General features: G+C 31.6%; 1 protein-coding gene and 1 pseudogene across 1 annotated transcript; one reads left to right on the top strand and one right to left on the bottom strand.

Annotated features, from left to right (window-relative positions):
* Window positions 1-35,720: 35,720 nt before the first annotated feature.
* LOC123227699 lies at window positions 35,721-41,026 on the bottom strand (annotated as a pseudogene).
* Window positions 41,027-42,151: 1,125 nt separating this feature from the next.
* On the top strand, window positions 42,152-42,802 carry LOC123226734. Its single transcript, XM_044651265.1, has one exon. The coding sequence runs from the start codon at window positions 42,152-42,154 to the stop codon at window positions 42,800-42,802; it is 651 nt and encodes a 216-aa protein (XP_044507200.1).
* The last annotated feature ends 29,287 nt before the right edge of the window (window positions 42,803-72,089 follow it).

The following is a 72,089-nucleotide window of genomic DNA, read 5'->3' as shown; positions in this document are numbered from 1 at the left end:
TTACTTTAGCCTATTAGATTTTAGTTATAATAACACATTTGAATTTAAAATTACATTAGATAATTGTCAAGACAACTTTCTTTAATGGAGAACTTGACAAAGAAATCTATATGAAACAATGTATATATCTTGTACTTATAGGTCAGAATAGTAGAGTGTGCAAACTTCAAGAATGTTACATGACCTAAAATTATCTTCCAGACAGTGGTATTTAAAATTTCATATGTCTTATGACTTTAAGATGATTAATCATGACCATTATGTAACAAAGTCTAATGACAAATTTGTAATTGCATCTCTATGTGTGATAATGCATAAATAGCTGGAAATGATTTGAAAAAAGTGATGATCACCAAAGGATAGTTGTCCATGCTTTTCACTTGAAGGATGTAGGTAACAAATTACATATAAGGAATTAAAATCCAGCGGAATTGTTTAAAGAAACTTTTCACTTTGTCACAAAAGTATTATATTCAAAAGATTCTAACTTCAAACTCGTTGATACTTTTGTGTTTAATGGCAAATTATTGCATTGGGAAACATGTCCCAAAACTCAAGATGAAAGTAGAGAAATGTAAATAATTACTTACTCAAATATTATCTAATGTATTATTATGATGTGATACGTACATGTTGTAATGCCCTCAAGTATATTTCAGGGATATTTATGTCTTTTGACCCTATTTTGATACATATCTAGTCTAATATATATGTTCAAATGTGTGTGTATGTATATATATATATAAAGAAGGAGAAAACAAAGAAAAGAAAAAGAAGAGAAAGACTACAAAAAAAGACAAAGGACAAAACAAATATGTGTATATATATATAAAGGGATAAAAGACAAAAGTTAGGCATTTTTCATCTTCTTCTCCCATCCCTTCCAGAAACTCAGCCTTTCTTTATGCTTTTGCTTTGTTTTTGAAGAAAAGTTGATGATTTGAAAGGGTTTTGGAAGACAAGTAAGGAAAGAAAAGAAGAGGAAACAATTTGGAAGCTTTGGTAACCAAACGATCTCTTTCTTTTCCTTTTACCTATGTTGATATATATTGGATGCATATTATATGAATATGTTAGTGTGTTTTGGTGTTGATTTAAGATGGTTTTGGTGATAAAAGAAGGAAGACAAAGATGAGGGAGCCAATTTGACAAAAATTGGCTTGAAACAAGGTAAGTAGAATCATTCTTGGTATGTCTTATGTTTTATGCTTTTGGTTCCTTAGCTCTATGTTATAAATGATGATTTTGAAGTTGAGAAATGTTGTTTTGCCACTTGGGGTATCTATATGTGTGATTTTGTTCATGGCAGAAAGTTGGACAATATTTACAGGTTTGCCACTAATTTCGTCCCATGTTTTGACTACCTTATCTGATGAATCGTGAGTGCCATTATAGCTTCTTAGAAAAATCTTTGAATCCTCTTTTCAATGATATATATTTTGTATGAATTAGTGGTCGTTTGGACTGTTAAAATGCATGAACAAAAAGACTGCATTACCAAATAAACAGTAAATATAGTTTTTTGCCACTGATTTCATCCCACATTTTGACCGTCTTATCTGATGAATCATCAGTGCTATTATAGCTTGTTGGAAAGCTCTTCGAATCATCCTTTCAATGATATATAGCTTGTATGAATTAGAGACCTTTTGGACTATTACATTGCATGAACAAAAAACCTGTCTTACCAAATAAATAGTAAATACAGGTTTTTGCCACTGAATTCATCCCACGTTTTTATTGCCTTATTTGATGAATCATGAGTGCTATTATAGCTTGATGGAATGCTCTTTGAATCCTAGTTTTAATGATATATAGCTTGTATGAATTAGAGACCTTTTGGGCTATTAAAGTGCATGAACAAAAAGATTGTCTTACCAAATAAGCAATAAATATAGTTTTTTGCCACCGATTTCATCCCACGTTTTTACTACCTTATCTAATGAATCATGAGTGCTATTATAGCTTGTTGAAAAGCTCTTTGAATCTTCTTTTCAATGATATATAACTTATATGAATTAGAGACCATTTGACTATTAAATTGCATGAATAAAAAGACTACCCTATCAAATAAATAGTTTAATGAACAGTAAATACAGTTTTTAGAAAAGAAGAAAAGAAAGAAAAAAAAGGAAAGAAATGAGAGAAAAAGAAAAGAAAGAAAAACAAGAAAGGGAATTTAGGGCTTAGGATTCAGAGGTCATCCAAGAGTATGGTTTGATAGGTTGTGGATAGTTTTACATGGAAGTAAGACTAGTAAGAGATAACGCAGGCATGCATGCTACGAACTATAAGAGGGCACTTTATACTACATTGCCTACAGTAGGACATAGACCCATAGTAAGGTCTACTCACAATAGAGCATGCTCACAGTAGTGCACAATTCAGATTCAAAAATAGTGTAGTGAGAGAAAGGAAAAAAATCAAGTTTAGAAAAGTGTCAAATCCCTGTAGTCAGCTTCCAGAAAGTACTAGATGGACACCAAATAGGACAAAGTATGCCCCAAATAGTAAAGGATAAGCTAGATTATCCCCTTAATTCCTTAAGGAGGTTATGATGTAAGATTGAGTCCCAAGAGTGATTTAGAACAGGAAAATAGATAGTTTACTTAATTCTTTTTCCTTACCGAGTGTTCTTATCTCTCATATTATTTTCTTTTATGAATGTAGGTACAGGTGATCGGGATAACTACGAGGTAAGGTTGGGTCAACAAAGATAGATTTGGGCTGGGGCTAGTTATGATATTGTAACATGCATATGATATTGTTGACTTTTGGCCTTATTTAGATAGTTGTATAGTTGTATCTAAGGGCATGTATATGATTACTCCATGATCTCATATGTTTTTAGATGAGTTTTCATATGGGATATATACATCTTTTGTTCACTTCTAGATTTTCAATTTTCTCAGAATAATTTCAAAACGCTTTTAGTGTTAAAATCATTTTAAATTTTTTTTAAAATAGACGCTCTAGATATTAATTTGTAACTTTTTTTTCCAAAGGGCAACACTTCTAAGGAGGGATGTTACACATGCCCAGACATTTGTTTTTCGTTTTTGGATTGGTTAGTCGATATGAGTCAAATATTGAAAAGAGCACTTAAAGACTATTAAAAGGATATTGATATATCTAAAAGGCTTTGTGGAATATTGTTTATATGATTAATGATCGAATTTTTGTTTGATTGACTATTAAGATGATAGTTGGGGAGGTAATGCAAATCAATTTCTGGCTATGTTTTCTTACTCTAAAAAGGCTCATATCTTAGAGCTATAAGAAAGAGACAAGTGAAGCCTTATAAGGCTGAGTATATAACATGTTTAGTGATTAAGCAAGAAACTATTTGGTTAAGAAGATTCTTCGTGAATCTGGGTAAATAGGACGATATTGTTGGAGTAATAGTTGTTCGTTCATATAATCAAGATAGGATGACTTTTATAAAAGATCCCAATTTTCATAGAATAACTAAACATATTGAAATTAGACATAATATTTTAAGAGACATCATTTCTAAGAGGGAAATGAGCATATAAATAATTTTATGCTTTGTATGATTATTGATCCTTTAACCGAACTTGCTTTAAGAGATGTATATTTTGCATATGTTAAATCTCTTGATTGTATAGACTGTAATTGATAAGTTGTTGAGCTTATATATTGTACTAGTGATACAAAGTTGAAAACCATGAATTAAAGTTCATTTTATCTTAAACTTATATCACAAAATTTTTGGGTTTTCATTGTATACACATTGTTTTTAGCTCAATAAGATTACAATGTCACAAATGTTAGAGACTGACTTACTCATACGAGCAAATGCCTTTGGCGTTGAGAGAGCGAGCAAATATGAGACATGATTCTTGAGAAAAGTGGCATTGAGAACGTGTATGAATGAGAGACAAATTTCTTAAGAAAAGATTTGTCGAAGTTAAAATATTGCTTTAATGATCAATCAAGGTGAGGTCATGGATAGATACATTTGAAAATGACTGATTTGGAATCCTTACGTCCAAATAATTTGTGAATGCTAGATGTGAGTTTTTAATATGAATAAATACCTGCAAATGTGAAGGTGATTAAGAACTCAAGTAAGGTGTTAGGTACAATGACTGAACTAAGATCTGTACAATGTTGGTAATGACATTTGAGAAAAATACACACTATAACACATGATTCATACCATGTACGCATAAGTAAGATGACCAGTTGAAGTAGAGAGAGGATGAATCCCTGCTTTCTCACTTTGTGAGACTTTATAAAATTTACCTCATATCGGTACCCTTTGACTCTTTACTGTTATTTGATGTTTACTCTTAATATTGCTATCTTAGCTTGACACCTATAGCCACACATTATTCAGTCTATAGAACATGACTAGAAAAACATCTAAGTTTAATTTGAGAATTTTGAGTAAAAAAGGAAGACATATTTTATCTGTGTCTATTGGCCGGTCGATCATATTTCTCATATGGGAGAATGGACTTGATGATAGATACATAGGAAAATAACATAATGATAAATAAGAGATTAAAGGGAATTAGTGTTATCAAGTAAGTCTGGGGCATTGCGAGTCTAATGCTTTATTATATTTTATTCAAGTTAAAGCGGTTATGCTATTTCTAACAAATGTATAGTATTTAGCTCTTAAGTAAAAGTTGCTCGTGAGGTTGCATGATACATTTACGAGTATGAAACATACTGTTGTATGAGATTTCTGTGGCCAAATATTTGGCTAGAATCTTCCGTCATGTGTGAGTGGAAGATATTAGATCTAGATCCACTCATGATGGATTGACCCACCCTGATTTACTTAATTGCCAAATGGTAGTTAGTCTTGAAGTTAGAGGGCAGTTGGACACTTTTAAATATGTCCAAAATTGCCTCCCCAAATATAACAACACATTTTCTTTACAGAGAAGCCCCTCCTCTCCTCCCAAGAAAAAAACCATAGCATAGAAAATACATAGAAATCGTGTCTCCCAAAGTTTGCAGTATTCGAACAAATAGAGTTGTGAAAATAACTAATGTCAATATCTTGTGCTATATTTGGATTACTTTTGTCCCAAAATCAAAGTTAGGTACGCCAAATTTAATTTTACAGAATTCAAATTAACTGAGTTGGCATGCTTTAAATTTTCCAGCATCAATTTAATTTCTTATACTATATAATGTTTTACACCAAAGAATCATTGATTTTATTTCAATAGGTGGAAGTTAGTTTATATGATTATAATTTTTTTTAAACTATGCTATATACATAACTTTGTGTACAAATAATAACGTATCATTATGTGATTGAATAATTAAAATTAAAAATAAAATAATATCTGATCATAAGATAACACATTGTTATTTATACATAAAATTGTACATAAAAATTATGCACATAATTTTTTTTTCACATGTAGAAGTATGTTAATTAAGAATAAAGTGCACGTCCCGTGCTAAGCTGTGTGATACTTTGGGATTAACAGTTTTAGAAAATGTATAAAAAAGGTCAGTAGAGAGTAGGGAGAGATAAAGGCGGTTACCTTACTATTCAAAAAGTAGGAAAATAAAAATACGGTATATCATGGGTAGTCTCTTGTATATAAATTCAAAGGTTGGGATTTGAGGAATAAGTCAATGGTTGACATTGCCCTGCATCTGGATTGCCACATCAGCTTTTAGAATATATGAATCAAAAAGTGAAATTCAATTTGCCAGGGTTTCTTCTTCAATTCATCAACTGGTTTGTTCAATTTATTTTCAAAATAGTAATAGTCATTACAAAGTAAACAATGTGTAACACTGACACATGACAAATTCAAGAATAGGTATTTTTTTATAATGAGCAACAAACTCATCATATTTGTACCATTGTTACCAAAACAGGTTTATGAGGATCAAGTAAGGAGAAGAAAGATGAGTGAAAAGAGAAAAGAAAGTGAGTAAAAACAAACAAAAAGATAATATGAATAAGGATGAGCGAAGAAAAAGTAAGGCTGAAAAGAGGGGAGAGGAAAATGAGGGTGAGCAATTTGGCCGTGAGAGAAAAAACAAGGGGTAAAAAAAAGAAAATTTTTATGGGAAAATGAGTGATGTGAGGACTGCCCTTGTAACTAAACAATATCCATTATTGTTAGTTTACAAGGAAAACTTTCTATCTTGCACTAACGCTGACAATTCTCTTCCTAATGTGTTTGTTTATCTTTTATAAGAGTTTAAAGACGTATTCCCTAAGGAGATTCCTGATGGACTACCTCCAATTCGTGGGATCAAGCACTAGATCAATTTCATACCTGGAACGGTGATACCCAACTGATCGCCCTATAGAAGTAATCTTGAAAAGACAAAGGAGCTTCGAAGGTAAGTAGAGGAGTTGATGAAGAAGGGATATGTGAGAGAGAGTATGAGTCCATGTGTTGTACCAATGATTCTAGTGCCTAAAAAAGATAGGATGTGGAGAATGTGCATTGACTGTCGAGCTATCAATAAAATCACTATAAAGTATCATTATCCCATACCTAGGTTAGATGATATGTTTGATGAGTTGCATGGATCATGTATCTTTTCAAAAATTGATTTAAAAAGTGGGTATCATCATATTAGGATGAAAAAGGATGATGAATCAAAAATTGCATTTAAAACCAAGCATGGACTATATGAATGGTTGGTAATGCCATTTGGGCTTACTAACGTACCTAGTATATTTATGAGATTAATGAACCATGTCTTGCATGCATTTATAAGCAAGTTTGTAGTCGTTTATTTTGATAATATTCTCATTTATAGTCATAGTTTAGATGAGCATATAGGACATATGCGTGATGTTTTGCTAGTGCTTAAGAAAGAGAGGTTATTTGGTAATCTTAAGAAATGTTCCTTTTACACTGACCAAGTTGTGTTCCTAGGATTTATGGTTTCATCTAAGGGTATTAAGGTAGATGAAGAGAAGGTTAAGGTTATCCGAGATTAGCCAATGCCTATTTCTGTGACTAAGGTTAAGAGTTTCCATGGTTTAGCTAGTTTTTATAGGAGATTTGTATGAGACTTTAGTACACTAGCAGTACCACTAACTGAAGTTATTAAAAAGAATGTAGGGTATAGGTAGGGTAAGGAACAAGAGCGTGCATTTGCATTAATTAAGGATAAGTTAAGTTTTGCACCTTTACTTACTTTACTTGATTTTTCTAAACTATTTGAGTTTGAGTGTGATGTTTTAGATATAAGTATTGGAGTTGTTTTGATGCAGGAAAATAGGCCCATAGCGTATTTCAGTAAAAAGCTCAACAGACCCACTTTAAAGTACCCTACTTATGACAAAGAGTTGTACACTTTAGAAAGAGCATTAGAGACGTGGTAGCATTACCTTTGGCCACGTTAGTTTATCATCAGGATAGATCATGATTTCCTAAAGCATTTAAAGGGACAAGGTAAGTTAAAAAAGAGACATGCAAGGTGGGTCGAATACATCGAAACTTTTCCTTATGTCATTCATTACAAACAAGGTGAGGAAAATGTTATGGCAGATACATTATCTTGCAAGTATACTCTAATCTCGACTTTAGATATTAAGTTACTTGGTTTTGAGTATATAAAGGATTTGTATGTGAATGATTCTAACTTTTCTAGTATTTATGAAGCTTATAAGAAAACTGCATTTGGTAAGTTTTATAGGCATGATGGTTATTTATTTCGAGAAAATAGATTATGTGTGCCTATGAGTTCCTTGCATGAATTGCTTGTGAAGGAAGCCCATGAGGGTGGATTAATGGGTCATTTTGGTATAGCTAAGACTTTAGATAAGAGTGGATTAATGGGTCATTTTGGTATAGCTAAGACTTTAGATGTACTATATGAGCATTTTTTTTCGCCATATATGAAACGAGATGTAGAGTGCATTTGTACTCGTTGCATTAAGTGTAAACAGGCCAAGTTTAGAGTCTTACCCCATGGTTTATATACATCTTTACCTATTCCTACTGCAACTTGGGAGAATATCTCTATGGACTTTGTTTTAGGGTTACCTAGGTCTAGGAAGGGTAGTGATTCGGTTTTTGTCGTGGTTGATAGGTTTTCAAAGATGACATACTTTATTCCATGTCGTAAAACTGATGATGCAACTTACATTACTGATTTGTTTTTCAATGAGATCGTGTGTTTGCATAGAGTTCCAAGGAGTATTGTATTTGATTGTAATGTGAAGTTCTTAAGCTATTTCTGAAAGGTATTATGGGGTAAGTAGGTACTAAACTACTATTTTCTACAACGTGTCACCTACAAATGGATGGACAAACAAAGGTAGTTAATAGAATTTTATCTCAGTTGTTGCGTGCTGTATTAGAAAAGAACTTGAGAACTTAGGAGGATAGTTTGCCACATGTAGAATTTGCATATCATAGGGTTATGCATACATCTACTGGTTATTCACCTTTTGAAGTTGTTTATGATTTTAATCCACTCACATCTTTGGATTTGTTACCTTTACCTGTTGAGGAACGTACCAGTTTAGATGGTAAAAGGAAGATAAAGTTAGTTTAACAACTTCATGAGAACGTTAGGCAAAATATTGAGAGTAGAACTGAACAATATGCTAAACAAGCTAACAAAGGAAGACACAAGGTGGTCTTCCAACCTGGTGATTGGGTTTGGGTGCATATGCAAAAGAAACGATTTCCATCCCAACATAAATCAAAGTTACATCTAAGGGGTGATAGTCTATTTCAAGTACTCAAGCGGATCAACGATAGTGCCTACAGATTGGATCTTTCAGGTAAGTATAATATAAGTACTACTTTTAATGTTTCTGACCTATCTCCTTTTGATGATATAGATTTGAGGACAAATCCTTCTCAAGAGGGAGGGAATAATGGAGGCATCGTAGAAGCATCGAGCTATCAAAGAGATCCGCTACATATTCTGATTGGGCCAATTACGAGGAACAAAGCTAAGAAGATGTAACAAGCCTTAGTTGGGCTTGTGGAGGGCTTAGAAACTAAAACCAACTCACTCAAGGACAATTGGATGCTTGAAGGAGCCAACCAAGAGGTCAACTTGATTCAGGCCCGAGCTTATGTGCAAATAGACTTTAAATAGCCATAACTTTTGATCATGAGCAGTTACAGGGCCTATAATATATCAACACAAAGCTCGTTTTGAGCTCTATAAAACAACCAGCTTTGCTGGTTACACCCAATTTAGAGGCCCAATTAAATCTGTTTTAGTCTGTATTACGTAGTTTTAGTTTACCCAAATTTAGGGTTTTTAGTTTTTTATGATTTCTTATTGAGCCCAACTGACATATTTTCTTTTAAGTTAATTAGTGTTTTGGGTAGTTATTTAGGTAATAGGCTTGAAAAGTTTGGAAATCCATTGGGTCATGGCTAGTTTAGGGTTAAGTTGGCATTGTATTATATAAACTCACATTTGTATGATAAATAGATCTTTTGGTCGACTTGCATAATTTTGCTTACTCTTGAACTATCAAACCTTTGAACTTATCAAGCTTTAGTCTTGTAGCCTTCATTGTTACGATTCCAAGGTTCATTCAATTCCATATCAATTCGGGTCAAGGGTCATTCATTGACAAAATCTATTCAGTCTCGGGAAAAATATCTTCTTGGGCATTGGGTCTTACGTGAAATTGTCAAGGTTTGAGTCACATTCTTTTTGCACTTCCATGAAACTTAGACCTATCTTTAACTACTATTTTTTGAAAGATTTTAGAGAGAACCTCCATGGCAATAACAAAAAGATAAGGGGATACGAGGTCCCCTTGTCTTAATCCTTTAGAACTCTTGAAGAAACCTTTTAATTCCCCATTTATGCAAATAAACTAGGAATGAGTGGTAATGTACTCCTTAATCCATCCTATAAAAGTAGGGTGAACCCAATCACGTAGAGCACTTTCAATAAAAACTCCCATCTAACTGTACCATAAGCCTTGAAGAGATAAACTTTTATGACACATCTTTTGTTGACCTTATTCTCCTTACGGTACTTATACATTAGCTTTTAGCAAAGGAGGATATTATCACTAATCTTTCTTCCTTCTACGAAGGCTATTTAGGCTTGATTAATGAAGTTAGGAAGGATACACTTTAGTCTATTTGCCATAATCTTAGTAATACATTTATAAATTGTATTACAACAAGAAATAGGTCTAAAGTCTTTACAAAAAGTAAGATTAGGACATTTAGGAACAAACGCAATAATGGTGCAATTTACCTCTTTAAGGAGAGCACCATTCTTGAAAAAATCCTTGATAACTTCAGTTATATCTTGACTAACCACACTTCAAGCCTTTTTGTAAAAGTAATCTCTAAAGCCATCCAGACCTGAGGTCTTATTGTTACCCATGGCAAAGATGACTTTTTTTATCTTTTCTCTTATGACCCTTTAATCATGTGACTATTTTTCTCTATGGGAATTTTATAATCAAGCACCTCTTCAATATTCCTCTCCTCTTTCACATGACTTTGCTCTTGAAGAAGCTTTCTAAAGAAATCAGTGAACTTTATCTTCACCTTCTCTTTATCCATCACAAGTTCTCTATCCTCATAACATATGTTTTCAATGGCATTTCTATTAATTCTTCCTTTAGTGCATTTATGGAAATAACAAGTAATTTGATCATCCTCTTCTAACAAATTCACTTTAGATTTTTGCTTCATAAAAGACTCTTCTCTCCAACTTAATCTTCTAAACTTTTGAACTTTCTCTTTTTCTTCTTCAATAAAGCTACCATCATGACGGGATCTAAAAAGCTTAGTTTGAACTCTTTCTAGATCACTCCTAGCAAGCTTAACTCTATCAAACAAACACTAATGCTTCTTCTTGTTTAACTCCTATAATTTAGCCTTGACTAATTTAAGCTTAGAATAAAGCCTATACATGGGACTACTTCTTATATTTTTCTTCCAAACACTCTCCATAATTTGTAAGAAGTTCCAATCCTTCACTCAACAGTTGAAGAACTTAAAAAGAGGTCTTCTAGTTTGCATCTCTTTTATACCAATGAGGATACTCTAGTAATGGTCTAATGATTTCGAGAAGGAACTAACCAAAAGATCTTGGAAATTTGTCCACCTACTTCTCATTTGTAAGAATTCTATTAAGCTTGCAACTCACTTTCTTGTCTTCTTCACTTTGGTTATTCCCAGTGTAAAAACTACCTATATATCTAAGGTCATCTATTTGAATATTCTTACAACACTCATTTAACTCATCTTTATGTCTTTCCCATGAATTAGAACCTTTATCTTTCTTTTGACTATTTCTTATGGCATTAAAGTCTCTAAGGATGATCCACAAGGATTGATTTAAGTAGCCATAAATCTTCTCAAGCTTCTTCCAAAGCTTTCTTCTATCAATATAGCAATTCATACCATAAACCATAGTCACAAAAAACTTATCTTTATTGGATAAAATGGTAACCTCTATATGAATGCTTTGCTTATTTATATTGACAATCGACACATTCACAATTCTTTGGTTTCAAGCCACCCAAATATAACCTTTAGAATGAAGGTTATTGTTATTCACAAAATCCCACTCACCGAAAATATTTCTTCTAATCTTCTTTATGTTTTCCTTCCTCACTTTAGTGTTAAGAATAACACACAAGTCAATCTTATTCTTAGCTATAACAAGTTTTATTTCCTTTTGTTTTAGTAAGGAGTTTAATCCCCTAATATTCCAAGCTACAAGATTAATCATTAAAAGGTTTGGTAGAATTAGACTCTCTTATCTTCTTAGCAAGTTTCTTCTTTTAGTATTTGCTCATCGTGATACTTAAAACCTTATTTATATCTTTTTCATCTACCTTTACTAATTTTTTGAATGTTATAACTAAAGGAGAATCCATTTCATTATCATCTGAATTAGGCTATTCTTCCCTTTTCTCAACTTTATTGATTATAATGTTTGAAGGTTTCCCATTTTTGTTTTTACTTATCAACAACTCTTTTTCTTTTCTCTTCTTAGCTTGCTCTTTACTAATCTTAATCACCTTCTTTCCTTTTTCCGCTAAATTAGCCTCATAAGCCTTAGGAATTAACTCAATCCTCATTTCTTTCCTATTGAACGTTACCTCCTTAACAAGGTGACAAATTGTTCTGGGAGCTTCTTAGTTCTATTACCAATAATATCTTAAGTTGGTAACACCTCATTCTTACAATTTTTTTTAACAAAAGCCTTTTTATTGTTGTTTCTTTCTCTGCTTCCAATACTTTTTTTAGGATTTAGGCCACTACTTCAAGGCTTCTTCCCAGCATTTATTCTACATTTTTTTTGAACATGGCCACAACTTTTACATTTACTACATTTTAATAGCCTCCAACTATATTCAACTTTTAATTCCATATTACTTCCGTCTGGTAGCTCCATGTCAATTAAATTTGGAAAATTTTCTTCCACCTTCATTTCAATACACACTCTTACAAATTCCAACTATGATCCATCATCTATCACCGAGTCCAAATAAAGTGGCTTTCCAAGGCTACTCGTCAAGTGACTTAGCCATTTGGAACTCCAAAATTCCAATGGAATATCATAAATTTTCACCCAAACTGTCACTACTTGATGTTCTCCGTTTCCATTACAAATTCCTCTTTCACCTTTGAACAAAAAAAGGCTAGCCTCCCACAACCCAAGTTCCTTCCTCAATAACTCTCATGAGATCCTTTTCACTTTTGAACTTGAGAATAAACATTCCTCTTCCATTAGTAGTGATCTTTTGAAGGCCTAAATTTGCTCACATGTTATTGACATATCTCTTCACCATGAGGAAAGGAATCCTTCTACTAAGAAAAAAACCAATCACACATAACTCCCACTTTTTAGCACCTTAGTCTATGACTTCCTTTGGCGAAACAACAAAAGTTCTGTTTGGAGACTTCTTTGGAGGAGGAGGGAAATACTCCAGCTTCATTACAATCTTCTTATAGTCGAATAATTTACTTCAAGGCTTCGACATGGAGGGATTACTGTTGCCATACCACTCTCTATAGAGAGAGGTATATCCCTAGAGGAAAAACAAAGCTGGGGGACCCCAACCATCTGATGCTACTTATAAAAAACCACATAATTCTAACACCCCGCTTTAAAAAGAAACAACCTACATAGAAAAGGAAAAAATGTATAACAAGACCAAATAAAACACGTTGGCAAAAATAAACACTCTAGCAGCCACGTAGCAAAAGAACCACATAGATAGAGTTAACTAATCCATAAACTGCCAACGCACAAAATTGAACCAAATAACATGCCACCTATAAGTAGATACACCTTCTCTCCCAAGGATAAAAAGTAATTAGCACTAGTCAGAGAGGAAGCATTAACACCACTTCTACTATACTACTACAGGGAAACCACTAGAAAGAGGAAACTCGGAGCCACCGTATATAAACAAAAATAGAAAACCCAAGCCAAACACACCTACACTAACACCACTACCTAAATACAGAACAACCAGAATCACAACAATACAGAAAGGAAAAATGACACAACCACACATTCCATAACATAGACAAAAAGGAAATGACAGAAGCAAACCACAAAAAAGGGCAAAAAAGACAAAAACAGGGGGAAAACTAGAGACTAGAGGGGTCTCCAATGGGGAGGCTAGTACCAAAAGGGCTACTAGCCAGATGGAAGAGACTGGAGAAAACTAACAATGGTTAAGCAATAAACAAAAAGGGATAAGTGTTTATGGTTTTAGAGAGAACACATGATAGAAAAGAGAAAAATCAACCCAAAATATTCTAAACCCTAATATCCTTGCCTATTTGAGCTGAACAGTTTCTGAAATCTAATACTCGTAAGTATTCACAACTTGTTAAAATTTCATCACCATCATCTAAGTTAAAACCCTAATTAATCTACAAAACAAAAGCAAAGTTCTTATATTATTTCAACTATATAACACAACTAGAAATGTCCATGATGCTTTTACTTCACCATAGTCAAGTGATAAATGGCGATATCTTACATTCATACTTTTAACCTTATCAAAAGTTTGCATTGTGTATTCAATTCCTACAACTAATTCTGCAAGGTCATGCATATGATCATGCATCTTACAAGTGAGTATATTGCCCCATCTATCAAGTTTTGGATTTTGGAAAACTGATCCTAAAAGTAAAGTCCTAAAATACTTATTACCAACATCTTCTGGACATTCATTGTTTGACATTTAAAGAAATCCCTATGCCATCCAAAGAAAAATAAATTTTTGTTTCATAATCTTATATTACTTAGGAAACAATGCACAATACACAAAACATTGTTTCAATTTTGAAGCTAGATGATCATAACTGAGTTTGAGTGATGGTAAAAGGCTAAACGACTATTTCCCACCCAAGGTATGCTGAAATGTCAAGTTTCCACCCTTTATCTTTGATAAGACCAAACACCCACCCATGAGCAGTTAAAATTAATGGAACCCTAACCCTTTGAAATTTTATCTCCTTTTGCCCCCTTAAACTTTAAAAACTAAAAGTTTCCCCTAGCCTAAGTTTTGAAATCTTCACCCTAGGGTTTCGTTTTAAAATCTTCGACGATATCTTCGGCTCCATTACCGACGACCTCTCCCTCTGAAAGTATCCTCTCCTTTGGACGATCTCTTTCCTCTCATTTGGAGGTTCGATCTTTGTCTTTATCTAGGAAGATGAAGAACTTCATCTTTGACGTCGATCGACCCTCCAAATTAGAGGAAAGAGATCATCGAAAAGAGAGGATGCTTCAGAAGGGAGAGGTCATCGGCAATGGAGTTGGAGATGTCACTGGAGATTTCAAAACGAAACCCTAGGGTGAAACTACCTTTTTTGAAAACTTAGGCTCGGGGACAATTTTAGTTTTTAAAGTTTAGGGGGACAAAATTAGATTATATTTTAGTTTATTTTTAATATTATAGAGAAAATGATGATTTTATCTTTACCACTGTTAATTTTAACTGCTCATGAGTGGGTGTTTGGTATTATCAAAGATAAATGGTGGAAACTTGACATTTCAGCATACCTTAGGTGGGAAATAGTCCTTGGGCCATGGTAAAATATCACTTTCTTCTTTAATCACCTTTGGCATTTCATTATCCTTAAAATTTAACCAATATCTACCTTAGTATTACTAGACAATAATAATGTTATTATCACTATGACAAGAGGTACTCCACCATACTTTGCTATAATCCCCTTTCCTATCTTTACTAATTTTGAATCTGATGATTCCACCTCATGTTTAAAGGCAATTTTAGCAAACAAAGACCAAGACTATTTTTCATCTAGTACTGCCAAGGTATAGACATAAGATTCAAGTTTACTAGTAACTTTAGCAACTACTTTAGTATGTGTATTAACCAATATCTTGCTTCATTTTGAACCATTCATTAATAGATTAGTCAACTCATTCCATTTATTTTGCTTATCATTCCATACATCATCCAAAACTAGTAGATATCTTTTCCCATTAATTTCTTTTCTAAGGAATTCTTGTAATTCATTTCTTCTTGAGTTGCAAATTTTATTTTCTTTTCAATAATTATCTTCACCGTAAAATCCTTGTAGACATACACCCACATCTTTAACTAAAAATAGTTTATGAAATTCTCATTTGCCTATCTATTTCCATTCATCACCTCGTACCATCGAAGTTTAGTAGAGAAATTGTCTAACAAGTTATTTGCACCATAAAATGCATCTTTAAGCCTTTGGAACCAATTGGTTACCTGTTGGTTCATTTTGTTGTGTTATTCCTCAACATCAAGAAGAGTAGATTTGATAGTGTTAATAATGTCGTTGAGTTTTTGAATCTTATCCTTAACACCCAATGCCAATTTTCCTTCTTAAAGAAGGGTTAAAGACTCAAATGAAAAGAAAGAGAGTCTTATATTTGGTTAAAGTGAGTGGTATATGAATGTGTGGATTAGACTTTAACACAAACCAATTGGTTTTATGTAATATGGGTTTCGATCTTTACACTTATAGGCTCAATATATATTTTTCACATGGTATCAAAACACAAGTCAAATGGTAGGTTTAACAACCTAAAGTATTCTTGAATATAAATGACAATGCACTCGACCAAAAACCAGTTGAGCCAAACATCAAATTTAACAGCCTATGGTAATTGCTCTTGAATGGGGGTGTTGGGACTCAAATAAAAAGAAAGAGAGTCTCACATCTAATAAAATTGAGTAAAGTGAGTGGTATATAAGTGTATGGGTTGGACCTTAAAACAAGCCAATTGATTTTGTATAATATGAGTTTGGATCTTTACACCTATAGGCCTAATATATTTTTAACATGGTATCAGAGCACAAGTCAAATAGTGGATCTAACAATCTAAGTGTGTGGATTGGATTTCAACACAAGCCAATTAGTTTTGTGTAATATGAGTTTCGATCTCCACACTTATAGAACCAATATACATTTTCGACAAGAAGCAAGGACCCTAACCCTCCCAAGATTTTCCAATGTCTTTAGCCATTTGTTATCAAAATGATTTTTTTCAAGAGATAGCTATAGAAATTAATTGTAAGACATGCAATGTTGGTGATGTTCATAAACAAAAGTAGTAATATTAGGACTCAAACAAAAAATAAGAAGATATCTTTGCATTCACATCCATCCCTTTGAGAGTAACAAATAATGAAAAACATTATCATTATCATTAAAAAGGATGTCTAAACCTATCACTACAACAAATTTAATAAAGGGTGACAAAAGTTTTTCTCTCAAAAAGTAAAAAATTCATCCTAAAAAATAATTCAAGACAAAAGATTAAATCATCAAAAAATATGTGTTAACAATTGGTAATACCTACAAAAAAAGAAATCATCCCTAATAACTAGTTATTATGGATGAAATAGTGTTTCGTCATAAAAAGATACACATTTTGGGATGAAATTTTTTGTCCATAAATAAGGCAAATTTCATCCTAAATAACTTTATTTGGTCCCAAAAAAAAACACAATTAGAGACAAAATTTTTCGTTCCAAAAAGAACACATTTAAGAATAAAATTTTTTGTCCTCGATATTGTGGTGAATACGGGACAAAATTTTTTATCTTAAATTATATAGTAAATTAGTGACAAATTTTTTCGTCCTTATTATACAATGAATTTAAGACAAATTTTTTCGTCCTTTATTATGCAATAAATTAAAAACAATATTTTTTGTCCTTGATTGTATAACAAATTAGGAATAAAATTTTTCATCCTTAATTGTATGTTGAATTGAGGGCAACTTTTTTTTTTTTTTTGCTATTGATTGTATAATGAAATTAGGGACAAATTTTGTTGTCCTCGATTATGTGATGAATTGAAGACAATTTTTTATGTCATTGATTAACTTGTGAATTGGAGACAAAAGCTTTCATCCTTAATTATGTGGTGAATTAGATGAAGGATTTTGGCAAGAAAATTAGAATTTTTACATCATGTTCACATCATATGTAACAATGGTAATATAAAATTTACATGTTGTTTCAAGAAATAAAACATAGAAATATGTAAACTACCTTGTACCTTGTAAATTGATTTGAAGTTTGGAAGCTTGAATCACTAAAATAAGTGATCTCTTGACTTGCACCCTTCAAGGAAGAAAAATTGTGTTTTTCCCGACAAAAGAAGAAGAAGAAGAGAAAATGTAATATTTTTCGATATTTTTCTCTTTTTTATTAAACTAAAACTTGATATTTATCAAGTTAAAGCATATGTTCAATTCTCATTGATTGATAATTAAGAGAAATTAGAATTTGATACATGTTGAATAATTTGTGCCCAAAATTATTCATTCTAACTTTCTAAACAATTTAAAAGGTGTAAAATGACAATTTTGCCGCTTTTTCGAATCTTATTTGAAAAACACAATTTTTTATCCTCGAAAAGTGCTAGCCAACCATGAATAAATATTTTCAGCTTCATAACACTATTTTCTTCCTTGAAATATGGGTGTGACCTTCAAGGTTCTTAATGACATAGTCGTGAGCCCCATATTAGACGATATGTTTCATTATATCATTGTATAACTCAAAATTGTCGTTAACCAATATACTTTGTTTTCCGTTACAAAACAAAGCTCCCACTGATCATGTGGTGTCATATAGCAATGTCTCATGACCCCTACATCACAATGAAGTACAACCTTCACATAATGTCAAATGAACTTTTCTTACTCACACTTACCATGTAGTCCAATCATTCCATCATTACATCCCGATTGAACTTGGATTCATGGAATGTTAAAATCTAATATTTAATCTTTTCGAATATCAAGTCATACATCATAACGTGCCACATCGAAACTCTCTTCATGTGGTCTTTTATTTACACTGGCTAATGTCTTAGATTTTCATATTTCTTGATATTCGTATGGGAACTCAGGAGCAGTCAAGCTGACAGATCCCTGTATGATCATCACTTGTCCTCTCGCTCAAGCAACATATGATCAAAGCGGCTTCTAAACGAGATGTGATTAGTCTCGTGGTATACACCGTATGAACCATATATTCTGGAATGAAGCACAACTGTGATATCCCAAGTCAAAGCATCTATACACTAGTATAATTTATGATGTATCATTGACTACATATTAATGCCTATGTGATCATCATTCAGCGGTCACGTTCGATAAACAATATAATATAAAAACCTTTGATCAGTTCTCTAACCATCAAATGGTTTCATTGTTTACCCATGTGTATATGCACCATGTTTAATATCATCCATTGATATACTGTAGTGATATAGCACACACCCACTATGCAATACTGTTGCCCAAACAAATTGCCTATGCAGGGAACGATTTGATGACGTTTATTAAAACTCATTGAGACCTTTCACATGTCGTATGCATGTAGCTAATATGGATGTGATATACAACTACAATATAGATATAAAAGTGACGTAAAAAACATGTGAACTATGACAGAACTCTTTTTTATTAATAATGTATATGCAAGATACACAACCCTTAAAACCAATTAAAGCGATTGGTTTTTAGGGCATATTCTAACATTAGAAGCAAAAATTTCTTTTCTTGTTCATATGGCGAATTTGATACGGGAATTTCAATCATAAATTAAAATTAATAGTTATATTAATACTCAAAATTCAACCATTCATACAAAACATCATTTCAACTAAGTAAAAAAATATTAGTTATATTAAACTATTATTACTAAAATCAACTAATAACTAAGCATTAAATTGTTAGTACTACTACAAATCATATTAAAAGCTTTAACAGCAAGCACACAGGCCAGCATAGCTACTAGAAAGTTGGACAACCCTAAACCTGTCTTCCTTGCATGAGTGCACAGTCAAAGAAGAAACAACCTCGCACACTAAGCACATAGCTGTATAAATTGGCCCAAGTCATTGAATTTGTTGATTTGTCATCATAATTCACATAAAACAAACTTAAACCATACCAATTCTTTAATGTTGGCTGATCTATAGCACAAAAGTTGCCTTTATGAGAAGTTTATTCTAAGAGTTTTGAATGATTGTACAAATAGTATCCTAAGAATCAAAACATAATAATATGAAGAAAAAAAAGAATCATTAACAGCAGCACAAGTTATCAACACCTATTCTTCGCATACATTAGTATCTTTTCCAAAATGCAAACAAAGGCAATATAAAGATAACACATAAACAAAGATTAATGCAGACCACTTCTCAAGCTAATTGAACAGACAACCCTCTAATACCATTAAACAATGCCTAGCATCTCTTTGCATCATACAACAAATACTGACCATCTAATATGACAAAGCACTTGAATACATTATTTTACAATTTTCATTTACTAGTCAAAGATATTATTTTGTGAAACTCAAAAGCAACATATAGCCAAGACTCTATTTTTTTTCCTATTTTTTTCCAAGCATCAAAACAGAATAAACTTGTATTACTCATTTAAAAAAAAAAAAAAGAGTTCAAGAAGGGATAGAAGGGAATAAACTATCTTGTATTCTACCTCACCATAGAGTATTTTTCAAAGTAATGTCATATCTTGACACAACCCATTTTGTACTTTGAAGCCATTGAAACATTACATCATAAGTTTAAAGTAATGGCACAGGACAAAGAGAAGATGATGTTTAATGCTAATAGTTTCTAAAAAAGTGAAAGAAGAATCATGAAAACCTTATGGCTTATAAGAATATATGATTAAGATCACACTATTTTGACTCATGTAGCATTGAAACAAGCTGCTTCCATGGAAAATAGATGTCCATTGACAATGACCAGAACCCCTAACTCCTTTATAATAAAGCAAGATTCTTTCAACTAAACTACCCAAACTAAATTCCATTTCCAATAAGGTTGAATCACCATTTTCCACCTCACAATCTCTTTTACCTTCCCTAGATCCACCATAGAAAATGACACATATGAGCAGTTTCACCTATTTACCACATTAACTTAGATTCAAAAGAAAGAATGAAAGCATAGAGACCAGAAAGATGACTGCAATAACAATGACATAGATCCTGCGAACTTGCTTATGAAAAAACAACAAATAGTGTTGCACAAGATTTAAAAAAAAAATCAAATTAAATAAGTTATCAACTGTCAGCATATACACATAAATATATTAAATTGGACCTATAAGATTAATCAACAACAATTTCTTTTACTTGGAAGTTGTCCACTGGCTCAGATGACATAATAGTCATGTTGTAAACACAAAAAAAATGAGTCATATATAGCAGCCATGCTCTGTAATTAGCTTTAGCGTAAAAGATGGAGCATAATAGACACATGATATGCATAAGACATTTTATGTTTGTTAATTAGGTCTGACTAAAATTTTAAAAAATAAATTAATACCATAGACTCAAATAAACCTTGCCTAAAACTATGAACACATCAATTCGTGTTAACAATACAAAGCAAAGGTCATATGCAACATAAATGATTGTCCAGGAATGAACACAAAACACGAAATCTAACCATATGGAAGGTCTGATAAAGGACAATAAAATGAAAGTTAAGAAGCCAAGAAACTAGTTAGGTCAAGCTTAACTAAGTTGACTTTCGATTTTTTGTACTCATTCCATAGATATCAAACTGGAGATGAATCATATATCAAAATTAATATTTTTCTCTAACACAATTAAATATGGAAAACAAATTCTTCAAAATAATCACAAATGGAAACTAAAAAAAAAAAAAAAAACACTTCGAAATTCATAAGCTACCATAAATTATCACATAATATATAGGCTAAGTAATATGATTACTAGTGACTGCATATTTTTTTGGTATCATCAGCCGCATTTGCCACCACCATAAAAGAATCGGCACTACGTCGTTTCTCTATCAGAAAGAAAAACTGATAAAAAAATGAAATTACAGAAAGAATTTGCACGAGATTAGAATTAGTAAGTGAAGCAGTGATAATTCAGAAGAGGATTTACCTTCAAAGAGGAAGAAATGTGATTGATTTTGGAGCCTTGTTTTTGTAAATGCTATTTTTCGGATTTCAGAGAAAATTAGCGAACCAAAATAATATAATAAAAAAAAAAAATGAAGAAGGTTGCCATGAAACTACCCATTTGAATTATAAATTTGTATGTAACTTAGTTATGAATTTAAATTGAATCGAGATCTAAATTTGAATTATCATTCAAAAATCAATCTGAAACAAATATCTTTTAACTCGAGGTTTATTTGATTTAAAATAATATTTTAGGATAAAATTAAAATTTTGTCCCCAAAGTAACATTTTTAGATGAAATTAAAATCGTCCCTAAAAATAAATCCTGCATTTTTGGAAATTCCCTAAAATTATCTTTCAAGGACAAAAATAAACTTCTATCCAAAAGTTACATTTTAGGACAAAAATAAAATCATTCGTAAAAATAAATCCTATGTTTTTTGAGATAAAATTAAAATTGTCCTTAAAAATAAGTTTAAATCTTAAATTCATTTTAAAATAATCATTTTTAGGCAAAAATAAATCGTCTCTAAAATTATTATTCTGTGACGTAATTAAAAATGCGCCTAAAAATAAACCAAATTTTTAGGTATGTAATTAAGATTTCGTCCCCTCAAATAATCGTTTTGGGACAAAATTAAAATTATCCCTAGAATTATCATTATTTATGGGCAACATTAAAAAATCTCCTTAAAATTAAATCTTAACTTATTGGGAACGAAATTAAGATTTCATTTCTAAAAGTAATATTTTAGACAAAATTAAAATCATCTCTAAAAATAAATTTTATGTTTTTGGAGATGAAATTAAGATTTTGTCTCTAAAAGTAACATTATGAAATGAAATTAAAATCGTCTTTAAAAACAAATCTTATGTTTTTTAGATAAAATTAAGATTTCATCCCCTAAAATTATTATTTTGGGACAAAAATAGAATCGTCCCTGAAAGTGACAATCTAAGACGAAATTAAATTAGACACTAACGATAAATCATACATTTTTTGGGACAAAATTAAGATTTTGTCCCTAAAAGCAACATTCTAAGACAAAATTAAAATCATCCTAAAAAATAAAACCTATATTTTTGCATTTTGGGACAAAACTAAAATTATCCCTAAAAGTGAAATCAAAATTATCCTTAAAAATAAATCTTAACTTTTTGGAGATGAAATCAAGATTTCGTCCCTAAAAGTAATATTCTGAGACGAAATTAAAATCATCTCTAAAAATAAATTCAATCTTTTTGGGGACAAAGTTAAAATTTCATCCCCAAAATTTATCATTCTAAGATAAAAATAAAGTCGTCCCTAAAAGTAACATTCTAGAATGAAAATAAAATCGTCCATAAAAATAAAACCTATGTTTTTGGGGATGAAATTTTAATTTCGTCTCCTAAAATTATCATTTTAGGATAAAAATAAAAATGTCCCTAAAAGTGACATTCTAGAATGGAATCAAAATCGTTTCTAAAAATAAATCTTAATTTATTGGGGGCAAAATTAAAATTTCGTCCTTAAAAGTAATATTCTAGGATAAAACTGAAATTGTCTCTAAAAATAAATTCTATATTTTTGTGGACAAAATTAAAGTTTCATTCCCTAAATTTATTATTTGGGACAAAAATAAAATTGTCTCTAAAAGTGAAATTCTAGGACAAAATTAAAATTGTCTCTAAAAGTACGTTTTTTGGGACGAAATTAAGATTTTGTCCCCTAAAATTATCATTTTGCAACCCTAATTAAATTGTCTGTAAAATTATCATTTTGGGACAACATTGAAAATGTCCTTAAAAATAAATCTTAACTTATTGAGTACGAAATTGAGATTTCGTCCCCTAAAATAATTATTTGGGGGCAAAATTAAAATTTTGTCTCTAAAAGTAACATTTTGGGACAAAATTATAATTGTCTCTAAATATTTTGTTCTTAAATTTAATATTTGTTGTAGTGTATAAAAACCATTCAACAATAAACCAAACCCATAGAACTCAATACTCTTATATATATTTTAACCAAATTCCTAGAGAAATTCAAATTATATCCTAATTTAAGTAGAATAGGCACTACGACCAAAAATTCATCGAATATATAAAGCTTATAGGACTTTATATAGGTATAGGATATGACTATCTTGCAAAATTAATTTACATATGTCTATTCCTTCTACTACACCCCTAGAATTATTGCCTATATAAATTCATCTCATCTCTTTAAAATTCGATGAAATTCCACAAAAACCCCTTTATCATGGGCTAAACGGTTTGTGGTTCCTAAATCTAGAGTCCATGTAGAATAAGACTCAGTTAATTGTATAGTACTGGAAACTAACATTTCATCACTTAAAGTAGAATGAGACAATATCTTTTTTGGCTTCGTGCACTCACGAGCGATATAACCTTTATTGCTACAATTGCAACATGTCATCTTGGTTTTGTCTCTTCTTCTAGCATGTTTATCAATCTATATCGTTTTAATTGCTTGTTCCTATAATTTGAGCCTTATGTGACCTCCTTCCTTTTCTTAGACTTATACCACTTACATTTGAAGCCATAAATAACTCTTGGAACTCGATTTTGCAACGTATGCATGAGTACTTGATCCAACTACCTCTAAGCTCTCGTCCTTTAGCTTAATGCAGTGAGAAATGTCAACAAAAGTCTTTATATTCTCATTATGAGTCATATGCACTTTCATATGTTCCCAACTATCAGGAAAATATCGTATTCCTACGTGACTCCATAACTATATTTGACATGTCGCTCAAATATTATTTCATCGACTTGTTGAGGACCCTTTTATATATGTCAAATTTGACAATCAACTATCTTAGTTTGGAGATTGTAGTTCCTCCAAACTTTTCTTTCAAAATCATTCTTATGACATATACAGTTGGGCATTACTAGTACTCTATACCAAATTATCATTCACGAAACCGGTCAAGATACCACATGTAATGAAATCTTTCTTTTTACATGCGTGATATATGTCATATCATGTTTGTGTAAGACACTATTTGGGTATCTACCCCTTAATCAGCTATGGCTCTTCCATAACCTTATTTTACGGCCTTAAAGACATTTTGCCCATATAGGATGTAGTGTATCTTTAAATGTCATACGTTATAATTATCCCTATTCAATCTCTTGGCATTATTCAAGTCAATAATTTCTAGAATGGCTTGATTAATTAGATCATAAAGACATATCAAACATAACATTAATTATTGCAATTACATACACATCAATTATCATAATTGCACATTAAAATTTAAAATATTTCACATAAGACACAAAATCAAAAGTTCACCATATTCCTAATAATCTTTTATGACTCAAATGTTTGACATTTTAAAATTCAATCCAATTGCGTTAATATTAATTTCTAGATAAGAATTTCATTAAATCCTACAAATCTCAAAATTCCCACATTTAACATTTATAATATGTGATACAACAAATGCAACACAACTATAACTAGGACCATTTCATCATCTTGTACAATTCTTTGAGTTACTTTATTCATAATAAGGTCTCTATGATACGCCAAATGTCTCACATTTCATTGATTTGGAAATAGCAATAAAGTAGTGTGTTTTTTTTTTTTTATATTTATTACTATGCGCCACTTTTTAGTAATTTGTAATGTATCCACATAATCCTAAAAGTTCTTCACATTATTGTCCTGAATAACATCATTTATTACGCAAGTCTAATGGTCATGCGTGAATATAATTAGGCTATATATCATCTCTTTTTCAATTAAGAGAATGTGACTTACTTTTTAGTCTAAATCTTAATTATATATGTATTTGTATATGTATATATGTAATGGTCCTTAGTTAACAAGCTTGCATGAATTAGAAATATATGTTTTGAAATATCGATACGTGTTTGCATAAGGCGAAATGAGATATTACCTTCTTTTACTCTTTGTAGAACCTATAGATTTTGTTCAATGCATCGATCTGAGCATAAAATAGTTGTCGCATATTGGAAGGATGCATTCATGCCCTCTGGCACACTTGAAGCAATAATCCAGAAGCTGTCACACACCAAAACATGGTCCCACACATCTCCATAAGTTGAAATAGTTCGGTATTACTAGTACTCGTATAATGCATTCTTATGAAATATGCAGTTGGGCAACTTGCAACATATTTTTCAACTCAAATTCCAATTTGGATTCATGACTCAATTGCATTATGTTCAAGAGCGTGTGCGAGACTTTCATTAGTACCTTTTAAAAGTCATTGACATCCCCGATAAGCAGATTTTCTAGTTTGAATATGGCTTGTCATCTAGCCCAAATATGTATAATATATAGTACTACAATGTAGTCTAAACAGGAATCCTAATCCTCTGAAATATGAAAAATAATAAATAACTCAACTGAAATTCTAATCCTATGAAATAAGAAAATAATAAATAACTAAATTGGAATCTTAATCATATGATATAGGAAAACTAATAAATAACAAGTCAAAATCAGACTAAATTAGAATTAGATTAAATTATAATAAGATCTGATTAGAATTAGATTAAATAGGAATATGTTTAACACTCCCCTATAATTATAGCAGGAGCTCTCAAAGCTACAATTGGAGACAGAAGCTAAAAAGTCAATTGCTTGAGGAGAAAGAGAACACGTTAGAAAGAAAGGCTGGGCTTATGTTGGCTCAATCTCATGGGACTGAAGATAGAAGAAAGATGTTTCCAAAAAGAGAATCACAAACCATTGAAGACAATAGGGATTGAAAATAAAACCATAGTAGTAGAATTAATGGTGATTGATAAAAGGTTCAAATTAGCCATTAAAAGAAAAAAGAGACAAACAGTAAACAAACAACTTGGTTCATTTCAAAAATAGAGAAATGATAGGACATCAATAGTATGGGTGAGAAAACAACCACTAAAAGATAGATGAAAATAGGTGTTCAATAGTGTGAGGGATGAGAGCTAGTGTTTAATTATGTGAGAGACGAGAGTGATGACTCAATCATGAGAGAGACTAGAGCGAAGGCTTAATTATGAGAGAGACAAGAACAAAGGCTCAATCATGAAAGAGACGGGAGTAGGGGCTAGGGAAAATGAAAAATTAGTTTTCAAAACTGAAGGCCAAAAATGGATATTAACCACTCTAATACCATGTAGAATTATGTATTGGGTTATAAATCAAATTAATATTGTATAATATATAGTATTACAATGTAGTCTAAACGAGAATCCTAATCCTATAAAATAGGAAAATGTTGAAAATAATACCAATTTTGTAAATTATGAAAATAATTAATTACATCAAATTAATCGTTGGATGATCCATAGCATTCGATACATTATTACTTTTATATCCACAACATAGTTTGCTCATGTACTTGCATTTTTTTGAGAAGAGGAACTTTTGTATTTTGGTGTTGGAAGGAGTAATAAACATTAAGAGTAAATATTAAATAACAGTAAAGAGTCTAAAGGTATCGAAATAAGGTGAAACTCATAAAGTCTCATATAGTGAATAAGCAGAGATTCATCCTCTCACTATTTCAATTAGTCAACTCATTTATACACCCATGGTATGAAACATGTGTTACAGTGTATATTTTCTATAAATGTCATTACATCAACGATGTATAGATCTTATTTTAGTCATTACACTTAGCACCTTACTTAAGTTCTTGATCATCTTCACACTTACAAATATTAATTAAGAACTCACATTTGATTGTAAAACGTTATTTGGACAAGGGGAATCCAAAGTCATTATCAATTTTATCTATTCATGACCTCATATTGATTAATCATCAAGACGACATTTCAATTAATAATTCATTTCTTGAGCAACTTGTCTTCTCTTTTTGCACTCTTTCAGCGCTACTTTTCTCAAGAAACATGTCTCACCTTTGCACACTCTCTCAACACCAAAAGTGACTACTCGTGTGAGTGAGCCAATCTTAAACTTGTGTGACATTATAATTTTATTGAACTTTCAAGTAAAATGATGTGTATACAGTGAAATAACATGAATTTCAGGATGCAAGTTCAAAAACAAAAATGATCTTGAATTCATGGTTTTAACATTGTGTCACTAGTACAATATATAAGTTTAACAATTTATCAATCACAATTTATGCAATTAGAGATAAGATATACATCTCTTAGAATAAGTTTAGTCAAAGGATCAGTGACTATATGATATGTAATTTTATATTGTACGCTCACTTTCCTCTTGGAAATGATGTTAATCATAAAATTATGTATAACGTCGATATATTTGGTTTTTCTATAAAATTTAGGATCTTTTGTAAAGCTATCCAGGCTTGATATGATAGTGAACAACTATTACTCAAACAATATTGTTTTGTACACCTAAATTCAGTAAGAATCTTCGTAACTGAATAGTTTCTTGCACAATCACTAAACAGGCTATATACTTGGTATTTATTATGGATAAGACTATGCTTGTTTATTTCTTACTTTTTTATGATATGGACCTTTCTATAGTAAGAAAGAATAACTAGAAATAGGTTTGTCTTGGTCTAAATTACCTTCCCAACTGGTATTTAAAAAGCCAATCAAACACAAATTTGATCCTTGATAGCATAAACAATAATCCATAGTACCTTTTAAATATCTTAATCATCTTAAATAGGTTTAGTGTTCTAGTGCTCTTTTTCAAGATTTAACTAATATCGACTAACCAACTCGATAACAAAAACAAATGTCTGAGCATATACGCACCATAGCATACATAAGACATCTGACGACATTTAAAATAGGATACTATTGATATTTCTCTTCTTTCATCTTGAGTTTTGGGACATATCTCTTGATTGAATAGTTCGCCTTTTGGCACAGAAGTATCAATGGGTTTACAGTTTACCATGCTGAATTGTTTTAGTTACTTTTTAAATATAATGCTCTTATGATAAAATCAAAAGTTTCTTTAAATGATCTCTTTTGATTTCAATTCTTTATATGTAATATGTCATGCCTGTATCCTTCATGTCAGAATTCATAGATAATCAACCTTTAATAGTCATCATTACTTCAAATCGTTTTCAACTATTAACACATTATTTATGTACAAAGATAAAATTACAAATTTATCATCAAACTTCGACACATAGGCACAATAGTCATGTTTAATCATCTTAATGTCATAAGATTTTATAGCCTTGTGAAATTTCATGTACCACTGTCTAGATAATTATTTCAGGTCAAATGTCGATCTTTAAAGTTTGCACACTTTGCCTTTTTTACCTGTAATAACAAAATCTATAGATTTTTTCGCATATATTTCTTTGTCAAGCTTTCCACTAAGGAAAGTTGTCTTGACAGTCTTCTGATGCAACTCTAAATCAAATGTTTCATTATAGCTAGAATCAAACAAATTAAAGTGAATTTTACAACTTACAAAAACATTTCTTAGTTATCTATACCTTCTTATTGAGTATAGCTTTTTATCACAAGATGAAGTTGTATTTATTGAGTATAGCTTTCGACCCAATAGTAAATCAACCAAACTCCAAATTTGGTTTTTCATCATCTTGGGGAGTGATTATGAAAACCTCGTTTTCAATTTTAAAATGTCATTTAGGTACTTTTGGATGTCTACTCCTATGTTATGGAGGGCCATCACTCATACTATCTGAAATATATTAGAACTTAATCTCACTTGTTTTACTAGGTTGAGATAGATGAGGCAAACAATTAAGAATTATTGCTTCCAAAATAGGTTGGAGCTCAATCTCATTTGCTCCCACTATCTAGAACAAGTATAGATACTACCTTTTGAGACTCAACTAATGGTCGTTGAGATGTACTTATCCCTATTATTCTTCCATCTCATATAAGTGAAGACTTATATCAGTATCACACCAATTAGGAAAAACATCTTCTTTGAATATAACATCTTTTGATATGATTTTAATTAATATTCCAGTGGAATCCTTCCTAGTGAACACATACCCTTTGGGGTGTTCAACGTATCTTATAAAAATATGTTTCTTTCTCTTAGTCCCAATTTTTCAAACTTATAGGGAAGAGTCATGGATAAACGCTACTAACCTATGAAGTCATAATTAATTTAATTTAGGTTTCTACTTGTCACTAACTCATAGGGAGTTAAAGTAACTGATTTAATAAACACTCGTTTAAGTACATAGGTCGCAGTTAACACACATCACCCTAAAGTGATGTTGAAGATTTATCTGCGCCATCATTAAATTAACTATTTCCATTAGAGTTCAATTTTTCTACTCTGCTATACCATTTTGTTATGGAGTTCTAGGAATTATTAGTTGTATTACTATTCCTTTTTCATTACACAGTTCCTTGAAGTTTTCAGACAAATTCTCAAAACTTTAGTTAGTTCTTAAAGCTTTTATCCTTTTTCCTAATTGATTCTCAACCTAATTAATATTGTCTAAAACAGTTTATTGCTTCTGACTTATAGGAGATAAAGTAAATATGACCAAATCGAGTATACTCATATGTAAGAGTAATGAAATATGAGGCAACATGTCTTGCTTTAGCATTCATAGGACCACATATGACTAAGTATATGAATTATAAAGAAAGTTAAGCTCTTTTAGCTTTGTCAAATGGGTTTCTAGTAATTTTTCTAATAAGGCAATACTCACATATAGGCAGTTCAAGTTATATGATAGTTCCTAATAAACCTTCATAAGACAATCTATTCATTCTATCTTGGCCACTGTGTTTTAATTTATCATGTCATTTATTTGCATTCACATCCATACCTTTGGAGTAAAAAATAATGAAAAACTAGCATTATCATTATCATAATAAGGGTGTCTAAACCTATAAAAACCATTCAATAACAAACCAAATCCATAGACGTCAATACTATCATATATATTTTGACCAAGTTCCTAAAGAAAATCCAATTATATCTTAGTTTAAGTAGAACAAGTACTAAGACAAAAAAATTCATCAAATATTTAGAGCTTATAGGACTTTATGTAGGTATAGGATCTGACCACCTTGTAAAACTAATTTACATATGTCTATTCCTCTTACTACATCCTTAGAATTGTTGCCTATATAAATCCATCTTGTCTCTTTGAAATTCAATGAAATTCCATATAAACCCCATTATCATGGGCTACACAGTTTGTGGTTCCTAAATCTAAAGTCCATGTAGAATGAGACTCAATTAATTGTATAGTACTAGAAATTAATGAGACAATATCTTTTTTGGCTTCATGCATTCATAAGCGAAATAACCTTTATTGCTATAATTGTGACATGTCATCTTGGTTTTGTCTCTTCTTCGAACATGTTTATCACTCCATATCGTTTTAATTACTTGTTCTTGTACTTTAAGCCTTATGCAACCTCCTTCATTTTCTTAGACTTGTACCACTTACATTTGAAGCCATAAATAACTCTTGGAACTTGGCTCTGTAATGTATGTATGAGTACCTAGTCTAACTACCTCAAGGCACACATCCTTTAGCTCAATGCGGTGAGAAATATCAATAAAAGTCTTTATATTCTTATTATGGGTCATATGAGCTTTCATATGTTCTTAACTATCGGAAAAATATCGTATTCCTACATGAATCTATTGTTCATCTATCAAGTTATGTCTAGTTGAAATCGACTTTGTAATCATATTTGAAATATCCTTCAGACATTGTTTTATCAAATTATTGAAGACCTTCTTATATATGTCAAATTTGACAATCAACTACTTTAGTTTGGGGATTACAATTCCTCCAAACTTTTCTTTCAAAACCATTCTTATTACATGTGCAGTTGGGTATTACTAGTACTAGTATACTAGGTTGTTATTCGTTGAACAGGTCGAGATACCACACGCAATGAAATCTTTCTTCTTACATGCTTGATTTGTGTCTACGTCATGTTTGTGTATGACACTATTCAAGTTTCTACCTCTTAGTCAGCTATAGCTCTTTCATAACCTTATTTACGACCTTGATGACATTTTGCTCATATAAGATATAATGTATCTTTAAATATCATACGTTATAATTATCCCTATTCAGTTTCTTGGCCTTATTCAAATAAATTATTTCTAGAATGACTTGTTAATTAGATCATAAAGAAATATCAGACATAACATTAATTATTGCAATTACATACACAACAATTATCGTAATTGCACATTAAAATTTAAAATATCTCACATAAGGCACAAAATCAAAAGTTCACCATGTTTCCAATCATCTTTCATGGCTCAAATGTTTGACATTTTAAAATTCAATCCAATTGCGCCAATATTAATTCTAGATGAGAATTTCATTAAATCCTATAAATCTCGGAATTCTCATACTTAACATTTATAATATATGACACAACAAATGCAACACAACTATGACTACGACTATTTCATCATCTCATACAATTCTTTGAGTTACTTTATTCACGATAAGGTCTTTATGATAGGCCAAATGTCTCATATTTCATTGATTTGGAAATAGTAATAAAGTAGTGGATTTTTTTTATATTTATTACTAGACGCAACTCTTTAGCAAGTTATAATGTATCCATATAATCCCAAAAGTTCTTCACATTCTTGTCTCAACTAATATCATTTATTACGAGAGTCTAATGGTCATGCATGAATATAATTAGACTATATCTCATCTCTTTTCCAATTAAGAGAATATGACTTACTTTTGAGTTTAAATCTTTATTTTATATATATTAAATTATCAGTTAATCACATCTTATATTATATGTAATGGTCCTTAGTCAACATGCTTGCATGAATTAGAAACATGTGTTTTGAAATACCGATATGTGTTTGTATAAGTTGAAATGAGGTATTACTTGCTTTTACATTCTATAGGACCCATTGATTTTGTTCCACGCATTGATCTGAGTATAAAATAGTTGTCGCACATTGGAAGAGAGCATTCATACGCATTGACACATCTGAAGTAATAATCCATGAGTTGTCACGCACCAAAAGATGGTCCCAAGTGCTTTCATGTGTCAAAATAGTGCTCTGATATCAATGTTGGAAAATTAACTCATCAACCCTAGACTCTAATACCAATGTTGGAAAATAATGTCAATTCTATAAATTATGAAAACAATTAATTTTGTTCTCAAATTGCATCGAATTAATTGTTGGATGATCTACAACATACGATGCATTATTACTTTCATATCCACAACACAGTTTGCTTCATGTACTTGCATTTTTGTTAAGAGAGGAGCTTATGTATTTTGGTGTTGGGAGGAGAGGAAGAACCAAAAAAAAAAGTGTTCAATTCTTTTGCACAGGGAAGGTTGTTTCTGCAGTTTTGGGACATTTAAATATTTCCTCAACTACCAACCATTTTCTCAACTCCCACTAACTACCACCTAGGCATTTAATTGTAAATAAGTCAGGTCAACCTGTCATAGGTGGATCCAAATACAATAGAAAAATAATAAATAACTAGACTAAAATCTTAATCCTATGAAATAAGAAAATAATAAATAACTAAACTGGAATTCTAATCCTATGAAATAGGAAAAATAATAAATAGCAAATTAAAATCAGACTTAATCAAAATCAGATTAAATTAGAATTAGATCTGATTAGAATTAGATCAAATAGGAATATGTTTAGCAAAATTAAGCAATCAACATACAACCATGTATTCATTCATGGGATTCTAGCCATCAAGAAGCCATCCAAGGGGCCATCATCAAACTAACAATTCATACAAAAAAAAAAAAAAACACGTACACAACATATACAAGCACACACTATAAATGCATATTTCATCCATAAATATTTAGGATTCAAGTGTTTTTTTTTCCAAGGTTTAAAACAAAAGTCCAATGCATAAAGCCAACAAGAATTAACCCCAAACATGCATAAAACAAGGCCAAGATTCATGAAATTCAAGAGAAGAAAGTGATGTCCCTACTCACCTAAAATTTGCTCCAACAAAGTTGGCAACAGGTTGGTTCTTCTTCAAGATTTTGGTTGTTAGAGAAAGTTCCCTACCTGTCAAATTTCTTCCCTTTAGTTGTCAGAACGTTGCTCTTTAATTTGCTACTTTAATGGGGAAGGAAAAGTGGTGGAATCCACCTTTAAACCTAGTGGGAATTTGCTTAAATATGCAATACATCCCACCTCATTTAGGGTTTTATTTTTGTTTTTTGTTTTTTAATTTTTTATTTTTTGTCAATACATATTTGGGTGGCCAAATCCAAGCCCCCTTTAATTTTTAACCCAATTAGAATTCTATTTTTGATTTTGACCTAGATTTGACCAGTCAAAAATGAAAATTTAGGAAAATGACACTAGTGCCTCTAGAGCATAACTAAGGATATTACAAATTCTAATGGATTTATTATGCGTTCTTTAGAAAAGAAAAGATGAAGAATATGTCACATTTGTCTATGTAATACAAAGACTCATTCTTTACATTTATACACAAATCAATATTATTACTTCTATACGCAATCAAACAAATTTAATTTATACTATATATTAAATCAACAATCTTTAATGGAAAAACAAGAGTTTTTAAAACATGCTTTGATACCACATGTAAGTCATAATTACAATTATTATAAACAAACAATTAAACATCAAACTATCATATGCATGTAAATCACGATTTCATTCATGAAGATAAGTTAACTATCAAATCATTATACCTGTAAATCTTAAACTTCATATTTCTTCACATAGTTTGAAGAAAGATAAATATATCTTGGTCCATTGTATTTTGAAATATATAAAACATAAAGAGAATTCATGAAGAATTTAGAAGATATTGATTTCTCTCACTTAACTTATTTATTTAATGATGGATAAAAATAACTTAATTTTTTCTATTTGTAAGTTGTTGCTATTAATGTGTTATATTGTTAGTATGATGTTAAGGGTAGAGAAATGATTAACTTCTATTTATAAAGTAAATTATGACTTTTCATCAAAAATCACATACTTATAATTAGTTACATCTTTCATTAGTCTGACCAATGTAGTTGAATGATCATACTTAGAATTGTGTGCATATTTTCTTAATCTCCTAATAATATATGAATAATCATATTGAGCTACAAATCACTTTGGTTTTTCTTCAATTGAGTGTGACATCAAAATGTCCAAACATATCTCTGCATAACGTTCTTGAGATAGCATTATCTTATCATTCTTCCTTTTAATTTCACACTGAAAATAACACTAAAAGTTAGAAGCTATAAATCCTTTAATTTTATGTATTATCTAAAGACTAGTACCAAAAATGTGCATATCATCTACATATATATAAACATATAATCACACATTCATCGTCAACTAGTTTAGAATAAATATATTTATGTATTTCAATAGAAGAAAAACCATCACATAGAAATGCATAATCAAACTTCTCATGCCACTAATTGGGTGTTAGATTTAGGCCATACAAAAAGACCTTTAAGTCCTCCATGACACCACAAAATTATTTTCAAAATTAACTTGTTCATTTTGTGCAATTTGATACATTAGAGATATATTAATTAAGTTGGAAATTACATTATAATTTTCCTTGAGATTATGCAGTAAAAAATTAAGGGTTTAGGGGTAACGGTCCAAAATTTGGTTTGATATTGTAATCAAATAAAAAATAACTAAAATGACATTGTTTTAATGAATTTATATAAAAAAATTTTATGTTCATATGCTTGACGATTTGAATACCCCGTAAGCTCAAATTCAAACTTAAGCTAGATAATACAAAATTCTTAGGTTCAAGTTTGAGCTCAAACTCGCTAATTTAAGTTCATTTCAAACTTATTTAAATCGAGTTAATAATTGAATTCGAGTCAACTTGACTCAAATCCATCCTTAATAAAATAAATTGTAAATATACGATATTCTCATATAAAATTTTATCAAATAACTATCTTACTACTCAATAGCACAGCCATTTCTCTCTCTCTCTCTTCCTTTCTATAACACTAGGTCATTACAAAATAAATTATTTTTTTCCATCTAAAACTTGACAAACCAAATAATTCCTTAAACATCCTTGAGCACATTGCATACTTATAGAAGATTTAGCATGCGAGGGGATAAAAAACTCTACAAAAACACTTCCAACAACAAATCGACATGACAAACATCTCTTTAAGTTGAAACAAGCAGGTAAAACTTTCAACAATGCAATGAAATCAATTTTGTTAATAAGGTTGCTTTGGCTATTATCACTCAACAATGCTTTGCCAATATATCAGTATCTCACTAAATAATTAAACTTGTGAATTCCAACCCCCAGACCCAGATGATAAAATAATGACAACTTTCTCTCATTCAATATCATAACTTGATTGAAATGTATACTTATTCAGCTTTTGTGGAAGCAATATAAGATGAGGATATAATTTATAAAATGGGAATATGAGATACTCAATTTCAGCGAGTGAGAGGCTTGTCAAAGTCCTTGACTTTACTATACTCCACCGGCAGTGGGATATTGAGCTCTGAACAAACCAACTCCATGATTCTTGTAGCACCATATGACATTTTATTCATTGACACTGCTATAGCAAATCTGTTTTTTATGCACAGAAACCTGTTGATCCACCCATGCCTGAGTGCCCGATACCGATAATTGATCCATCAGCAGCTTTATTCCTCTTAAACCCCAGTCCAAATTGCCCATTTGGCAAGGCCAAATGCTCATATTCACCCACACCCAGGAACGCATCATGGATTCTAGGGTTATTAAAAATCTTGCTACCAATATTTATGGGCCTAGTGCTATCATAACCACTAGATCTTTACCCTTATTATTTGTATTGTTCTCTGAAGCAGAAGGCACATCCTTGTTTTTCTTACCTTTTGGTTTTTTTGACTTCTCTTGTGCAGGAAATTTGGGGATGTGAGGGTGACTGCCAAGCGGTGGATTGGATAAAGAGGAATGTGGGGGTGGAATCTCTCCCCCATCAGCTAGAGTTGCAGAGTAGCGTGCGACTGCACGAGCTGAGCAATGTAAATTACAAGAAGGAATGACAGCACGGAGAACGTACAAGATGTTGAAGAAAACTGGCAAGGCGTTGATGATCTCTGCAACTTTGTCAAGCTGGAATTCAGGGGGTAGAGCAGAATAATAAGATGTGTCCGAGTACTTTATGCGATCATATTCATCTATTGAAAGAGTTGGAAGTCGAGATTCCACACCTGAAGGATAGACATTGAAAGGCATCATAATGTCATTGATTACTCTAGACTACAAAATTTCTGTTCTTTTTATTAGAATATAATTTTGTACACATGTACCTGTAAGCTTTGTACGAAGTAACATGAGAAGATTAAGAAAGTGGAGTTTGACGAGTACCTGGTGGAATTCCAACATACAGCTCCCCTTCTATATTTAGGGGTCGAACGAATATTTCTTCAAGAATCTCCTGAAATTTCTTGCCAGATGCTCGCTGTATTATTGAAATTTATCATTAGCATAGGGGACTACATAGAGAAGTTGAAAATATAGTCAAATTCTTTGATCACTCTGAAGGCCAGCAAAAAGATCTACTCACAATCAATCCAGCTGGCATACCTAGAATCACATGGCATCTTTACACATCAACATATAAATATAGGCAAGATATTTGTTATCTATAGATTTCAGGGTTCATAAATCTTCTGATTGAAACCATAGTTGAAAGTTATATTCAATTGAAAGCAACAGAAGCAAGCTATAATACCTCAATTATTGCACCACACAGCCAACCGAAAGACAGATAGTGATAGACCTGCTTTTGGCCTGGTTTACTTTCAGGTTCTAATGCAGCAATTTTACTCAAACAAACATCCGAGTCAGTAAATTGAATGGGATTTTCCTGTCCCATCTCATCTAAAGCATTGTGCAAACCAAGTTGTGTTCAGTTACCTTCATAAGAATGGCTAACCACAGGGCATGTTTAAAGAGGTCATAGGATAAGATTAAACCTTTATGAGATCTTTTCCATTTGATCCGAATTCAGGCCAAATGTCAGCAACATTATCCTCAAGCTTGAGTTTTCTGCAAGACAAAATGCCAAAATTTGTAAAATTGAAGAACAGCTAAACTAACATTGACAATTGAGATCACACACTGGTCTCTCATGTACCAAAGTATCCATTAATTTGAGAATCTTTATGGATCAATTTGCTGTTTAAAGATTTGTTCCCAGTACAAATCATTGACAAATTCACAGAATCTTTTTGGAATTCTATAGGGTATGATAGAATAGTTCGTGAACTAAAGCCATATGATTTCATCCCCGGATTATTCAATTATCTCAAAATACACCAAGCGTAATATAATGAAAGGAGCTCTGAAGTCTACACTATTACTACATCTTTCACTAACTAAAATGAATAATCTGAGAATTTACTATTTCACTTTGTAAGTATGTATCGTTGGTCTCTCACATGTTTGAGCTTATTGGATTAAATATCAATGTTGATATCTAGCTTAAGCTTTTAGGTAGAGTGGTAACTTAACACAATATTATTGCCAAAGGTTGCAAAGTTTAAATCCCTACATTTCAACTAGATTAGAAAAAAAGAAAAAGAAAATCCATGTTCCATGAGAAAGAGTCTATTGGATAAATATCAATGTTAACAAGCCCCTCCCTACCTACTAGCTTAAGATTTTAGATAGAGGGGTATCCTGACACCTAAAATAAAGATTTTTGTTATTTTACTTATGATGAATGACATGAAATCTTTTTTTTTTTTTGTAAGTAATTTTTTCAGGGTTTCACAAACATTGCAAAGACTCAAACCCAAGTCATATTCTTAAAAGTTTTAATGCTCTACCGGTTTTACTAACCCCTGATTTTTTGTTTTGGAATCAAGGATTAGTTTGGTTTTTTATACAAAAAATCCTAGAAACTTGAAATATTGGGTAACAATGTGTAAAACCAGTCAATAAAACTCAAGTTGAGGGACACTTTGGTAGCCCAATCTTGTGATTTTACTTTTTTAATTCTAAATTTCTTAAATAAACAAAAGAAGCAGGTGTATCACAAGAAAACCAAAGGTTTGATGCTAGTTATGACATTTACAAATGCATATCTCTATTGGTTAAGAAGTTCTCAAGTAATATATATTGCATAGTCATCTTTTCTTCATTTACTCAATTACAGGAAAGAACTCTACTTTTCTTTCAAGTAGAGAAATAGATTTATCTCCAGGCAATTATATTTTGGACTATGTCCAACTATATTACAATAATACCATGATCCTCAATAGAATATATTTTCTGTATTTCTGAAAAGAGTCCAAGAAAAAAACTGAGGAAAATCACCAAAATTTAAAAAAGGTCATGCAAGTAAATCTCCAACCATATCAACATTTAATTCTACCGGATCATATTGAACTAAGTGCTATGTATAACAAAGTCCTTTGACATACAGTTTAAGTGGACCATCCAAAACATCAGAAAATCTTGCCTTGTAAAAAAAAGAAAAAAGAAACACTTCTCTAATATGTCTAGCCAGACCTCAACAACATAAATTAGAAACCTGATTATCTGTTGTATATTTGCAGGGAATAGATATTAATGGACATAAAATAACCAGCCAAATAGAATTTTAGCACAGCAAAGCATACAGATTTACAAACATAAAGCATAGTACCCATAAGAAAATTAACATACCTTTTGTCAACAAGCGAGTGTAACAATCCTGCTGTACTGCCCTTTGTTACCGAAAGAACATTAAAAAGACTATCAGGCTGAACAGGACGAGGATCATATCTACCAAGCACTCCAGCAGCAGTATCTATAATCACCTTACCATCTTTGTACGCACAAACCTGAAGACATCTTAATGAAAATCTCATAAAAAATTGAGAATAATTGTCGCTTCAATTTTGCTCTTTCATATTTTGGCATCCAAAAATAGAGAAATAAGCTCATTAATAATCCAACAAACTGTACATATTTTTCTTTAGTATTCACTATAAATGCCTATTCCTATTAAACTTTCTCTTGATATCAAAATAGTATAAACATATTATTTATAGCACTCTCCACTTTAATCTTAGAGAGGTAGATTAAAGTTTTGTTCATGTCTACAACAAAAGTAAGTCTCTCAAGGTAACCCATGTTACCAACCACCTAGGAGTATAGTGATACAAACTTTATGAGAACCACACCTCAAAAACTAGTTATTGAGATAGGAGAACCCAAGACTATATAAATCCCACACTAGTTGCTTATATTTTCCAATGTGGGATCTAAGTCTCATATCTTACATTTGTGATCTTAACATATCATCACGCTCTGCAGCCCGATGCCCGAGTGAACACTGTAATGATAACATCACTACCTGCGCCGCACGATTGCAACTAAAAAATATGGTGATAGCTTTGATACCAAATGATATGAACCTTAGAAGAATCACACTTGAAAAATTAGCTATTGAGATGGGAGTGCCCAAGGTCATATAAACCCCACAGTAGTTGCTCATACTTTCCATTGTATGATCCAAGTCCTATACCTTGCACTTAGAATCCTAACACATAATTTTGTTTCCCTGCTTTGTTGAGCAACAATATAGGTGATTTTCATGAATTAAAGATCTTGGAGATTAGCTCTACCAGCCATTCAGCAGACATCTCCACTTCCAGTATTTTGGATGAGTCACATAAATTTCAGACTAAATAAGTGTTATTATTTATAAAGCAATACAGGTAATCAGGTTTGTTATATGCAAAGTCATGCATTTACTTACAAATCTATTTCTAGCAACATATTAAATGTCACCATACCAAAAACAATGTAGCTCAACAACTTATATCATATCAACAACATTTGCAAATGCTGGATCACCCAATGTTCTCTGGGGGATAGAGGCATTAATTAGTTGCCATTGTTTATTGGTTGTGTTTAATAATAATAATCATTATTATTATTATTATTTTGCATCTAATAATTGGTTACACTTTAAATAATTGAAAAAAAATGAAGGCTTCTAAAAAAGTCAATAGGCTCAATCAACTTATTCTCTGTTAACTGAGACTACTACAACACTCATAATTGAAAACTAACAACCCTAGAAGTAGAAGGGAAAGATATAGAAAGTAAACAAAAAAAATATTACAAGCTTTGAAAATGAAATAATTGGGAAGATACCATTCAGGTTATTAAGCTGTCATGCAAAAATTAAAATTGATGCAGACCTGAATTCCAAGTATTTTGTCCTCATTCCCCAACTGAACTAAGAATTTCCTGAACTTGGCCTCCACTTCAGAATGGGTTGGAGAATCATAAATCCACTGGGGACTTGTTGCTGGTCCCTTGTTCATGTTTCTAAGCAGTTAAATTACACTGTAGTCAGATATATGACAGTAGCAAATGTAATGAAATGACATATCAAGTTTAGAATGAACTGACCCTTCTAAAACAGATTCAGCAAATGGTCTCATAATATCCAGATATGCAATGCGAACATTCATCATAGATGAAGACCTGAACAATGTTAGACAGTGAGGTAAAAATGCAAAGTTGGTTAAAAAAACATAAGCAATTGAGGCCTCTATACCATACCTCTAAGAAGAGTAAGGACTTTTGAAAACATCACAAAATCACCAGGCAAGGCATCAAACTAGAACCAAAGTGTTTAACTATGTTATAAAAATATAAACGTTTATTTTTAATGAATGTCTTAGACAAACATACCGAAAAAGGGAGATGGTATGGCCTTACAGGATCGAAGCGTTTAATTTCTTTTTGGGTAAACTGCATCTTTTCCTGTATATGTTTCATGCTTCTTACCTTTTCCTGAGTTATGGTTTCCCTGGTTTTCTGTTCACAAGGAGATTAGCTTCATTTAATGTACACAAGGAGAATCCCAGTTCAGAAGAGAATCTTAGAGTAGCGTAAACATACATGAGATTCATTTGCTGGCGTGGACTCACGGAAGATAGATTTGTGACCTCCATAGCGTGCTCAGGCATATCTAGACGCAGCTTAAACCCCATTTCTGCCATGGCAGACAAAAGAGCTACATGGTCTCCCTATGAAAAAGACAAAAATATTCATTTCTTAGTTTGCAAAGAGAAATAGTTTGAAGATATTTCTTAGTTTGCAGCTTAAGTCCCATTTTGCAAGTGCTTGTTTCACAGAGTTTGATAGTTTCTTCGTGAGCCCAAAATCAAGCAAAATTTTCTGCTGGTCAACACCAGAAGCTTCCAGAGATTCAGAGTCATTTATGTTGAGAATTTTTCAGAAAAAATTAAACTTGACTTCTCATCTTCAGCAGTGGGCAGAAACGTGCGTTGAATGTAAGGGACGTTTTGGGAAGGCAAACGGATGCCGTTTTGGGTGAATCAAATATGGGTTTAAAGCTTATTAAGTCTAGTTTTAAATGGTGCAAGTTTCAGGTTCATTGAAGTTTTCTAAAGAAAGTTATAGCTATTTTAGTAACAGCTGCGCAGAAATAATATCTGCTGTTTAGAATTCTGTTCTGCACGTTTTTTTTAATGGTTAATAGCTGATGTTTAGGTATATAAAAAGACTTGTAATCAGTTGTTATGTGTGTGGATTTATGAAGTGAATATATAGAAATAAAAGCTTTGAAGTTAGCTTTTTTTCCTTCTTCCTCATTTGTGTTAAGAATCCATACTTGTAACTCACCATAGCTTCCAACAAAGTGGTATCAGAGCCTTGTTAAAATGACGACCAAAACTAATATCACTTTCCAATACCCACAACTGACCAAAACAAACTATGATCGATGGGCGCTACGCATGAAGGCCATAATTGGGTCTCATGGCTTATGGGACATTGTCGAGAAAGGATATGAAGATCTCGCAGACGAGAATACTGCAACTGTGGCTGCACTAGAAGCTTGGCAGCGAACAAAGAAGAAAGATCAAAGTGCACTCTCAATTATTCATCAAGGGATAGATGATGACATGTTCGAGAAGATAGCCAATGCAACAAGAGCCAAGGATGCATGGGAAATTCTAAAGAATTCTGTGGTCGGAGTTGATAGAGTGAAGAAGGTGCGACTCCAAACTCTAAGGGCTGAGTTTGAGTCGATTTTGATGAAGGAGAATGAGTCCATAACAGATTATTTTACTCGAGTATTGGCAGTGGTGAATCAAATGAAGCAGCTCAATGAAAAGATGGAAGATACAAGAGTAGTAGAGAAGATTTTGCGCTCTCTTAACGCAAAATTCACTTATGTGGTGGTGGCAATTGAAGAATCGAAGGACATAGAGTCCATGACCATCGACGAGTTACATGGATCGTTGTTAGCCCATGAAGAGAGAATGAAGAGGACCCAACAAGAACCAATGGAGCAAGTTTTGCAAGCAAAATTTTCCTTTAATCCTAAGGGAAATGACAGAGGAGGAAGAGGTCGAGGTCGTGGTAGAAGCCGAGGTTGTGGATGAGGTCGTGGTCATGGTCGTAGTCAAGGAAAAGGCGAGCAAAATTCATTTCAAGAAGGTGAAAATAGAAGTTCTCAAAGAGGTCGTGGACGAGGGAGAAATAATAATTGGAGAAAAGATAAAAGCCAAGTAGAATGTTATGCATGTGGGAAGAAAGGTCATTATTCTTGGGAATGTCAAACTAAGAGTTATGATGAGGAGACGAATTTTATCGAGCATAAGGAGGTGGAAGGTGATACTCTTTTACTTTCTCAAAAGGATGGGTCCATAGAAAAAAATGTCACGTGGTATCTCGACAATGGCGCAAGTAACCACATGACAGGAGATAGAAGCAAATTTGTAGAGTTGAATACAAAAGTGATTGGGAATGTTCGTTTTGGAGATGATACAAAGGTAGAGATTAAGGGAAAAGGCTCGGTGATTTTGGCTACAAAGGATGGAGACCATAAAATTCTCCACAATGTCTGTTATATCCCAAAAATGAAGAGCAATATTTTGAGCATCGGCCAACTTTTAGAGAGCGGGCACAAAGTGAAGATGGAGAACAATTATTTGTGGCTTCGAAATCGAGATGATAGGCTTATTGCTAAAGTTGCCATGACAAAGAACCGAATGTTCATGTTAAATGTGAAAACGGTGGAAGTGAAGTGTTTACAAGCTTGTGTCAAGGATCCTTCATGGATTTGGCACATGAGATTCGGGCATCTTAACTTTGAAGGGCTCAAAATGCTAGGAGAAAAGAATATGGTGAAAGGAGTTCCAAAAATCAATCATCCGAATCAATTGTGTGAGGCGTGTCTACTCGGAAAACATGCAAGAAAGAGTTTTCCAAAGGCGTCACTTTCGCGAGCAACCGAGCCTTTACAACTTGTGCATGCGGATGTGTGTGGTCCCATCAAGCCACAATCTTTCAGTAAGAGCTCATATTTTGTGCTCTTCATCGATGATTACACAAGGAAGACGTGGGTTTATTTTTTGAAGAACAAGAGTGAAGTTTTTGAGACATTTAAAAAATTCAAGCTTCTTGTTAAAAACGAAAGCGGATACAAAATTAAAGCTCTAAGAACTGATAGAGGTGGAGAGTTCACTTCTAATGAATTCAAGGTCTTTTGTGAGGAAAATGGCATTCGACGTCCTATGACGGTCCCAAGAACACCACAACAAAATGGGATCGCAGAAAGAAAGAATAGGACAATTCTTAACATGGCAAGGACGATGCTCAAAAGTAAGAATATGCCTAAGGAGTTTTGGGCCGAGGCGGTTGCATGTGTAATTTATCTCTCAAACCATTCACCTACAAGGAGTTTGGAGAAAATAACCCCTCAAGAAGCATGGAATGGATGGAAGCCAAGTGTGAAACACTTAAAAGTTTTTGGGTCTATTGGCTATGTTCATGTATCCGAACAAGAAAGGACAAAACTTGATGATAGGAGCAAGAAGATGGTGTTTATTGGCTATGCCGAGAACTCTAAAGGGTACAAATGTTTCGATCCCGTTTCCAAGAAAGTTGTGATTAGTAGAGATGTGGAATTTGAGGAAGATGCTTCATGGGATTGGAGTGTTCAAGAAGAAGAAACATATAGTTTTCTTCCATATTTGGGAGAAGACGAAAATGAAGACCAAGAGACTGAAGGCGAAAGTTCAACTTCTTTCACACCCACTTCTTCCTCAACAAGCTCAAGCGAACAACCTCAAAGATTTCAAAGCATAAGGGATCTCTATGATGCTACCCAAAGAATAGACGGTGAGAATCTTTTTTGTCTATTTGCAAATGATGAATCTTTGAGTTTTGAAAAAGCTGCTAAAGACAAGAAATGGGTGCAAGCTATGAAGGAAGAAATTCATTCCATTGAGAAAAATGACACTTGGATGTTTGTCACACTACCAAGTGGTCATCAAGCAATTGGGGTTAAATGGGTTTATAAGCTAAAGAAAAATGCGAAAGGAGAAATTGAGAGGTACAAGCCGAGACTAGTTGCAAAAGGGTATAAACAAAAGCATGGTGTGGATTATGAAGAAGTATTTGCTCCCGTTGCTCGCTTAGAGACAATACGGTTAATGATAGCTCTTGCGGCCCAAAACCAGTGGATAATTCATCAAATGGATGTGAAGTCAGCCTTTCTAAATGGTGCTCTTGAAGAAGAAGTATATGTGGAACAGCCGAAAGGATTTATGGTTGAAGGTCATCAAGATAAGGTGTTAAGATTGAAGAAGGTGTTGTATGGCCTTAAACAAGCACCACGGGCTTGGTATAGTCGCCTCGACAAATATCTTCATGAGAATGGTTTCTTAAGATGCATTCATGAATATGCACTTTATGTTAAAAAAGAAAAAAATGATATTTTGTTTGTGTGCATTTATGTGGATGACCTTATTCTTACAGGAAATAATCCACAAGTGTATGATGATTTTAAGAAGGCGATGGCACGAGAATTTGAGATGAGTGACATGGGGCTTATGTCATATTATTTGGGGATAGAAGTAAAACAATGGAGTGACGGGATTTTTATCTCTCAAGAGGCGTATGCAAGAGAGATTATAAAGAAGTTTAAGATGATAGATTGCAATCCCATGAATACCCCGATGGAGTGCGGAGTAAAACTCTCCAAGAAGGATGGGGTAAGGAAAATTGATTCAACCACATTTCGAAGCCTTGTGGGAAGCCTAAGGTACTTGACATGTACTAGGCCCGATATATTATTTGCCGTGGGATTAGTGAGTCGGTTTATGGAGAATCCAAGTGAAGAACACATGCGAGCTGTAAAGAGAATTCTTCGATATTTAAAAGGTACTCTTGATTATGGCATTTTTTATACTTCTTCGAATGAGGCTCACTTAAAAGGATATTGTGATAGTGATTATGCTGGTGATATTGATGATCGGAAGAGTACTACTGGGTTTATATTTTTCTTTGGAGAAAATGCAATTTCATGGTGTTCAAAGAAACAATCAATTGTAACACTCTCAACATGTGAATCGGAGTATGTTGCTACAACTGCCGGCGCATGTCATGCGATATGGCTAAGAAGATTGCTGGATGAACTTCATTTTGCTAAAAAAGAAGCAACTAAACTTATGGTGGACAACAAATCAGCCATTGCTCTTGCAAAAAATCCGGTGTTTCATGATCGAAGCAAGCATATAGATGCAAGGTTTCATTTTATTCGAGATTGCATTACCAACAAGGAGGTTGAGGTAGAGTATATCAAAACTCTTGATCAAATAGCCGATATTTTTACAAAACCCCTCAAGAAAGATAGATTTCAGCAGCTTAGAGAGATGATTGGAGTTGTGAAGAAGTCAAGTTTACAGGGGGGTGTTGAGAATTTTTCAGAAAAAATTAAACTTGACTTCTCATCTTCAGCAGTGGGCAGAAACGTGCGTTGAATGTAAGGGACGTTTTGGGAAGGCAAACGGATGCCGTTTTGGGTGAATCAAATATGGATTTAAAGCTTATTAAGTCTAGTTTTAAATGGTGCAAGTTTCAGGTTCATTGAAGTTTTCTAAAGAAAGTTATAGCTATTTTAGTAACAGCTGCGCAGAAATAATATCTGCTGTTTAGAATTCTGTTCTGCACGTTTTTTTTAATGGTTAATAGCTGATGTTTAGGTATATAAAAAGACTTGTAATCAGTTGTTATGTGTGTGGATTTATGAAGTGAATATATAGAAATAAAAGCTTTGAAGTTAGCTTTTTTTCCTTCTTCCTCATTTGTGTTAAGAATCCATACTTGTAACTCACCATAGCTTCCAACAATTTAAACGTATCCCATCCATATACTCCAGCATGAGGACAGATTCAGTTGACAGAGAATTTAAAAAATTTAAAAAAAAAAAAATTAAGCATTTGAAAATGAAAAGAGGAACTCCACCACTTTCTTCTTTAATCACCTTTGACATTTCATTTTCCTTAAAATTCAGCCAGTCATCTTCCTTATTATTACCAGACAGTAATTGTGCTATTGTCATTATGACAAGAGGAACTCCACCACACTTTGCTACAATCACTCTTCCTATCTCTATTAATTGTGAATCTTTTGGTTCCACCCCCTGTTGAAAGGCTTTCTGGGTAAACAAAGACCATGTTGAAAGGCTTGTGTTTTGAAAATGCACAGTACAAGACAAAGCCGTTGAACGACTTGATTTAGCGTTTATATAGCTTTAACTCAAGTCTTGTAGACTTTTTGGTGCTCTATAATAGCCGACAGTGCATTAAATAAGGCAAACGCCAGTTACAAAATTGGAGATTACATTATAAAAAATATTATATTATATGAATTATTTTTATGTATAGTATTTAAATATTAAAAGTATATATATAAAATATTATTTTAATTAAAAATAAAAATATTTTTATTTTAAAAAATTATTAAAATATTTTATTATTAACAAATATAATGTGAATTATGAATACCATGTTAATAATATTTAAATATCTTAGACCAAACATCATCCAAGGATAAAGACTCAAATCTTGATAAATTACTGAAATCTCCAATATTTTGGTATGAGAAACAATAATGAGAAGGAATAACGGACACAAGATTTACATGGTAAAACATAATTAATTACGAGAGAAACATCCATAGGCAAAGACCGAAGAGATTTTATTAATAAAAAATTTTATTATCTTTTCGACAATTGTCTTTATAGTAAAATCCTCAGAGACACACACCCACATCCTTAATTGAAAATAGTTTATGACATTCTCATCATTATAAACAAGCTGAACAAGCTGTCCAACTACGGTAACAATTGAAACATTCACAGAATCATTTTAGTCCAATACAAGTCTTATAACTTTAACTTTATCATTATCTCTTCCAATTACCTTTTCTACACGTATGAAAGAATGAGTTTCCTTTTCTATATTTATGACTCCCTTTTCAGCAAGGTGCTCAAAAAAGTGGAACTGCTTATCATTTTTAATCTCATCGAGTTTCTCCCTAATAGTCTTAATCTTATGAGTCATTCTAAGACTATATGCAATTTGATTATAATTGGAGAAAAAGATTCGTACCTCATATCCCAATTTGTTTCCAGTCATCACCTCTCGCCATTGAAGTTCATTAGAGAAATCATCTACCAAATCATCAACCAAGTCATCTACATCATAAAAAGCATCTTTAAGCCTTTGGATCCAATCGGTTACCTGTTGGTTCATTTTGTTGTGCTGCTCCTCAGCATCAAGAAGTGTTGATTTGATAGTGTTGTCAGTCTTGATGAGTTTTTGAATCTCATCCTTAACACACCATGCCAATTTGCCTTCTTGGAGAAGCAAGGATCCCAACCCTTCCAAGATTTTGCCCGCAACACTAAATAGAATGCCTTCAGCCATTTGTTCTCAGTTGCTGTGATACAAACTGATTTTTTTCAAGAGGTAGCTGTAAAAATGAGTTGTAAGACAATATTGGTGATGTTTATAGACAAAAGTCAGGACTCTTAACATAAAATATGAAGAAGACACTTGACTTGTTGATGGAATCCAAAGCGAAAAGGAAAAAGGTCGTAAATTCTGTTGGCGTAATGATAGAAAAAGACGAGCAACTATCAACAGAATGTTTTGCTTTGTGAATATTAAACATTAATCTTTTAAGGGTTTGTAATTCTTTATTTGCATCAAAACATTATTTACTACCAATTTTTTTTATGGCCACGTTCTGTGGCACGCCGGGCAGGGTCTACCCACCAGATGGTGGATATCCCATTAGCCGGCCAGCATAAGCGAGCAATAAGCATCAAGTAATTGGGGTGTGTGCAGTCGAGTTTAATATGTTTCGAGAATATTTTTAATCCAAACTGGAAAAATAGATTAAAAAATTTTCAAAGCTAACCAAACTAAAAAAATACAATTTTGTTTGGTTTAAATTATAATTTGAACCTATTAAATTCATTCATTTATAAATATATATTAATTAATTAAATTAATTAAATTAAAATTTTTTAAAACATAATATAAACATATAAATATAAAATAAATTTGTAATATATATTCAAGATAAATATAAAGGAAATAACAAAATAAATATAAAAAAAATTGTATATTTAATTATTTATCGGTTGATGCAGTGGGAATGCATTTAAATGCCTCTCATCTTGTACAAATGAAGTAACTTCTCATGAAAGATATAATTGGCTCTTTATTGAATAGATTAAAAGACTTATTTCCTCCTCAAACTCTTACTCGCTAAGTTTTGAAAATTTAAATATTTATCACTCTGTTAAATTTTATTGCTATTATTAGAAGTAAAAATGTCATTTAGAAATTTTATTTAAAAAATTTATCACAGTTTTTCACTTTAGTTTTAAAATTAACAATTTTTCTTCTAATTTAGTTTTAAAAAATTACCTTTTCATCTCAATCACCTAGGGTTTTCATTTTTAGGGTTAACAATCAGCCTTTTAAAATTTAAAATATTGATTTATACCTCAAAAAATTAATTCTTTTTTTTGGGGACTATTCTTTTCAGCAATTCATTTCAATACATTGTCAGATTTATTTTAATATTAGTTATTTTTTAATTATATTACTATTTTATGTGTATTATACAAATATAGATATATCAATTATGATATTATCCTATTTGCATAATACAAACTGTGACTGTTTTAATTATTAATCTATTTAAGTTTTTTATTATATTTATTTTTCCTTTTGTTAAAGGAAACTATAGTTATATCAATTTTTATAATTGTTTTATATTTGTAAATGTAAATTATAATTGTATCTCATTTGCAATCCGAAGTTTGTAAAATCATGCATCTGAACCCGAAATCATAAATATCATTTGAATATTTATTTGTATTATAGTAATTATATCTTATTTATAATTTCAAGTTTGTAAAATTGTGAGAATATATATTTATATACATATGGGCTCAAAGTCCCAAATTTCATCAAAATATTTATTTGTTTTCTAATAACTATATCTCTTTTGCAATCTAAAGTTTGCATAAATTAAATATGGATTTGAAGTCTAAAATATCATTAGAATTAAAATTTAAAATACTATAATATTTTGAATATTAATATTCTAAATATTAATTCTAAACCCTAAACTAAAAATTTTATAAATATGAGCTAATATTTAAACTTGAAGTTTCAAAGATTAATCTCAATATATTATTTACAAAACTATAAGTTATGTGAGTATGGACAATATTTGAACCTGAAGTTTCTAAAATTTGATAGATATAATTAAATTGACTTTTTACATGACTCTCTACCTAGAATTTATGAACCTTAAAAAAGTGATTAAATAAAATGTCCCGAAATGACAAATCTAATGCCATTATATTATAGACATCACATTCCTGAATGATTGCAAAGTGAATATGTGGATATAATGATAGATATACTAAATTCATGGAGAAATTTAAAAAATAAATTTAAATATTAGATTTAATAATACTCCTAATAGCTCTATAATTTAGTACAACTTTGCGATTTTTAGAATTTTTTCCCTAATTAAAGTAATGTGAAAGAGAAAATATTCTCCACATTTCATCTTTATAATGTGCTCCTATAATAACAATATTGGGAAAAGAAATTCTAAATTAATGTTATATTTCTTGTTAATGAAAAACCATCAATCTCGCCCCACAAACAATGCATCTGTAACATCCCTCCCTAGAAGTACTACCTACTGAAGGAGAAATGTTACGAATTAATATTCGAAGCGTCTATTTTTTTTCTTTTTAAAATACTTTAAAATAAACGCATCATTAAAAGTGTTTAGGAAGTATTCCAAGAAAACTGAAAATCTGAAAGCGAACAAAAGATGTATATACTCATATGAAAACTCATCTGAAAGCATCTAAAAATAGGGAGTAATCATATGCAACTGTACCATAATCTCAAAAAGTCAAAAGTCGACAAGAACATGTCGCTATATGCATATAATATAAACCAGAGATAACCTGCTCTAACCGGATCTACTTACGCTGACCTGACCTTGCCTCGTAGCTACCTCGATCACCTGTACCTGCAATCAGGAAAGAAAAGGAAGTGAGTGATAAGAACACTCAGTAAGGGGAAAGAATCAAGTAAACTATCTTTTTTCCTATTCTAACTCACTTTCGAGATTCAACCTTACATCCTAACCTCTATAAGAGATTGAAGGCGTAATCTAGTTCATTCTTTACTATTTGGGTCATACTTTGTCCCATCTAGTGTCAATTTGATATTTTTTGAAAGCTAACTATAGAGATTTGGCACTTTTCTAAGCTTGAGTTCTCTTCTTTTCTCTCACTACACCATTTCTGAATCTGAATCAAGCTCTACTACGAGCAGACCCTACTGTGGGTCTATGTCCTACTACGGACGTGCCTTACTGCGGGCGGTGTAGTGTAAAATGCCTCCTCATAGTTTATAACATGCATGCGTGTCTTATATCTTACTAATCTTGCTTCCATCTAAATCTATTCATAATTCACTAGACCATATTCTTGAGAAGACCCTTGAATCTTGAGCCTCAAATTCCTTTTCTTGTTTTTCTTTCTTTTCTTTTGTTCTCTTTTCTTTCCTTTTCTTTCCTTTCTTTTCCTTTCCAAAATTGTGAAATACTGTTTACAGCCCTGTTTATTTGACAGGGCAACCTTCTGTTTCATACAATTTCATAGTCCAAACGGTTTCTAATTCATACGAGCTATATATCATTGAAACGAGGATTCAAAGAGCTTTCCAAAAAGCTATAATAGCACTCATAATTCATTAGATAGGGCAGTCAAAACGTAAGATGAAATCAGTGACAAAAAACGGACTCCTCTGTTTATTTGGTAAAGCAGCCCTTGTGGTTCATATAATATTTAACAATCCAAATAATCCTCAATTTATATAAGCTATATATCATTGAAAAGATAATTCAAAGATCTTTCCAACAAGCTATAATAGCACTTGTAAGTCATTAAATAAGGCAGTTAAAACGTGAGATGAAATCAGTGGCAAAAACTCTCCCCTGTTTATTTGGTAAAGCAGTCCTTTTGGTTCATACAATATTTAACAGTCCAGATGATCTCTAATTCATACAATCTATATATCATTGGAAAGAGGATTCAAAGAGCTTTCCAAAAACATATAATAGAATGCATAATTCATCAGGTAAGACAGCCAAAACGAGGGACGAAATCCGTGGCAAAACTGTAAAGTTTATGCAACTTTCTGCCATGAACAAAATCCCACACATAGACATCTCAAATGGCAAAACCACATTTCTCAACTTCAAAATCATCATTTATAACATAGATCCAAGGAACCAAAAGCCTAAAACATGCAACATATCAAGGATAATACCCCTTACCTTATTTCAAGCCAATCTTTGCTAAATTGGCTCCCTCAATTTTGTCTTCCTTCTTTGAGCACCAAACTCACCATAAATCAACATCAAACACACTAACATATTCATATAACATGCATCCAATACATATATATACATAGGTAAAGGGAAAAGGAAGAGATATTTTGGTTATCAAAGCTCCCAAAGTGTTTCCTCTTATTTTCCTTCCTTATTTATCTTCCAAAAGCCTTCCAAATCACCAATTTTTCTTCAAATTTCCAGCAAAAGCAAGAGGAAAGCTGCCTCCTTATGGAAGAGACGGGAGAGTGATGGAAAAAAGGGTATGAGTTGCCCTTTTTGACTTTCTCTCCATTTATATGTAATCTTTATCCCTTTTCTCTTTATCTCTTTTTTTTTTCTTTTTCTTTTTCTTTTTCTTTTTGTATTTATATACATATATATATTTATATAAACACACCCATACATAACATATATATATATATATTTAAAAAAATGGGAAGTATCTCAAAACAAGGTTAAAAAACGTAAATACCCTTGAAACGTATTTGAGAGTATTACAGCATCATTCCATAAAGTGAACGCAACTACTATAATTAATTATCATGGGTGTGAGTAAGGTCTTGGATGAAACAATTTTGACCTAAAGATGATTACAATAGAAAATCTTAATCATACCATTAGAAGTAGACTAAGATTGAAATGAAATAAAAAATAATGTAGAGTAAACTATAAAATAATCAATGTGGTTGTAAACGTCATTGGTTGCATATATGTAGTATACACAAACATTGCGTGGATCTATATTAAACATTTATAAAAAAATAATCGAATTTTTTGATGATTTAGATCATATTGATCTAATGAATCTTGATGTTTCATGACTTCTTTCAAAAATAAACATATATGTCACTTGACTAACGACGTGCATGCCCAAAAATTTTCATAATTAAAATCCATAATAAATCCTTATTTTGGAGTTATGAATATTATTTTATGTTTTATTATCATGTTCTCCTTTATTTCACTATTTTGTGTACATTATAATTAACGTAATTTTTAAATGGAAGGATATGAACTCCAAAATTGAAACATAAAACTTCAAAAACTGATGATGGAGATATATGTTTGGTGGACAATGCAACAACATACACAATTCGTAAAGAAAATAAATTTTTCTTAACTTTAGCACTAATTGAAGCTAAAGTAAACATGATTTCAAGATTAATAAATCCTGTTGAAAGCTTCAGAAAAGCCATAATTTTATTGAAAAATGAAACCAAATTAAGCATAAATGATATATTATATTCAAGTAGATCCAATCAAAAATCTACTTAAGTTTAAAGATATAAGAAATATTGTTTTCACATAGAAACCATGAGTGAAAGTGGTATAGAATTCTTTTGTATAATTGGTAATGCTTCCAAAAAAAGACTTGTACTAGAAAAATTGTTCACTTTATCATCAAATTGTATTATATAATTATAAAGGCAATTGAAAACTATGCAATATCGAACAAGAAACTCTCTGAACCAAAATAATTTATGTTTTCGCATAATTGTCTAGGCCATTCAAGATTTATAATAATGCATAGAATTGTTGAAAATTCATATGAACATGCACTAAATAATCATGAGATTTTATTATCTGGTGCAAAATTCTGTATCATCTATTCACAAGGCAAATTAGTAATCTAAAATTAGGGATGGACTCAAATTGAGTTGAGTTTGAGTTTTAACTTACTTGAGCTTAACTTAGCATATGAAGAGTTGAACTTGACCCTAGACATAATCAAGTTCAATGAGTTTTGAAGGATATACTCTCAAGTTAGAGCTTAATGTGTCAAGTGATGTTTACGCTTGACTTGTATGAACTCAATATTGTAGATACAAGCTTAACCGTAATCGAGTTTGAGAATTAAAATGCAAATTTAATTAAAGTATCTTCAAATGGAATTCCTTTAATTAATTGAATAACAAATATAGACTGCTCATTACAAAAGCCAAAACATAAAAACATTCATCAATTCTACAATATTTTGGTTTGGAAAATCACAAATACTATACAAGGAACAAATTAGGATGAAGCATAAGAACGAGCTGAGTGGCAAGCATCATTACAAGTAAACACTATTATTTATCAAATGCAAAAGACAAACTCAATCTCATTCTCCTATTTGCAGTCACAACAAAATTAGCAAAACTAACAAAATCTATTTGCAATCTCTCTAACTTCTATAAGTTTTCAATTCTTTTTATCCGTTTATTGCTTCATCAGAGATTGTCTTTCATGTTAAGTGACCAAATTTTAAGAAACACCTCGTTTATTACCTATATGTGGTTTATGTGTAATGGCTGGCCTAGAAGATGGGTGACTACTTCCTCTTAGAGGCAATGTAACCTCAATTTCACTATAAATTTGCATGAAAATATATGACATAGATAAATAAATAATAAAACTATGTATATATATTTTTTATATATAATTTGGATACACAGATAATATATTATCATACTATTAGATGATTTTAAATTAAAGATAAAGTAATACTCAATTAAATGATGACACATCATTTATACCCAAATTATGTAAAAAAATATGTACATATAGCATTGCTCATAAATAAATAAATTAGATTGCCAACCAAGGAAATGAATGATAAGCAGAAGGAATAGACATTTGTACAAAGTAACTGACTAACTTTTCATATTTTTTCATTCAATGCATGATTTTGACTTAACCACCTTCATAAATAAACATATTTATAGTTTCTATAACTAAAGATTTCCTATATTACACTAGAAGAAATACCGAAAGTTCTCTTAGAGGCCAAGATTTCAATTGCCTTAAGGGAAAGCATTTTGTCCTTGTTTGGATTATCTTGCCACCATGGAAGTGTATTCAAATTTGGCATGATTGAATGTTGGGTAGTCTTTACACAACTTTCTGCTAATTAGATTTCCAATTTTAACTAAACGATTGGTTCTTATTATATCATCCTCATGTGCTTCCTTAAGCACTGCCAAACTTCATTTCTAACTGATTTACCATGGGAAATTCGAGACTTCGATGTTTTGCCTACAATGTTGACATCCAAATAAATACATAATATTTTAAATAAAGTTTTTAAACAAGTAGTTAATGAAAAATTAAACTTGATTCAATAATATATGTTTGTGATTGTGCGATGCTTTGTTTTTTTTAAGGAAACAATGTCCACACGTTCATTGTGTAATGATTCTATTGTCTTCTATTAACGATATAAAATAGGAAAAGTCAACTTAACATATCAAACTTTATCATAGAAAAATCACAAAGATAAATAACAAATTAGAAATAAGTAAATTAGTAATATGTCTAATGAGAACAAAATATGTAAAAATAAAAAAAGCCACAATTCATTTCAAGTTATTTACCTCAAATCCATAGTGCTTGGCAATAGCCATAGACACATTTACCTTTCTTAATACTTATCAAACTTAATCGTTATCCTAGTAATCATGCTTGCCACATACGGATCAAGATCAAATTCCTGTTCTATAAAAATCTCCTTAATCCTGTTACTATATTGGTTACGTCATTAAAAATCTTCAAAAACTCATAATGACAACTACCTCACCTTACTTGTTTTGACATTCTTAACACTCTCTTGGATGTTTTTAATAACTTGTTTAATCTCATCAACCCTATCTTCAACCAATAGATTGATAATGTGAGTTATGCACCTAATGTGTTATGAGATTTCTATCACACAAGAATGTTGCTGGTGATGTGAAACAGAGTCCTCAAACATGGCAATGTATCCAATGATGGGATATGTTTGCATCTTCTACATTTTTTAATGCTAACTAAAGTTAACTTTGTAAGAGAAAAAAGCCAATCACACAGTTTAACGCCCATGAATGATCTCACACTGATTTTCTTAAGATTTGGGTGTGACTTTAGACCTTCTAACACCTCTACTTCATCTATTCCTTTATTTCCTTGAACCGCTTTATCATCACTTCTTCACTAATCCAATGTCAGAGACTGAAGAAATTACTTCCCTTCTAAGTTAGCCGACTTTCTACTTGCCTTATATTTTAGGTTTTTAATCTTGAGTTTTCCTCTCAAGTTGTTCAACCCATATAATTCCTTTATCCTACTATAATTACTTTTTCTGTTGGCTCATTTAGTTCTTTGGCTTACTACAGATAGTGGTAAAGTCTGAAGATTAGTTAAAGGCCTCAGTCCATTTGGTATTCCAATTAAAGAATTACACTTTTTATTTATAAGATGTTTAAGGTTCACCATTTTTTTTAAATATCTCTTGGTAGTTCCATAAGCTCACTACCGTAAGGGAGGTCTAATGTTTCCAAATTTACTAGTCTCTACAATAAATCAAAGAGTAGTTTAATATCTATACCAGAAAAATTAAGATATCACAAATGCTTCAACTTACCAATTAAACTCAAAACTTCCCCATTTGAACTCAACAATTTATTGTTTTTTGCTAACTATGTGAGTATTGAATAAAGCAAGGGAACCCGAAAGCCCGAAACAAAGGAAATGGTATAGTCAAAGACATATAACAACCCAAGAACACCACTCCCTTTCTTTCTATCCCACCAAACAAAAACAAGATTGAAAACAATAAAGAGCACTGCACACAAAAACTAAAGAACAAACCATACTTTGCCAAATTAATAACACCATACTTTGTAAGTTTAGCTCTCATGGGAAGCTTTCCCTTCATAGCTATCAAAGAAAAAGAAGATGTCTAGGAATATATTTTTTATAACACACCACCCTACTCCAATAAACCTATTGCCTTTTGGCTTTAATTTCATTCCATGCTACGTTGATAGAGAACTTACCATCATGGTTGGGGAGCCGCACCAACCTGCCCCTTTCACTTGAAGGTAAAAAATCAATTAGGTTCTTAACCTCCATTAAATTCCAAGACAAAATAGGAGGCTATCTCCAAGCTTTTCCATTGACTATCATCTTCACTTTGCAATTTAAATTCAAACGAGCTTCATAAGCAATTCTTTCTCCAAACCTATCAATAATAGGACCAAAGGGATGCTAACAATCCTTCTAAAGAAGAGCAACCTTACCATTACGACTCTCCAACTCTCTATGCTTCATTAATTTCTTCCAATTCCAAGGGTTAGAATTTTCAACATTTATCTCCCATAAACTTTTATTCCTAATTCTATTAGTTTTAATCCAATCTATCCAAAGAGAGGTGCTTAAAGGGTTGCAAAGGTCCCATATGTGTTTCTAAAAGGCAGCCTTGTTCCATTTCTTACAGCTAAATATTCCAAGACCTTCTTCATTTTTTGGCTTGCATACTTCATTCCAAGGTACTTTGACTTTCCTTTTATTTTGAACAACTTCATCCAAAAGAAAGCTTTTATCATGGATTCAATCTCTTTGATTACCTTAAAGGGAAGCATGAATATAGAGGCCTAATAAATTTGAATGCTAAACAACTTGAAATTGATAAGCACAAGTCTATCAGCATAAAAAAGAAACTTGTTTTTCCAAGAAAGAATTCTTCCTAGAATACTACTTAAAAGAGGTTTGCAATCATTAAAGGAGAGTTTGGAAGAGATCATAAGGACACCAAGATGAGAAAAAAGAAGAATCCCTTCCTCAAAATGTAAGTGCCTAGTCATCTCAAGCTTCTTATCTTTAGTAACTCCAGAGAAAAAACATAACTCTTGTTCTTATTAGCCTTCAAACCTGATCATTTAAAAAATTCCTCAAGAGCCTTCTTGACTAAGTCAATAGTTGTAACACTAGCTTTACAAAAAATAATGAGATCATCCGTAAAACAAAGGTGAGTGTCAAACTTGTAACTCACTTTCTTTTCTCCTTCACTTAGGTTGTTCCAAGTGTAAAAACTACCTATATATCTAAGGTCATCCATTCGAATATTCTTACAGCACTCATTTAACTTATCTTTATGACTTTCCCACGAATTAGAACCTTCATCTTTCTTTTGACTATTTCTTATGGCATTAAAGTCTCCAAGGATGATCCACCAAGATTGATTTAAGAAGCCATAAATCTTCTCAAGCTTCTCCCAAAGCTTTTTTCTATCAATATAGCAATTCATACCATAAACCATAGTTACAAAAAACTTATCTTTGTTAGATAAAATGGTAACCTCTATATGAATGCTTTGTTTATCTATATTGATAATCGACACATTCACAATTCTTTGGTTTCAAGCCACCCAAATACGACCTCTAGAATAAAGGTTATTGTTATTCACAAAATCCCAATCACCAAAAATATTTTTTCTAATCTTCTCTATGTTTTCTTTCCTCACCTTGGTGTCAAGAATAGCATACAAGTCAATCTTATTCTTAGCTATAACAAGTTTTATTTCCTTTTGTTTTAGTGGGGAGTTTAATCCCCTAATATTCCAAGCTACAAGATTAATCATTAGAAGGTTTGGTGGAATTGGACTCATTTCTCTTCTTAGCAAGTTTCTTCTTTTGGAATTTTCTCATTATGATACTTAAGGACCTATTTATATCTTTTTCATCTACCTTTACTAATTTTTTGAATGTTATAACTAAAGAAGATTCCATTTCATCATCATATGAATTAGGCTCTTCTTCCCCTTTCCCACCTTTATTGATTATAATGCCTGAAGGTTTCCCATTTTTTGTTCTTACTTATCAACAACTCTTTTTCTTTTCTTTTCTTAGCTTGCTCCTTACTAATCTTAATCACCTCTTTTCCTTTTTTCGCTAATTTAACCTTATAAGCCTTAGGAATTGACTCAATCCTCCTTTCTTTCTCATTAAACGTTACCTCCTCAATAAGGTGACAAATTGTTCTGGGAGCTTCTTAGTTCTATTACCAATAATATCCTAAGTTGGTAGCACCCTATTCTTACAAATTTTTTTTAACAAAAGCCTTTTTATCATTGCTTCTTTCTCCTCTTCCAAGACTTCTTTTAGGATGTAGGCCACTACTTTAAGACTTCTTCTTTGCATCTATTCTACATTTTTCTTGAACATGGCCATAACTTTTACATTTACTACATTTCAACAGCCTCTAACTATATTCAACCTTTAATTCCATATTACTTTCGTCTGGTAGCTTCATGTCAATAAAATTTGGAAAATTTTCTTCTATCTTCATTTTAATACACACTTTTGCAAATTCCAACTATAATCAATCATCTATCACCGAGTCCAAACAAAGTGGCTTTCCAAGGCTACTCGTCAAGTGACTTAGCCATTTAGCACTCCAAAATTCTAATGGAATATCATAAATTTTCATCTAAACTATTACTACCTTGATGTTCTCTGTTTCCATTACAAATTCTTTTTTCACCTTTGAACAAAAAAAGGCTAGCCTCCCATAACCCAAGTTTCTTCCTCAACAACTCTCATGAGATCCACTTCACTTTTGAACTTAAGAATAAACATTCCTCGTCCATTAGTAGTGATCTTTTGAAGGCCTAAACTTGCTCACATGTTGTCGACATATCTCTACACCATGAGGACAGGAACCCTTCTACTAAGAAAGAAACTAATTGCACATAACTCCCATTTTTTAGCACCTTGGTCTACGACTTCCTTTGGCAAAGCTATAAAAGTTTTGTTTGGAAACTTCCTTGAAGGAGGAGGGAAATACTCCAACTTTATTACAATATTCTTACAGTCGAATAATTTACTTCAAGGCCTTGACATGGAGGGATTGCTCTTGCCATCACTATTCTCGATAGAGAGGGTATATCCCCAAAGAAAAAACTAAGTTGAGGGACCCCAACCATCTGACACTACTTATAAAGAACCACATACTTCCAACACCCTGCTTTATAAAGAAACAACCTACATGGAAGAGGAAAAAACGTATAACAAGACCAAATAAAACACGTTGGCAAAAATAAACACTCTAGTAGCAACGTAGCAAAGGAACCACATAGATAGAGTAAACTAATCCGCAAAATGCTAGTGCACAAAATTGAACCTAATAACATGCCACCCATAAGTAGGAACACCTTCTCTCCCAAAGATAAAAAGTAACAAGCACTAGTTAGAGAGAAAGCATTAACACAATTTTTAGTATACCACCACAAGGAAACCACTAGAAAGAGGATATCTGGAGCCACCATACATAAACAAAAATAGAAAACCTAAGCCAAACACACCAGCACCACCACCTAAATGTAGAACAACCAGGTACTATAACAACACAGAAAGGAAAAATAACATAACCATACACTCCACAACATAGACAAAAAGGAAATGGCATAAGCAAACCACAAAAAAGGGTAAAAAACAGAAAAACAAGGGGAAAACTAGAGACTAGAGGGGTCCCCAATAGGGAGGCTAGCACCAAAAGGGCCACTAGCCAAACGGAGGAGACAGAAGAAAACCAACAATGGTTAAACAATAAATAGGAAGGGATAAGTGTTTAAGGTTTTAGAGAAAGGAGAGAGCATATGATAGAAGAGAGAAAAATCAACCCAAAATATTCTAAACCCTAATATCCTTGCCTATTTGACAGTTTTTGAAATCTTAACCCTCCAAAATCTAATACTCGTAAGTATTCATAACTTGTTAAAATTTCATCACCATCATCCAAGTTGAACCCCAATTTAATCTATAAAACAAAAGCAAAGTTCTTGTATTATTTCCACTATTTAACACAACTAGAAATGTCCATGATGTTTTTACTTCACCACAATCAAGTGATTAATGGCGATATCTTACATTCACACTTTTAACCTTATCAAAAGTTTGCATTGTGCATTCAATTCGTATAATTAATTCTGCAAGGTCATGCATATGATCAGGCATCTTACAAGCGAGTATATTGCCCCATCTATCATGTTCTGGATTTTGGAAAAATGATCCTAAAAATAAAGTCCTAAAATACTTATTACCAACATCTTCTGGACATTCATTGTTTGACATTTGAAGAAACCTCTGTGCCATCCAAAAATAAATAAATTTTTGTTTCTTAATCTTATAATCCTTAAGAAACAATACACAATATGCAAAACATTATTTCAATTTTGAAGCTACATGATCATAACTGAGCTTGAGTGATGGTAAAATATCACCTTTGGCATTTCATTATCCTTAAAATTTAACTAATATCTACCTTAGCATTACCAGACAATAATAGTGCTATTATCACTATGATAAGAGGTACTCCACCACACTTTGCTACAATCCCCTTTCCCATCTTTACTAATTTTGAATCTGATGATTCCACCCTATGTTTAAAGTCAATTTGAGCAAACAAAGACCAAGATTTTTTTTCATCTAGTGTTGCCAAGGTATAGACATAAGATTCAAGTTTACTAGTAACTTTAGCAACTACTTTAGTATGTGTACTAACCAATATCTTACTTCCTTTTGAACCATTCATTAATAGATTAGTCAACTCATTCCATTTATTTTGCTTTTCATTCCATACAACATCCAAAACTAGTAGATATCTTTTCCCATCAATTTCTTTTCTAAGGAATTATTGTAATTCATTTCTTTTTGAGTTACAAATTTTGTTATCTTTTCAACAATTATCTTCATTGTAAAGTCCTCGTAGACATACACCCACATCCTTAACTGAAAATAGTTTATGACATTCTCATTTGCCTATCTATTTCTATTCATCACCTTGCACCATCGAAGTTCAGTAGAGAAATTATCTAACAAGTCATTTGCACCGTAAAATGCATCTTTAAGCCTTTGGAACCAATTGGTTACCTGTTGGTTCATTTTGTTGTGCTATTCCTCAATATCAAGAAGAGTAGATTTGATAGTGTTAACAGTGTCGTTGAGTTTATGAATCTTATCCTTAACACCCTATGCCAATTTGCCTTTTTGGAGAAGTGTTAGAGACTCAAATGAAAAGAAAGAGAGTTTTATATCTAATTAAAGTGGGTGGTAGATGAATGTATAGATTAGACTTTAACACAAGCTAATTGGTTTTATATAATATGGGTTTCGATTTTCACACTTATAGACCCTAATGTATATGTAGCTCCATTGTCATTTTTGGGTTCCAAGTCACCCTTAAGTCTTCATGCAACCTTTGAAGCCAAGAAGAATGAAGTTCCAGCAAATCCCAAGCCAAAGGAAGCATTGCACCATCAATTTTGGCCCAAAACCACTTTTAGATATAGTCTTATTACATCCACCCAAGGTCCAAATGAATAGCTTGCTCCAATTGATCCAAAAGTGCAACTTTTGAAGTCTATCAATGGTCCAAACGTCCAAGCATCATTTTGAGAAGCCCAAGTGAAGTTACAACCATCCATCACTCCATTTTGAAGCCCAAAGAGGTGTTTAAAGCCCAATTGGGAGAGTTGGATGAAATTGGATGAAATGAGAGCTTTGGTGGAGACAAGAGCCCACTTTTTATGGAATAATAGTAACATTTTGTCCTATTGCATTTATTTAAAGTATGGCATGGCTTATTTTGTGTGGTTTAGAGTGAATTAAGGGCTAGAGTGAACTATTTTATTAAAAGTCTATGTACACATATATCTTGCCGCCACTTACTCCCGTATAAGGTGGCTATGCTTTGTAAAAATGCAGTTTTTTTACTTTGGAATGAAAACTCGAAGAAGCTTTGTTAGCTCTCTTTCTTATTTCCTTTATCCAATCATTCTTTGCGGAAGATTGGTGGTGGGAGGCCCCAAGGTTGGTGGAACTTTCCTTTATGCCTTGGTTACACTTTATGTTTCCTTAGAAATCCAAATTAGAGTGTGTATGTGTGTTAATTTTGATTATGGTAGAGAGTTGCAACATAATTACCATTTCTGCCACTGCATTCTACTTGTAATTTGATTGCCTTACTCTACTCCAATTGTGTACGTCCATAGCTTTAAAGAAATTTCTTTGTGTTGTGATTATGATGAAATGAATTCGGTTGGATTTGGAGTTGACTTGGTTGGTTAAATTGAAAGAACAAAAAAACTGCTCATACCACATGAATAGTGAAAACAGTTTTTGATTTTTGGTTTTTTGTTGCATGTTTGGTTGAATATGCACCAGGCCCAATATATATTTTTGACATGGTATCAAAGCACAAGTCAAATGGTAGGTTTAACAACCTAAAGTATTCCTAGATACAAGTGACAACGCACCCGACCAAAAACCAGTTGAGCCAAACAACAAGTTTAATAGCCTATGGTAGTTGCTCTTGAATAGGGGTGTTGGGACTCAAATAAAAAGAAAGAGAGTCTCACATCTAATAAAATTGAGTAAAGTGAGTGATATATAAGTGTATGGGTTGGACCTTAACACAAGCCAATTAATTTTGTATAATATGAGTTTGGATCTTTACACCTATAGGGCCAATATATTTCTGACATGGTATCAGAGCACGAGTCAAACAACGGATCTAATAGTCTAAGTGTTCATTGATACAAGTGACAATGCACCCAATAAAAAATCAACTAAGTCAAACGGTGGGTCTAACAACCTATAGTAGTTGCACTTGAGCGAAGGTGTTGAAGACTCAAATAAGAAGAAAGAAAGTCTCACATCTAATTAAAGTAAGTGGTATATAAGTGTGTGGATTGAATTTCAACATAAGTCAATTAGTTTTGTGTAATATGAGTTTTGATCTCCACACTTATAGAACCAATATACATTTTTGACGAGAAGCAAGGACCCCAACCCTTCCAAGATTTTCCAATGTTTTTAGCCATTTGTTGTCAAAATGATTTTTTTCAAGAGATAGCTATAGAAATTAATTGTAAGACAAGCAATGTTGGTGATGTTCATAAACAAAAGTAGTAATATTAGGACTCAAAAAAAAAATGTGAAGAAGATATCTTTGCATTAACATCCATCCCTTTGAGAGTAGCAAATAATGAAAAACATTATCATTATCATTAAAAAGGGTGTCTAAACCTATCACTACAACAAATTTAATAAAAGGTGACAAAACTTTTTGTCTGAAAAAGTAAAAAATTCATCCTAAAAAATCATTCAAGACAAAAGATTAAATCATCAAAAAATGTGTGCTAGCAATTGGTAATACCTACGAAAAAAGAAATCATCCCTAATAACTAGTTATTATGGATAAAATAGTGTTTCATCATAAAAAAATACACATTTTGAGACGAAATTTTTTGTCCATAAACGAGGCAAATTTCATCCGAAATAACTTTATTTCGTCCCAAAAAAAAAAACACAATTAGGGACAATTTTTCGTTCCAAAAAGTACACATTTAAGGATAAAATTTTTTGTCTTCGATATTGTGGTAAATACGTGATGAATATGGGACAAAATTTTTTATCCTAAATTATATAGTGAATTAGTGACAATTTTTTTTGTCCTTATTATACAATGAATTTAAGACAAATTTTTCATCCTTTATTATGCAATAAATTAAAAACAATATTTTTTGTCCTTGATTGTATAACAAATTAGGAATAAAATTTTTCATCCTTAATTGTATGTTGAATTGAGGACAATTTTTTTTTTGTCATTGATTGTATAATGAAATTAGGGACAAATTTTGTTGTCCTCAATTATGTGATGAATTGAAGACAATTTTTTATGTCATTGATTATATTGTGAATTGGAGACAAAAATTTTCATCCTTAATTATGTGGTGAATTAGAAACAAAAATTTCCATTCTTGTTCATATAGTGAATTTGATATGGGAATTTCAATCATAAATTAAAATTAATAGTTATATTAATCCTCAAAATTCAACCATTCATACAAAACATCATTTCAACTGAGTAAAAAATATTAATTATATTAAACTATTATTACTAAAATCAACTAATAGCTAAGCATTAAATTCTTAGTACTACTACAAATCATATTAAAAGCTTTAATAGCAAGAACACAGGGTAGCATGGCTACTAGAAAGTTGGACAACCCCAAACTTGTCTTCTTTGCATGAGTGCACAGTCAAAGAAGAAACTGCCTCGCACACCAAGCACATAGCTGCATAAATTGGCCCACGTCATTGAATTTGTTGATTTGTCATCATAATTCACATAAAACAAACTTAAAACATACCTAATCTTTAATGTTGGCTGATCTATAGCACAAAAGTTGCCTTGATGAAAAGTTTATTCCAAGAGTTTTGAATGATTGTACAAATAGTATCCTAAGAATCAAAACATAATAATATGAAGAAAAAAAATAATCATTGACAACAGCACAAGTCATCAACACCTATTCTTCACATACATTAGTATCTTTTCCAAAATGCAAACAGAGGCAATGTAAGGATAACACAGAAACAAAGATTAATGCAGACCACTTCTCAAGCTAATTGAACAGACAACGCTCTAAAACCATTAAACAATACCTAACATCTTTTTGCATCATACAACAAATACTGACCATCTAATATGACAAAACACTTGAATACATTATTTTACAATTTTAATTTACTAATCAAAGATATTATTTTGTGGAACTCAAAAGCAACATATAGCCAAGACTTGTTTTTTTTTCTATTTTTTTCCAAGCATCAAAACAGAATAAACTTGTATTACTCATTTAAAAAAAAAAGAGTTCAAGAAGGGATAAAACGGAACAAACTGTCATGTATTCCACCTCACCATAGAGTATTTTTCAAAGAAATGTCATATCTTGACACAACCCATTTTGTACTTTGAAGCCATTGAAACATTATATCATAAGTTTAAAGTAATGGCACAAGACAGAGAGAAGATGATGTTTAATGCTAATAGTTTATAAAAATGTGAAAGAAGAATCATGAAAACCTTATGGCTTGTAAGAATATATGATTAAGATCACACTATTTTGACTCATGTAGCATTGAAACAAGCTGCTGCCATGGAAAATACTTGTCCATTGACAATGACCAGAACCCCTAACTCCTCTGTAATAAAGCAAGATTCTTTCAACTAAACTACCCAAACCAAATTCCATTTCCAATAAGGTTGAATCACCATTTTCCACCTCACAATCTCTTTTACCTTCCCTAGATCCACTATAGAAAATGACACATATGAGCAGTTTCACCTATTTGCCACATTAACTTGGATTCAAAAGAAAGAATGAAAGCATAGAGACTAGAAAGATGACTACAACAACAATGACATAGATTCTATGAACTTGCTTATGAAAAAACAAAAGATAGTGTTGCATAAGATTTAAAAAAAAAATCAAATTAAATAAGTTATCAACTGTCAACATATACACATAAATATATTAAATTGGACCTATAAGATTAATCAACAACAATTTCTTTTACCTGGAAGTTGTCCACTGGCTTAGATGACATAATAGTCATGTTGTAAACACAAAAAAAATGAGTCATATATAGCAGCCATGCTCTGTGATTAGCTTTAGTGTAAAAGATGAAGCATAACAGGCACATGACATACATAAGAAATTTTACGTTTGTTAATTAGGTTTCACTAAAATTTAAAAAAATCAATTAATACCATAGACTCAAATAAACCTTGCCTAAAACAATGAACACATCAATTCGTGTTAACAATACAAAGCAAGGGTCATTTGCAACATAAATGATTGTCTAGGAATGAACACAAAACACGAAATCTAACCATATGGAAGGTCTGATAAAGGACAATAAATGAAAGTTAAGAAGCCAAGAAACTAGTTAGGTCAAGCTTAACTAAGTTGACTTACAATTTTTAGTACTCACTCATATCAAACTGGAGATGAATCATATATCAAAATGAAAAATTTTCTCTAACACAATTAACTATGGAAAACAAATCCTACAAAAAAATCACAAATGGAAACTAAAAAAAAAAACACTTCAAAATTCATAAGCTACCACAAATTATCACATAATATATAGGCTAAGTAATATGATTACTAGTGACTGCATATTTTTGTGGTTCCTCGATCAGAAAGAAAAACTGAAAAAAAAGTGAAATTAAAGAAAGAATTCGCGCAAGACTAGAATTAGTATTAGTAAGTGAAGTAATGGTAATTCAGAAGAGGATTTACCTTCAAAGAGGAAGAAATGTGATTGATTTTGGAGCCTTATTTTTGTAAATGCTATTTTTTGGATTTCAGAGAAAATTAGCGAACCAAAAATAATATAATAAAAAAAAGGAACGAAGGTGGTTGCCATGAAACTACCCATTTGAATTATAAATTTGTATCTAACTTAGTTGTGAATTTAAATTGAATCGAGATCTAAATTTGAATTATTGATCAAAAATCAATTTGAAACAAACATCATTTAACTCGAGGTTTATTTGATTTAAAATAATATTTTAGGATAAAATTAAAATTTTGTCCCCAAAGTAACATTTTTAGACGAAATTAAAATTGTCGTTAAAAATAAATCCTGCATTTTTGGACATCCTCTAAAATTATCTTTCAAGGACAAAAATAAACTTGCATCCAAAAGTTACATTTTAGGACAAAAATAAAATCATTCATAAAAATAAATTCTATGTTTTTTGGGATGAAATTAAAATTGTCCTTAAAAATAAATCTTAAATTCTTTCCTTAAAATAATCATTTTCTAAAATAATCATTTTTAGGTGAAAATAAATCGTCTCTAAAATTATTATCCTGTGACGTAATTAAAAATGCGCCTAAAAATGAACCAAATTTTTAGGCATGTAATTAAGATTTCATCCCCTCAAATAATCGTTTTGGGACAAAAATAAAATTATCTCTAGAATTATCATTATTTATGGGCGACATTAAAAAATGTCCTTAAAAATAAATCTTAACTTATTGGAAACGAAATTAAGATTTCATCTCTAAAAGTAATATTTTAGACAAAATTAAAATCATCTCTAAAAATAAATTTTATTCTTTTGGAGATGAAATTAAGATTTTGTCCCTAAAAGTAACATTCCAAAATGAAACTAAAATCGTCTTTAAAAACAAATCTTATGTTTTTTAGATAAAATTAAGATTTCATCCCTTAAAGTTATTATTTTGGGACAAAAATAAAATCGTCCCTAGAAGTGACATTCTAAGACGAAATTAAATTAAACACTAAAGATAAATCATACATTTTTTGGGACAAAATTAAGATTTTGTCCCTAAAAGTGACATTCAAGAATGAAATCAAAATTATCCCTAAAAATAAATCTTTACTTTTTGGAGATGAAATTAAGATTTCGTCCCTAAAAGTAACATTCAGAGAGAAATTAAAATCATTTCTAAAAATATATTCTATGTTTTTAGGGACAAAATTAAAATTTCATCCCCTAAATTTATCATTCTAAGACAAAAATAAAAACGTCCCCAAAAGTGACATTCTAGAACGAAATCAAAATCGTTTCTAAAAATAAATCTTGACTTATTAGGGGCAAAATTAAAATTTCGTCCTTAAAAGTAATATTCTAGGATAAAACTAAAATTATCCCTAAAAATAAATTCTATTTTTTTGTGGACAAAATTAAAATTTCATACCCTAAATTTATTATTTTGGGACTAAAATAAAATTGCCCCTAAAAGTGAAATTCTAGGACAGAATTAAAATTGTCTCTAAAAATAAATCGTATGTTTTGTGGGATGAAATTAAGATTTCGTCCTTTAAAATTATCATTTTGTGACCCTAATTAAATTGTCTATAAAATTATCATTTTGGGACAACAATGAAAATGTCCTTAAAAATAAATCTTAACTTATTGGAGACGAAATATAAATAATTATTTTGGGACAAAATTAAAATTTTGTCTTTAAAAATAACATTGTGGGACAAAATTATAATTGTCTCTAAATATTTTGTTCTTAAATTTAATATTTGTTGTAGTGTATAAAAACCATTCAACATTAAACTAAATCCATAGAAGTCAATACTATTATATATATTTTAACTAAGTTTCTACAGAAATTCAAATTATATCTTAGTTTAAGTAGAACAAGCACTACAACCAAAAACTCATTGAATATCTAAAGCTTATAGGACTTTATGTAGGTATAGGATCTGACTATCTTGCAAAACTAATTTATATATGTCTATTCCTTTTACTACACCCCTAGTATTATTGCCTATATAAATCCATCTCATCTCTTTAAAATTTGATGAAATTCCACAAAAACCCCTTTATCATGGGCTACATGGTTTGTGGTTCCTAAATCTAGAGTCCATGTAGAATAAGACTTGGTTAATTGTATAGTACTAGAAACTAACGTTTCATCACTTAAAGTAGAATGAGACAATATCTTTTTGGGCTTCGTGCACTCATGGGCGGTATAACCTTTATTGCTACAATTGCAACATGTCATCTTGGTTTTGTCTCTTATTCTAGCATGTTTATCACTCTATCGTTTTAATTGCTTGTTCTTATAATTTGAGCCTTATGTGACCTCCTTCCTTTTCTTAGACTTGTACCACTTACATTTGAAGCCATAAATAACTCTTGGAACTCGATTTTGCAACGTATGCATGAGTACTTGATCCAATTACCTCAAAGCACTTGTCCTTTAGCTTAATGTCGTGAGAAATATCAACAAAAGTCTTTATATTCTCATTATAGGTCATATGCACCTTTATATGTTCCCAACTATCAGGAAATTATCGTATTCCTACATGAACCTATATTTCATCTGTCAAGTTGTGTGATAACGCCATTAATTGTTATTATTTTGATTTATAATTCCTTTATGTTGTGTGGAAATTTAATTCAATCTAATGGAATTACTTATCTTTTTGCATTTAGGAAGCTTTGAGCATTTTTGGAGTAAGTTAGGCCAAAAAGATGAAAAATTGGAGTAAACCTGTTAATCTGAAAATTTCGTGATGCTGACTAGGCGTGGGCACATGAAATGATGAAAGCAGGATTCGAAAATTAAATCTAGACGTCTATATCAGTTGCAAGGGTCCACAAAATATCAAGATTTGCTTCCTAAAAAAGGGATAATTAGCTGGAAAAGAGGATTAATTGAGATAGATAATGAAAGATATTTTTGGAGGAAGGATATACATCAAAATATATATCTTTTCCTTACTTTTTGGGAAGATATGTATTACTTTTGCTTGGTTGGATTAGGAGATTAGGATTGACTTTTATTTTCCAGATCTTTATTAGTGAGATAATATATATTTTTATTTTGCTGAAGGAATGATTAACCATTGTAATTAGGGGATTAGAGAGAAAAATATGGTTTACAGTGGCTGAATATTTTCTCTTGGTTGAAGGGATTTGAAACCATGGAACTACAATAATTGTGAGATATATTTTTTGTTCTTTAATGCATCTTTTTAATTATTCGAGTATTGATTATCTTTCTGAATTATTTTTCATGATTGTGTTGATTGATTTCTAAGGTGCGCAATTAGTTTATCAATTAATATAATCTACTGCTAGTTCAGGTGTTGAATCTGTAATTGTTCAATCCATCTAATCGAAGTGGCAACTAGGTTTATTGTTTGCTACATCAGAAACTGTAAATCCTAGGAAAATAATCAACTGGATTAAATGCAACATCGTATGTTTGTGTTGTCTTGCTTCGTTAGTCTTTCTAATTCGTAATGCTATTGTTTAATTAAATTCGAGATCGTATCCGAATTATTAATCAATACGGGGTAATTAGAATACATGTTTTTGGTTAACTAATTGTAAGGAAGGACAGGTAAATTTAATACTACAACGAATATTTGAATAATTAATTTGATATTTTGTTTCAATGATCAATTGTAGTTCCAATGGTGGATGTGACCGTAGACCAAGGTTCGTTTAATTGATTATCTGTTTTAAATTGTTTCGCTGAATTTCTATTTACTATTTTTAATTTGCATTCAATTCAAAACCCCATTATTTCCTTGTTTTGATTTATTTGTGATGACATACTAATCAAAGCTCTTCGAGAGAACAATCCCTACTTTCCTTTACTATATTTTTGTTGTAGAAATTTAGGATTTAATTTAGGTGTCAACGACAGCACATACCAAATTTTGGCACCATTGTCGGGGAGTTTTTACTTTGTATGTTCGTTACGTGATCTTCGAAACAAGCTAGTTTACAATTTGATCTAGAAATTAAAAAGACTTCACAAAGGCTGAGAAAAGAAGCAAAAAGGAGACTGCACACATACAGAGTTGTTCACGAAACAGAGGAAAACATGGCTGAAAATCAGACTTTAAGAGAGCTTGCTGCTCCAGATTTGAATCAACAACCACACTACATTACTTTTCCTAATTTAGATGTTAATACTACCTTTGAATTAAAATTTGGACTAATCCATCTTTTACCTATTTTTCGTGGCTCCACAGGTGAAGATCCTCATAAACATTTAAAGGAATTTCATGTGGTGTGCACAGGTATGAAACCGAATGGAGTAACCAAAGAACAAATCAAGATGAGGGCTTTTCCATTTTCATTGAAAGATGATGCACAAGATTGGTTGTATTATCTACCCACTGGAAGTATCACCACTTGGCATAAGATGAAAAGACTATTTTTGGAGAAATTTTTTCCAATATCAAGAGCTGCTAGCATAAGGAAAGAAATTTATGGCATTAGACAACAGAGTGAAGAGTCTTTACGAATATTGGGAGCACTTTAAAAAACTCACATCACCAAATTAGTGACTAGCTGCTTATTCAATATTTCTATGAAGGACTTCTATCAAATAAGAGAAATATGATTAATGCAACGAGTGGTGGAGCATTAGCTAACAAAACACCTGAAGCAGCCCAAAATTTAATTGCAAACATGGCATCAAATTCACAATAATTTGGGAATAAATCAGACCATTCGTCTCAGCATGCCAATGAGGTAAATGTCTCTTCTATTGAAAAACGACTTGATGATCTAACTACTCTTGTACGTCAAATGGCTATAGGAAAAATAGAGGTAACAAAAGTTTACAGAATTTGTTCAGTGGGAGGGCATCTAACTGATATGTACCCAACACTTCAGGAGGACTGCTCTGAACAAGCTAATATAGTAGGCGTATTTTTAGGACAGCAGCAGCAAAATCCTAATTATAATCTTTATTAGAATACTTACAACTTAGGTTGGAGAGATCATCCTAATCTTTGTTATAGGAATACATATACAAATCAGCCTTTGAATAACTTT

This window comes from Mangifera indica, chromosome 10 (assembly GCF_011075055.1).
Source record: "Mangifera indica cultivar Alphonso chromosome 10, CATAS_Mindica_2.1, whole genome shotgun sequence".
Lineage (NCBI taxonomy): Eukaryota > Viridiplantae > Streptophyta > Magnoliopsida > Sapindales > Anacardiaceae > Mangifera > Mangifera indica.
Note: the sequence above shows the minus strand (reverse complement) of the source record. Positions and strands in the feature narration are given on the sequence as shown.

What these genes read in the sequence shown, in the direction of transcription:
- LOC123226734 (XM_044651265.1), top strand. Translation starts at nt 42,152, where the DNA reads ATGAAGGCCATAATTGGGTCTCATGGCTTATGGGACATTGTCGAGAAA.